Below are 54231 nucleotides of genomic sequence, written 5' to 3'. Positions count from 1 at the left end.
ATCTCACATTTGCTGCTGAGCCATTTTTTATTCTATGTAGGAAGACCAGTGCCATCTCATGAGAATTCAGGAATGCTGTGGGCTAGAAGATGGTATTTACATAGGATTCACACATGGTATTAAGGCATGACAAGGAAAAGCTTTTGGCTCACTCTTACACATTCAGATCAGGGCTTTCCACAGAAACCTGCTTGATACCAAGTAAAACTTTTCCCCTCTCCATTTTAGTATGTAAAAGGTCCCTAAGCATCCTGAATCAGCTTCTCTAACTCTTGGGAAAAGCTAACACTATGCAGAAGCCTATATGCTGTTTCTTCATGCTGGAGATAAACCTCACTTACGTACCTTGCCCCACGGAGAGAAAATATTTGACTGCTTGCACTATCAGTCTTGAGAAGAGATTCTCACACATCCAAACTATATACAACTCCAACAAGCAAGTGCTTACAGCTACTTTATTTTACCTAGCATTATTTCTGATCCACATGCTTCAGGCAAAAATTCTTGCATCACAGTTGGTCTCCTCTGGGGTTTGTGTAGAAACCGTCTCTAGCTATACTCCACACTGCAGATATTTCTGCTTTCTGTTATATCTTGAAGCCTGCATTATTTACTCCCTTCTGGAGGAAAAGGAAATGACAGTTGTTGGTTGTTGCTGATCATCAAATTAAGAAGAATATGTTAAGACAGGAGTACAATTTAGTAAATGTAAGCAAGAAGAAAAATCCTTTGGTTTAATAAATAGAAAGCAATACTAAATGTATGTCTCTATGGTCACTCCAATTCCATCACAGACTTTCTCAACTGTCCATCATATGAGTATCTTATTTTCTGTAGAGCACATGAGCTTAGGTTACCTGGGTTGGAACTATTCATTTTGTGAAGCTACCTGTTTGTCAGTGTAATTCTAAGCACAGAGCCCAGATCATCTCTACTTGGAGCAACATACCACAGCAAAGATTTTCTATTTAAAAAGAAGACTTTCTGACCACTCTTCTGTGAGTACTTTAGGATGCTGATAGTGGGGATGCTTTTGAGAATCAATACCTGAGAACTGTAAAGTGAGGCACCAGTAGAAACAGGATTTGTTTCATTGTCTCCTTTATGTTGGCTTCACAATGTTACTGGGAAGCAGCAGCAGATTAATTTCTGCTCAACTCAAATTGTGATTTAAAGTAAATGCTGAAAAAAAGCAGTAAGATGAATGAAGGAACTATTTTAAAGCACTCTTAGCTCAGAAACGCACTAAATTTATGCACAGTCTATAAAAACAAGAAGGGACAGGTTTTCTAGCTTTTCTTTAGAGCTCTTATTTTCATAAATGTAACTTTTATTCCAAAGCTGTAAAATATGGGGATGAGGGCAGAGAGAACTAAATTTTCAACTTACCAGAATTTGGTACTTGGAAAAATATGGTTGAATTTTAACATAAGATGTATTCCAAAGTTTTCTAAGTTTCTGGTGCCTGTATACACGAGCACAGAGCTTCTCCCAAAGCTGCTTGGCAGTATGCTTAGCTCACACAAGGGACAATTCTGCCTTCCAAATAGCACATAGAAATACTACACATGTGAAATCCACACTCAAGAAGACGAGAAGCCTCTTGAATGAAGACACCTCGGTAAAAGGATCAAAGCTAAAAGCTTAGTGGAAATGAGTTTTCCTCTCTCATAAACAAACAGCTAAATTAACTGCTTACTACTTCCCATAGGAAAAAACAAAACAAAACAAAAGAAAAGAAACAAAAGCATTGCTCATAAGCAATGTGGGAACATCCACTGGTATATCTGTTAGCTTAACAAAATACAGTCCAGCACTTCTCCAGTCTTCCCTGGACAATGGTGAATTTCCTTCCTAGTTATCTGACTCCAAAAAACCTGCCCAAGCACCAAACAGAGCATTCTGCCAATACCAAAGCACCACAAAAGTTACCAAGCAGAAAATTTGCCCTGGCACAGTAGAATGAGATCTCTTCATATCAGAAGAGCTTCGACAGCATGTGTCATACTTTTATGCCACATTGTAAGGACAGATGAAATCTTACTGGTAGAACTCCCTAGGCAGACTGATACTATACTGCTGACCTGATAGTACATTTCAAGCCAATCCAGTCGCAGATGAATCAAGTCTCCAAACATGGAACAGTTTGGAAATTACCTTCCATTGCTTCTGTGACACTTTCACAACTGCCTTGAGCACAAAATGGATTTCTGAGCATTGACTGAAAGAAAACTGCGTTACCAAATCTGCAGACCTCACATCTCAATGACAGAGTAAACTGCAGCAAGAGTATAGCCTGGTTGCTTAAAGATCCCATTCCAGTTGCACTGCTACTGGAAGAGCTTCAGTTTTCCTCTGACACTCCCCAAAACTCTATTTCAGTTGTTCCGTAAAGTACTCACGTGTCTATGTTGCACCCCAAGTTCTATCTCATAAGCAATGCATTTTCATATGTCACTTCCTGGTATATCTCAAGATGCTTTCCACCTCCTAAAGTCCACCCTGCAAAATATCTTTTCCAGTCGAAGTCCTTCATCTAACCAGAGAAAAGAAGGACAGTAGCTTCTGATGAGGCAACATATGTTATTGCTGACGCAACATGATGATTAGCCTGCTGACTGCTCAATTCAGCTGCAAGAACAGCTAAATAAGGAGTAGGGGCTGAGAAATTAATTTCTCTCCCTTTCAGTCTCCTCACAGTATTAACTTTCATAAAAAAAACTTTCAGAACACAATGCAGAAATCACTGCTTCTCCATCAAAGATAATATCCAATGAGTTAGAACAATATTACAGTAGTAGACTAATAGAAAGGCACAGACAAGCAAGCTTCAATCGCTCAGCAAGAAAAGGCTGGCCAAGGTTGTTCATCCACAAGGCTTATTGTTTGACAGAAGCAATACACTCTAAAAACATGGCCAGATGGTTTGAAACAAATGGAAACCCCCAATCCTTACTTAGATTTGCAAAGTAATTATGTACCCTGTTTGGTCATGAATAAAACTTACCTCTGAAGAACAGTAAAAATTGTTTTATTTGGAGTGTTGTGAAAGTTTGTGTTTGTAAAGTAGAGATAAAGTAATAACACTCAGCTTATGAAGAGAGCTTTCTATGTTCAGTGTTTGCATTGTATGCCCAGAAAAGAGCTTTTTGATAGTCCTTCCTGAGTACTACATAGGTAGTTAATCTTATAACTTTAGCAAGAAAAGTTCCAAAGAAAACAAATACTATCCATCAAATCTTTTATTAATCAAAACAATTAAGAAAATGTATATTAAAAAAAAACTAACCCAGTATTACACTCAATAAATTGGTCTATTTACAATTCAGAAGAATACCTTTGTGTAACATGAATGCTCTGAAGACCTACAAATTCTACCTATTCCCTGCCACCTGCACTCAGGAAACCTCTTCAAAGGCTGCATGAACTCAATCAAAACAGGACAAAAGAGAGGAGAAAACAGGTCCCTGTGTAGGGAAGTGTGGGAAAATGCAATTGCTGTTTCCTACATAGGAGCTGTACAGCACAGTCATTCCATAGATACTCTTCAGTATAGATATCCTTTTTAATTACAGCTCATGATTATTTATTTTTTGTGATATTATTACCACTTTGCACAGTATGTTTAAACACAATAATAAAATAATAGCTTTGAAAGGAATGAATCTGGCTGCAACAAATAAGCATCTGTGAAGATGCCATTATTGTCCCTTCATATCTGTAAAACAAATCTGAGCATCTATTTCTGAGCAGTATCTGATTACTTCAGACTGCCTTGCATAGGTAGTAGCCTGTTTTGGTTATCAGTGTTAACGATCATCAATTATCTGTCACAGGTGTTGGCATATAGCTTTCACGGATTCCTCTGCTCTGCATTAGCAGTTACCTGCAGTGTAATGGGGATATAAATGATTCATTCATTCTTTTAGCAGCAGGAGCATACCTCCAGGAACCATACTAGTTAAAGTATTAAAACAAGCACAACAGAATTCCCAGCATATGAAAGAGGAAAACTTGTAACAAAGACAGAAATTTTTAGGAAATTAACTCTCTATTGAGCTTACAGAAAAGAACCCGCAGCACAGACAGATGACCATCAGTGCAATTTGAGTACAGTGCAGCAAAATCAGCACACGTGATTTTGCTGTGTGCTTCAGATTCTGTCATTTCAACCAATTACTTTGTGACTCCCTGGCCTAGAATGATGGTTTGTTTGGGTTTTTTCCTCTTTTTTTTTTTTTTTTTCCTCTAGGGAAAAGCATGAAAATACCATTTGTTTTTCTTCTGTAACTCCATAATGCTATGGAGTTACATCCATTAAAAATTCTACATTACCTGGTAACCTCACTGTGACATTTCTATCTTTCTCATGCAACATAAGAAGAATTGCAGGAGTCAACATCAGCTCTCAATAATTTTGTGGTTTTTAGCTGAAAGCAATATCAAGGATATGATGGAGAGAATAAAGAGATTCCTTCAAGCTATCATTACTTCACAAATACTTTCAATCTTCTGTTCTGCTTTTGAGAAGTCAGATGACGTTTATACCAACTGGAAATGTCTCCAGGACTTCTGCCCTCATTCACAAAAATAAAGATTTAGTGCCTTCCCAGTAGCATCCCCTTTTGTATCCCATCTTACACAGGGAGAGCTCTTCCAAAACTTGGCAGGCACAGTCACCAAGCATTACTCGATCACATCATGTCCAGCTGAAACAGAAGCAACAGATTTAGAAGAGGCATTGAATGCAAGTTATTTCTTATCTTTTAGTGCTTAGAAAATAAAAGAAATTCAGAAATCCCTACATAACATAAGTGGAATTAATAACCTGAGTTCTAATGTATTATTCAAATTTAATACTTAGTTGTTGGGAAGTACAAAAACAAACATTAAATCCCATTTTCAGATAATATGTGCAATTCATAGATCCAAAAAATACACTCCAAAAGTAGAAATCTGCCTACTCTATCAGAACCGTCTACACAACCAGCTTAAGTGTTGGAGACAGATTTGTAATGGTTCCACTTGTAAAAAAGAAAAAAACACAAAACAACAACAAAAAAACACCTAAAATCCTTATTAAAAATCCCTTGAAATCCTTGAAATTCATCAAGCTTGTAGAAGAGAAAGTTAATTGAGAAGATTAAAATGCCTTTTTTAAAATGACTTTTAGCTTTCAACCCAGATAAATAACTTTTCTAGATTTACAGATTTACAATCTTTTTAAAATTCTATTATAGTAAACTACAGTCTGCTACCAAAGAAGCAACCGCATTGGTTCTTTCAAAATACAGAAGAGGACAGAATTAATCTATGTAAGATTAAGGATGAAGCTAGGTAATTTCACATGGCTCTTCTTTGACTCAGTTCCTCAGGTGTTTTCTAAGCCATGCACTATAATCTACTGCTTGAAGACAAAGAAGCTCTTACTCTCTCCAGCTTTCAGCTATTACTGAGTTCTAAAGGCACATTCTGTCTTTACAGTACTCACCAAGTCATCAACATCACCACCCTCATCTGTGTCAGGCAGAGTTTCATTTTTCTTTTCTTCTGGAGTCAAGAACTGAAAATACAACAGTACAATACTTATGCTGCTGACAAAACTCAGATCCTTAACGTTAAATGAACAGAATATTAATACTAGCATCTTGTAATTAAAAACCATGAATCAAATTCATTCTGGTTTCCATCTTCCAAAACTATCTTAAAACAAAGGAAACTTCCAAATACTTGTTTTTATAGGATTTTGTGGAGTCTGCTTAATGAAATAGACAAAGAATGTGGTCCTTCAGACAACACACTCCAGCTGTAGAATGCCATGTAATGTTGCAAATATTAGTTTGTGGTGTCAAGAAGAGATGTGGAAAGCATATGGAAGAGAAATCATTTGAAGACTACATCCAAAGAAGCCCCTCACAAACAGCAAGTACTGGAGATGTCATTGACTGAGCCTGGGACTGTACACTTCTCCCTGCTCATCTGTTATTGTCTGCTTACAACAAGGGGATTCTGGACTAGATGGAAACGTCTGTGTGAGTACAGCCATTTTTTGTGTTCTTAAAAATGTAACTCCAGAAGTAACAGGTGACTACAAACTGCCAGAGGACAAAAACAAAAACAAAAAAACTTTCCTATTAATACATATATAAGTTGACCAACACCTTGTTTAGTAAAGATCTTCAGTATGACATTGTAGCTCTGTGTAGAACTCGGTAAAGTTTCTCATTTAATTCAATGAACATTTAACAAATGAACAAAGACAGGAATTTGAAAAAAAAAAAAAAAAAACAAACACTCAAACATGCAAGATGGTTAGAATGCTGCTCTTCAAAAATAGAACATTCATTATGTAAAATTCTACTGCAATAGCTGCTCATACCAACTCGCCATATGCCCTCCACATAAAGCATGGCATCCTTAAACAGAGGATAATGCTAACTTATTCACATACTGTAACTACTGAAATCAAACACAGCAACAACACAGTATAACCATCTACAAATTATTTTTCTCAGCCTAATATAGTGGGGAAAAGAAGTGTTTCGTCTATAATGGTAGAAAAAAAATACATATATATGAGTTTTAGTTACAGACTCTAGCAATATAGAAACTACTAAATGTCTGGGTAGAACATATTATTAAACATGCATTAAGTACCTGTTAAGAGTTTAGGTAACTTTTTTTCTGCTAACAGTTGACTTCTGAAAGCTAAGTAATGCTTTCCTGAGGCTTTCAGGCTTATACAGCCATGCAGATCATGTAAAAAGCCATGGAATAGCTGTCAGAGAGCTATCTATCTACAAGATAATATACTTGCACAGTATCAAGCTTAAATGTTATGATCCTTTTCTAGAATAACAGTGGCATATTTAAACAATGAGTAGAACACCAAGAAGTTGCCTGCTGCATTCTCCCACTGTATCAAGAAGTATCTTAAGTTTTAATGTCTGAGGTTACAATTTTATATCACTGAAAAAGGCACTCCAAATTCCTTCCACTAGGTAGAGTATTGATAAGTTAATTTTGTAGGAAAGCACTAAATCTAATATCTAATAGGATGAAGAGCAAATATACTGTGGCTAACATCACTGACAGTGCACGCAGCCAGGCTCTGCCTAGCTGTCTCAACAGCCAAAGGTCAAACATTTCCTACATTCTGAAGAGCAACATCCAAAAGCAATGTAGAAAACCTACTCCACAGACAGCATTCATGTTTTACTATGTTAACATCAACTTGACTTAGAAATTTTGTAGATGCAAAAGACAAAGGCGACAGGGGCAGAACAAATTAGAATTTCAAGATGTTGTACACTTGTCTATCTTTTTTTTTGCTGAAAAAGTTCTCAATCTGGTAGGAACACAAAGCACGTAATATAAAACTAAAAGCTAATGACACTGTCAGTTCTGAAAGGCTTTTTTGTGCCAGATCAAATTTCCTTTTATGCAGTTAAGAGTTGAATGCTATTTACAAAAGTAGCACTTTTTTTAAAGCTTTCAAAATTAGCTTTCCAGCACTAAATTAAGTAGAAAAAGCTGAAAGCTAAAGAAATGTAAGATGAAATTTTGCAGTAAACTGCAACCTGAAGCTTCCATCAAATTCCAAACACCCCAAATTATTTTTTTCCTAAACCTGTTTACATTTACGCAAAAGCAAATTACATATAATAGTTGTGCTGAAATCCATTATCTTCCCCAAAGTAACCAGGAAAAGTACTTGACATTCCTGTTCTTTTAGCCTACCATTCTTACCTCTAAAACAAGCATCTCTATTACAAGAAAAAAAAAACAACACCAAAACAAAACCACCTACATGAAACCATTTTTCTCAATGACAGAAAGAAAAGTATGCATGGATAACCTGCTCAGCCAAAAAAAAGCAAAGAAGAAACTTGTACAAGTTGCCTGTCTAACCGATTGCCATACAAATCTTCCCCTCCCCAAAGGACAGTTCTATGAACTTGGAATCTTATATCCAAAACAGTCCTGCAAATGCAACCAGCCAGAGATCTGCATATAAGAGAAAAGGCTTCTGTGTCACACAGGGCCACAGGGACAGCCAATCCCTTGACCTGTAGAATTCCAATTATAACCATACAACCTAATATGGAGGTGAAGAAAACTTGTATTGCACTGCTTGCTATTTTAAAAGATCCAGCACAACCCATGAGATAAAGGTATCACTTTCATTACAGAAAAATAAATTAACTTTCACAATCTATTATAAACTGAAGAAAATGCTGGCCTGGCATACCAAATGCATTGCAGCTCAACTGGACCAGAGACCAGATTTTATATCAGCCCCACAAACTCACAACAAAATTTTAGTTTCTGCAGATCTTACTCCAACAACACAGCTCTTCAGTTCCTTCTGTAAAACGCCATGCAAACCTTTGACAATGGCAACTCCACACATCAAGATTCTGGTTTTCGATCTGGAGAGCTGGGAGGTTATCTAGTGTGCATCTGGGATTGCCAACAGCCTAGTTGCCAGAGAGATGCAACTCATTTATCTTGAAATGCAAGGTTAACTGTCACATTAGTGAACTCTTGTTCTCTCAGCAGCCCAGAGCTGATTCCACAGTCTTTGTTATTCCCCTAGTTACAGCTGTCACAAGACCTTCAATCAATCACAAAAGAACTTCTTCCTTTACTGCAAAAGCTGACTGACTGCAGGATGATGGTAAAAAGAAAAGTCACCCTTAAGTCAGTCTACAAACATTTTGCAGATCTATCTTATCCTGTAACTCTACTCCTTGATACTCTTCATAATTTCTGCTTCATCCTCACAAAACATTCCTTTGCTGCCACAAGCTCATACTTAGGAAAAATGTAAACTCAAGGAAATCTCTACTAGCCATAAAGATCTTAAAGTATTCATTCACACAGCCTTATCACTCTTTGAATGCCAACAGTTTCAGACTAAAAAGTGAAGCTATTAAGAACGAATTATAACATTTTTATATTTAAAACCACTGCTAGGGAAAAAAAAGATTATTCTATAAATTTATGGGTGATGATAAACAACCAGTAGGTCCTTCATGCTCAAAAGCAATATTCTGACATTTGTACACAGGCTTAGGTTTTTTTGGACTCTTAGGAGCTTGCTTGTATTTTTGTTTTCATGACACTTCTGTGCCTTCTTTACCTTGAGATAAATTGTTATAGATTAAAAAAGCAGTTTCAAAAATACAACCTTTTACCTACAAATTAATTAATCAACAGAGAACCCACTTCAATCTCCTTCTGGTTATTGCTCACGTAGGTCTGGAAGTAACAAAAATCAATGTGGCATCGTGCAGAGAAGCAGCTTTGCTGAAAAGTACTTAGTGATTCTAGGTACAGGTTTACCTTGAGGGATCTGTAACACAAAGACTTTCCTTCCAAACAATTTAAAGTTATGGTGCTCAGCAACCTGATTCAAGGCTACCCATTCCTGATCCTCTATGCGCAAACACAATTTTTGACAGCAAATCTGAATTCTGCCTTCTTTCAAACAGAAGGCATCATTATAATTAACTCCTTTTGAAACTGACATCATTCATCCCAGCAAACACTTATTATAGTGCTTTATTTACGTAGAAAGAATATGTGCAAGTACTCTGATTTTTTCTGTCTGAAAACAGGTGATATGATCACTGATAATAACATCAGCATAATCTACAATGCCCATCACTCCACAAGACTGGTATGAAGTAGTAATTACTGATATGGTTAATTTTCATTATATATGCAGAGATAACTTTATATTGCTAGTTAGTAAAGTCTTTAGTGAAAAAAGGCATGCTGGTTTTTGAACTGGCACGATAACAATGAGATCACAGTTCTTTTTATGAGGTTCAAATAGCAGTCTTGAATATATAATTTATTGCTGCTAAACTGAATTCCTGAAATTCCTGTTCTTTGTACAGGATATTTTCAGATAATTATGTCAAATATGCTACTTCCTAAAGACTAATTAAGATGTACTGCTGCAGTACACACTAGGGCATTATTTTTGCTCTGGATTGAGGCAATATTAATTCTATGGCAAAAGAACACTATCATTTCTTATATACTATTTCATTTATACACATTATAAGTAATCTTCTGTGCCACAGCAAGGAATCTATACAAATAAATACCAATTAAAACTATGATACCTTTTGAGCTTCTTCACTAGTCACAGTACTTCCCTCTGCTTCATCTTTAGTGATCAAAGATATTCTGTCTAAAAAAAAATATATGTATATATAAATATCATAAGAAGGCTTCCCAAAAAACACACCGAATTCCAGCCTTGGCATGTGTCATCACCATCACCAGAAATAAAAAGAATGCTCAAGGGAAAATGCGACTTGCATAAATGAGTCAAATATGATTTAAAAATAAATTAATGAGAATATTCATAAGCTTGTGGAAGTATCCATTTAGGAAACTGTTAATATTATGACAATCAAAAACTAATGAGACACTGAAATCACAGATGAAATGCTGGAAGTCTATCAGAAATTACACTTATAGTCATTCACAGCATGCTCTTCAGTCCTTAATAGCCTTAGTTAACATTAACTCTTACCATACAAATACTGATGCTGTGGTTCTACAGTATGATCACTAGCATTGATTCTGCTTTTACAGGATGACTATTATCTTTTTGCATCTGCACCACCATTCTATGCAGCAACACTACTCCTCCCCTCTCCTGGCCCCAAAAGAAATTAAAATTACATTTCCTGCCTAGCTCATCACTTGGCTACACGAAAGCTTGTGCCTATATAAAGAATTTGTGGGTGTGAGAGGAAAGAACTGCAGGCTCAGGAAGGTTTCAGCAGCAGCACAATTTTAATTGTACCTTAATGTGTCCCAAGAATCACCAACACACTGACTCACATTCCTTGTCTTCTGGTGATTGCCCATGACAAGGCCCAATGGTACATTTGGTAGAATAGAGGGCATAGGTCATGTCAAGAGAAGCAGGGAAAATAGGACTTTATGTTTGGTATTAGCAAGCTGTCTCAGCTACCGCATAGGGTCAACCTATTCAGACTGTGCATTGAGCATCACGATTTTATCATCTTCTCAGAAGATAATAAATTGTGTATTAAAATAACATCTTTGTTTGCATATATTTTTTTTTCCCCTCAGAAACAGTCCAGTTTGTTGAAAATTATGGTTTAAATCAATTAAAAATATTACAACTCCATTCTTGCATGGCTTTGGAAGATCCAAGTTTCCTACTTCCAAAGACTTCTTTTCGTTGTTGTTAGGGGTTTTTTTTGTTGTTGTTTTGTATTAAATATTCTGAGAAGCCCCCCTACTACTATATAACAGTCCTTGAGAGTTGCCTTGTGTTGCTGCTTTGGACTACTGAGCCCATTCCCATCCTGTATTTTTAAACATTTGGGTAAAGCAGTCATTACACACTTTGAAGTCCTCCATTATGAAAGGCACATATCATTGCATTCTATAGCATGTACCCTTAAAATAGACATTTGGGTTCTTAACAGATTTCCCTAGTTCTGGTTCCAATTAAAAACAAGAGTATGATGTAAAATGTGTTTTTTTATAGTCCACTATGTTTCAGATTTGTGAAAATGTTCCTCTATTTATTGTCCGTGTAAATCTGAAGGTCTTCTGGAATTGCACTCCCTTCATCTACCAGTTTAATCACAGGTAGATGTCATTATACTGCATATTCCGTACTTCAGGTTACTTAAATCCAAAATGATCAGAGACATATTTCAATGCTATCCATGCCTTTCCTGAAGCTTAATTTGGAAATATCCTTGTAAGCTGCATGAGTGTTTTTTCATTTATTTTAAAATTCATCTGAAATTGTACCTTCTTATCCTTTCCATGTAACATTTAATTTGTCTCCTCTTACACAATTCACTTAGCGTTTCAACAAGACCTGGCAAGGCATTATTAAATATTACTGGTTAGAAACCATGAGGGCAAAAAAGAAAGTTAGACAGTGTAAAAGAAAAGGGCTTTTTTTGTTGCTTGGGGTTTTTTTTTGGTGGTGGTAGAGTGTTTTTTTCCATGTATTTTTTTTATTTTTTTAAATATTTTACATACGCCTCAGGAATGATCTGCATCAAAATGCTTTTCAGCGTCCCATTGCTAATGTAAGGTTTTATCTTACATAATGGATAAAAAGTCAAATGGAATCATACCTTGTACCACAATCTCCCAGAAATCAGTTAAGGCTTTATCTTCCACCTTTGATTTCAAGGCCTGCAGAAAATCATTAAAGCACTGCACCTTGGATAGCTGAAAGAAATAACAGCAATGATTACAGGGAAATATTAAAGTAGCTGCAAGCTTAATTCTTCATAAAGTCATCTAAAATGATGAACATGAAAGTCATTATATATTTTGACTGTACTAAAATCAAGAGTTCTAAGGAAAGGTGAACCATAAAAAAAATAAAATAAAATGGAGACTTCCTCACAACTATCTTAAAGAAGGAATGTGCACAATAGCTTATTTTTCTCTTATAAATACTTTGTCACGAGCTTTGTGTTTTTATGCTTACAAGAATCAAAACAACAGTAAGTAACACCACACAATTTTTGAGTTCAAAAGCAAGTTCTTATTCAGTTAAGAATAAAGAAACACAAAATGGAAACATTTTTTCCAACTGTATGAGATTCAAATCTATTAAATCTTCTCGTTTAAATCTATTAAATGCTTCTCGTAAAGCAACGAATAGCTGTTCTTAGTATAGTGAACAAGCCCATCAAGTCTTCAGTTTAGTTTTCAGTCTTCACATACTACAATTACCTTCACAGCCTCCCCTCTGAAAACTCTAATACAGTCGATCCCTTTCATGTAGTACTGTGAACTTCTGTTTTCCAGAAACTGGTCAATACGGTTTATCAGCTGCTGACTCACTGAAAGACAAGGAGAAATAAATAAGCAAACCAAAGAATCCATATTTTCTAGGAAAAAAATCCTTTAGATCTCTCTCCCTGTTCCACCTTGACAAGCATCAAGAGTTAATCATACCCACATTGGCTTAAATCACTCAATTTGATAACTAAGTATGTAAGTTACCATCAGTTACTTCGGCCTATTTGAAAGAGCTCGGTATGCTAGGAAGACACTCAAGTGTGGCCCAGGCAAAGTCTGAAACTGGAAGCCATGGAAAAAAAAAAGGACTGAAATAACTTTTTTTGATTGAAAATATAGCTAGAATGTTTAGGACTTAAAGTTGAGGTATTCTACAACTCTACAATGAATAGCCTACAAACACCCTTTGAAATATAAGCTTATTCCAATGAAAGAGTTAAATTCACAGTGAGGGTGTAATAACATCAAAGTAATATCTGCAGGGTGATTGTAGTTCAGAGACCACCTTGTTACTGACATCACAGTGGATACTGTCTCTGCAGCAGTAGCTTGATGATTTTGCAAGAGGTCAGTGCTGCTTGTGATCATGGAGATAAATACTATGAACTGGATTTGCCTAACGGAAAAACAGTGGAGACAAACAATGAGACTTGCTGACAAGAAGGAGAAACATCAACTTTATCGTTGATACTAAATGGCTCACAAAAGGTAGGTGGCTATAAAGAGCTGCAAAGTACAACTGAGAACATCAAGATGTGCTCTGAAAACCCAAATAAATTATCTTGGATTTTAGTCCTTTACTTTGTGTTTAATTACAGGTAAGAAACCATTCAATTTTGCTTTCTGTCAGACACCCCAGCCTGGGAAAATATGCCCTTGGAGCTATTTCAGCTGTAGAAACATCACTGAAAATCATCTGCAACAATGATGGGAAATAATGGAAAAGACAAGCATAAACACACAGACAGAAGATGACATCATACAAACACTGCTTCCATTCTGCTTACAATTAGCATAAGTACTAGCTGTTATAACTACATTCTGTGACATGCTTAACTGAACTAATCTAAACGGAGTGAAACAGGAAGTGCTTGATTCTCCCACCAACTTTTGACTCTTCCAATGAGTTTCAACAAAAGGAGGCCAAGAGTGGTCCTGTGCAACAGCAGGACCAAGGAGGTACAATAGTGCCACTGCTCCAGAGGTGATCAGCTCACTCTTCATTTATATTACTGGAAGCTGACAAACTAAACTGAGGACTTTCTACTTACACTCCTCAAGTTAAGTCAGTCCATTTGTTCCATGGTTAACGATTTTCTCATTAAATGTTCTAATTTCTTAGGAATTGAATTAATAAAAGCAAGTCCTGCTGGTATTTTCAATGGTGGTGGTGATGGTTTGTTTCTATTGTGTTTTGTTTTGTTTTTTTTTAAACACTGCCTTTTCATTGATGTGTTAAATTAAGACCCCAGGCAGTACAAGGGTGCAATAAAAGTCTTCAATGTCAGACTGGCTCTAGCAAACTGCTTGGAATTATCACATACTGTATTTCTTACACTTTTTTATTTAAGAAAAACCTTTTCCACTTGATTACCCTAGCAGGCATCAGAAGAACATTTTTTCTTGCTAATGACTGCAAATTCACTCTTCCTGAAATTTGTTTCCAAATCTGAAACAAATAAAGTCTCACACTGTTTTAACAGGCAAGAAAATATTATAATTACGCAGAAAACAAGTCACATGCTACAATACATGAAGTCAAGATTCTTTTCTTGTCTTGAAATAGCTTGGCTAAAATTGGATCTGTCCATTGGGTCTCCATTAAATGACAGATAAACGATTAATGAATCTAAAATAGATAAAATGCTTTTGGTCCCCTGATGTAATTCGCTAGTCTAATCAGAACAGAGACAATACCAGAGACAGCAAAAAAGGATTTTAACTGGAAGTATAATCCACAGAAAGTGGACTTTGTACACTTTGTAGGTCTGAGTATTTTTTTCTTTCTTTTCTATCCATCATCTGCCTTGTCATGCATGTGAATATTTGGTTCTGTGTGCTGCAAAAAGTAGAGCTGTCCAGGTTTGCAAAAACACATGTTCTGCAAGAAGACACACCTCATTTGTGCATAGTAGCCCCAGTCAAATCTGAAGTTCTGAAGAGCAGGTCCTAGTGATGTGAACTGATAGCCTATTCAGAACACTACCATGTAATAGTCACCATCTTTCTCTTACAGCCCTCTACACCTCCCTCCCACATCTAAGGAAACTAACTAATGAATTTCCATATTAGGCCTATGCTGAGAATTCCAACACCCCCTAATCAACATCTCATTCTACAGATCACCCCAAGAACTGCTGATCTTCTGTTTCCTCCTTCTGCTGCATCCGATTGGCTATGCAACAAATAGAGCAATTATAGACTGGAGAACTACAAGTAAAAATGTTTCAATAAAAGATCCTATCCCCACTGGCATCGAGGTACATTTCCTACTCTAAAATGCATTCATCAGTGCTGCCACTTCTTGTGAAATGTGTCATGAACAATTATATTCACTTGTTATCTCTGAATAGTTGCAGTACAAAACTGTAGTTATATTTTCCTGTTTGTTCAGTTCAGTCCTAAGTCTTGATTACTATGCCAAACAGATGACAGTTTAATAATAGTTGAGATTGTCTCATGGTCCGAGTTCAATTCCTTGCAGTTATTTTTTTTCCCTAAAAAAAAAATATATATTAAAAATACAGCTCCTTCTACAAACAAATGAATCCTATTATTAGCAATCTTCTGACTTATCCAGTGGCAGTGATAATAAGTTGTATTAATGGACGGTGCTTACAGCAAGAGTCGCAGACAAATCACTTCAACTACCTGGCAATGGATTTTAAACTGTTGTTCTGCAAGGATGATCTCTTCATAACTGACAAGAAGGAGCAGATCATAAACTCTGCTGTACTTTTAAGGACTTTCTTTATCAAGTCAAGAAATAAGAATTTTATCAAGAATTACTAAACTACTCTGGTGTGCTGTGAGGTGCTGCTCAGTTCTGAAATGCTCTCTCCAAATGGCCATTGATAGTGGGTATAGCTCAGAATGATTTAAGACTAGATGTTGAAGGTATTCCGGTACAAATACCATTCAAATCAGGATCATGGTGAACCAGGTGGTGTAGTGCTCTAAGCACTTCAGTATCAAAAAGCTCCAAATATAGAGAGCCTCCAAGTTCTCTGGGCCACTCTCTTCCTATGTTTGACTACCATCACTGTGATTTTTTTTTTTCCCATAATATCTAATTCAAAATTCTGTTTGTTGTGTCTGACCCAACTGCTATGCTCTTCAGAAGAGTCTGTCTTTAGCCTTTCTGTGAAGTAGACACAGAAAACTTCAAAGTGATTTTTTTTTTTATATTCAAGTATTTGGTTTGTAAATATTATTCTAATGATTGAATCATCTTCACCAAACCTGTCATTGCATTTGGCCTATGAAGTAAGAGTAGCAATACTCTCCAATGCACACAAAGATAGTAAGGTAAAAACATAGATGCATATCTTTGCTGCTTGCCTGTAAAAAGTGAAAATAAATACTGGTTTAAAATATTATATATGTATCTCTCTAGATAACTACACATTTCCAGAGAAAATCTAGCAATAAAATGCCCATTTTGTTACAATCAGTACGTTTTCATTGCATATCTGTCATACACAATTCTTTTATGTACATGAAGCATCCAGTGCAAAACAGTCTTGTTACATATTTTACTTATGTGATCCACATGCTGTGGAAAAATTGAGTCACCTCAAGCAAGACAGAAAATTGACTGAAATCTACACATGTAATTATTGACTCGCTTAACCTTATTCTTCCAGAAACGCCTAGGAATAAAGATATTGACAGATATAAGTATAAAAACTGGATGTTCAATGTAGTTTGTCTTTGAACATTTTTTCTAATGCCCACAAACTGTAGAGCTATCACTGCAGGCTTATCTCTGCACAGACGATCAGTACAAATTATAAAAGGCCGATTTCAGCTACAGGACTTCAGACACCATATTGTCAGACAAGAATCCTGCAGGATGTGATGAAATCTGGAATACAGCTTCCATAGAAAACATAGAAATAGTACACACACTCACACACAAAATACATATACATATGCACACACACTTTTTTTTTCTTTTTTACCACCTCCCATTAAGCTTTCCTATCTTATACAGAATAGTATGCAAGTTCTACCCTAAATTGGACATTATCTCTCTAGATACACAGGCATGAATGGAAATCCATAAACAACTGCACATGATGTAATGGTGGTTATGTGGCTACTCCTCTGGCATAAGAGGATGGCAAACAGCCACTGTATTTGAGTCCTCTCTGCAGCCACAGCACTGAAAAAGCTCATTGTGTAGCCTTGGGAATAAAGATTAGATTCTACTTAGGGTAACTAATCTATTTTATTTGCATTCATTGGCAAAAATGTCAGAAGCTGTTATGAGAAGGCTGCTCTTTGTGATGACTGTGCACTTGTAACCCGCACAAAACGAGACCTGCATAAACTGACATCTGTGCTGCATCAAATGCAAACAAGAAAGTAAATGTGTCTAGAGAAGAAACATAATATCAGTTATAAGAACAATGAATAGTAATTTGCAAGTGTGCACCCTCACACACAACTGATCACGTGAACTGTAAGTACATCCCTACTGTAATAAACTGCACGGATGTCAATTAAAAATGAAGTCTATTTCAGGATTTGAGCTGCCAGTCTCAGAAAACCTATCCCTAACATCCTTGCCAATCTGAAACTCTTAGATATATTTTTAGAAGAACTTATTTACCATATTAGCAGGTCAGTTCTTCCTAGTAGTAAATACATTATCTCTCTTGCTCCAGTCTGCTATGGAACTAGGTATGCAGACAGACCCTGCAGGTGCTCAAGGCCCTGGGAAACCTGATCAGGTAGGTGGCAATCCTGCCCATGGCAGAGGGTTGGAACTGGTTGATTTTTGAGGTCCCTTCCCACCCAAGCCATCCTATGATTTTGTGATTCTAAGCTGCACACAAGGCTTCTATGAACAGCAAAAATCCTAGTCACCAAATGCCAATAAGGCCATTGCTAGGATGCCTTAATACTCATCTTTGTTGATTAATATACCATCGGGACTTGCTACAGTTCATTATTATTATTTACTTTATCCCTCTTGCCATACTTTAGTTTAAATAACTTTTTTATTTTGCTAAGAGACTTGTGGACTGAAAAGGATGAGTGTTAGTAACTCACAGCTTAATTATAAACTGTCACTCTTTAACAGCTCTTCCTATTGCTACAACAGTAACCCACCTCCAAGCAAACCGCTGAAGGAGGAAGGAATTGCTGCCTTTTTTCAATGAGAATGTAGGCTCTGTTCAGTTTGTAATTCAGCTCTGGATCTTTTTATATCAGAAAGGAGAAAGAGGGGATACAACCCAGTAGTTCTCTTGTCTGCATTCTGACACATAAAATGTTATTAATTTTTTTCAATAAACTTCTAGAACACTACAGATTATCCTTCCCTGCAAAGACATTTTACATGTTCTAGCAAGGCAAAAAAAAAGTTCCCTCATTAAATATGATATAAAGCTATTTTTAAGAAAAACTTTTACAATTACTGAATAGTTTTAATACAGAATCTACTGCTTAGACAATGAGAATGCAATACAGCAAATCATTATAAACGTGCCTGCAATATTTTACGTACTGAACTATCTTCAAGGCTCTAAAGCAGAAAAACAACTAAGCAAAGGGGAAAAATATGCAGAGCGTGTTTTGATTTAGAGTGGCTTCTCTCATTCCTTTACATGGGTAACTGCACTATACTGTCTAGCTACACCTTATAATTACAGAGCAGATCATACATAAAAGCAGATTGTTCACAGTTTCAGAAGCCATCCCCAACTGCATGTACTGCAGTTATCTCCACAACAGCTAACAAGTGGATGTATTTAAGCACTTTTCACTTAAATGATCTTCAAGGGTAAACACTATACTTATTTCTGCTTTCCTACATGATAAAACCAATTACCATGACAAAGTAGTCAATCGTTTCACAGTTTCAGCATTCTAGTATATTGTACAATGTTTTTTACTGCATCTTAATAAACCTGAGACGTGGGAACACAATTCTCAATATTTTTTCAATAAACAGAACTTGTTTTGTATCTAATACAAAATCCACATAAGTAACTGGCTAGCTGTCCAATAGTTCTAGAAAATCTGAAGAGAAATAGCCGTGTAGGCTTTAACAGATGATCAGAAATCAATACACTACCTAACACACGCCTAAAATCATGCCCAGAATCTTAAGCCTAGCTGAAATAGCCAGCATTTCTCTTGAAAAACACTTGAAAAATATTCCTTTGGGGGGGGGAGGAAATAAAAAAACCCCACACTACATTAGCGGCTACCAGGTAGGTGAAGCTTATCTTGCCAAAACCTTCAAATCACTGTTGAAGAGGATGAAGGGCCCCATTCATCTTGTGAAATCTTTTTAAGATGCCTTAGCATTACATACACAATAACTACTTAGCATTTTCAGACTTAGAGCATACCAGACCAATCAGACAGTGACTGACCTGTGCTTTGTATTTTCTTCCTCACCTCTCCATCAAAACCTTGACTTTTTTATTTTGTGCTGAGTGATAAATTCAGCACACACGCACAGCCTGCTTACACCTTTTGAGGTGCTTGCTGGTTACTGCAATTCAGCTTTACAAATTTTACCCATGCTTTCTTTTGCTCATAACAAACAGTAAGAAATTATCTTCGCTTATAAATATTCAGATTTCAGGCATTTAATTCTTATTTCTTCATAAGACAAAGTAAGTATGCAACAGAAGACAGGTTTCTCATACAGTTCCCATCCAATAAGGCTCTACTTTAAGCTAGAAAGATCGTATACAGCTGGACAAGAAGCTGATAAACAGCTTGAAGAAAGTAGCCAGCGCTGACAAGAGATCTTCTGATAGAAAACAGAAGCTGTATGTTACTCAGATACCTCAGTGTCATTGTCTGGTGCCATCTTACACAAACCAGGGTGTCTGAGACAAGTCACACCCATCCTTGCTTTATGACAACGGAAACTAGGCAGTATGCTACTACAGAGCAGCATCTCACAACACCAGAAACTTGTGTTTGGGAAAATAGATCACTTTTACTGAGTCCTGAAGATGCTGGTAAATATAACTAAGATGGATAAAGGTCACTTACCATCTCTGAAGTCAGAATTTTTCTGCCTCACCAGAATTCGGAAGTCTTCTGCTGGGTTAACACTGCCAACCTACAAAAGGTACAAAAATGACAGAACTGTCTGCCAGTATCCATTCCTCTTAGGAGGCAACAGAAATCTTTATATTTCTATATTTTTAAATATGGAAACAGAACTGGTACACTTCTTCACACTCAGACGCTGAAAACTTGAATTTTACAGTGTGTTGATGTACAGTAGTCCTAGCAAAGGTTAGTCATGGCATGTGCAAGATGAATTCACGCTTACTACACGGCATTCTTATAAGCCAACTATATTCTCTGGGGTCTAAAGGTCAGAAGCATGGTAGTTCAAGCTATCTGCTAGTTCAGCTTTGAGACCTTCTGCAGCACAGACCTCTCACAAATCTTGACAGACACTTGATGAGAAATGCGAGCTCCCAGGCATGAGGGTACAGAATCATTGACTTGCAAAGCCAATAGGAAGCTCAAAATTAAAAGTTCATACTCAGTATATCTACTCCTTCTGGAGCAGTCTGACATCTTAAAGGTGAAGTTCTACATTTGCATATAAGCACAGAAACTTTACAAAGAAAATAAAACCAGATCATATATCAAAGTTTGCTGAAAAGTGGATGCAATAACCTTAGAATGAAAATTCACAGTATTTCCTGTTTCCTTTCAGAAACCAAAACTCTTCTATTGTTATTGAAATGTTTATGTTCTGCTGTTAACATAACTCTTAGAAAGATCTTTCAGTAAACTTAGCTGGTCTCCTAGAGTTTCTTTTAAATCAGACAGTGCCATTTTTCTGCTAATAGCAGAAACTGATTATTAGGAGTACAGAATACTGGGCACAGTTCCACACCTTCCTTAAAACTCGATCATTCCTTACAATAAAGAACTTAAAAGGGCAGCACATCTGAAAACAAGTGCAGTTAACTTCATTCATATTAAATCACTTATCCCGTGAGATAAAAATAATCTGAAAAATTTATGATACAGGCTTTATCTACCAATTTACACAACACTTGAAATTAAGGTAGAAACCTAGCTTAACATTAAGATGAATATAAATGTATTTTATATAATTATATTTATATATTTTATATATATATTAATGTATTATAAATGTAGCAGAGTCAAACGTACAAGTAGAAAAAATTCAGTCCTATCTATTTCAGCTAGAATTCCACGCTTCATCAGGAATTCTGTTTACTGTCTACAATACACTTGCAAAAACGGATGTTCCCTTTCGATAATAAGAGTTTTAAAACTTTACTTACAGAGGTGACATTGCCTTCAGCAAGTTTCATGATGCTAAAGCCGTCTTCCTCATCTTCAGTTTTTCTTCTCTTAGCATTGGGTCCCTCTTCACTGCAGAAAATGAAGAGGACAAAAATGAACAAACACTAAATCAATTCCTGCCTGCTGAGCAGGGAGTCAGTAAGTTAGCAAAAATTATACTGAAGACTGGATAAAAACTTCATTATACAACTGTCCCCAACTTAACAGTAAAGAGCACTTCATTTTTCATCATCTTCTACTGTTTCACAGTAGAAACAGAAACCATTCATGATATCCACACACCTCTTTTATACTTTTCAGAATACAGGCTTTCTCCAGTTATTTCAAACCTGTACACTGAGTTAACTTTGCTATTTACTGCATACTGTAAATCAATAAATCACACATTACATGATATGTGGTATTCTAACCAGCTGCCTTTTAAATTTTCTTTGCAAATTCATGCTTAACACTTAAGCAGGAAACCCATTTACTCTTTAAAAATCACTTGAAAGCTCCTGTTTTGGAACTGATAGCTACTACATATCTTGTTACACTTTTGAGTCCAATAACCCACATTCAGAGAATCATTGAATGGTTTGGGTTGGAAGGGACCTTTAAGATCATCTAATTCCAAACCTTCTGCTATAGGCAGGGACACCTTCCTCTAGACAAGGCTGCTCACAGCCCCATCCAGTCTGGCCTTGAGTGCTTCCAGGGAGGGTCATCCACAGCCTCTCTGGGCAGCGTGTTCCAGCATCTCACCGCACACTCACAGTAAAAAATTTCTTCCTAATATGTAGAGTAAATCTACCCTCTTCCAGTTTAAAATCTTCTCCCCTTGTCCTGTCACTACTTCTTATAAAAGTTCCTTCACTTTCCATCAGCACACAAAGGGCTTTACATAACTGCACCTGGAGCAGTTAAAACATGCTAGACAAACCCCAACTAAGTAAGGATTATCCCAGGACAACCTTAAGCTACACCTAAATACGCTTTCAAAATATTAGGGTATTTTTAAAGCATTATTTGTGGTTTCAGGCCATTAACTTTCTACCTTTGCCCTCACAGATAGCATACCAAGGTTCATCCAAACCAGTAACTTAAATGCCAAACTCACAGGATTTTAGATCATGTCTTGGCAACAGAATGAATCCAGATAATCACAAAAGAGAAATCAGACACTGTGTCTTGTGCTGTTTAATGTGACTGGCTACTGATATAGAAGAATCAATTTCAGTGTAAGATAGGCTGAAGGCTACTCAGTGATCTGAACTGCAGTATTTGCCTTCAAGGAATCCCAAAACTAAACAAAGGTATTCTGAAAAATTCTAGTATGTCAATGAGGAAAATATACTGAAAATTTGGGACAAAAAATAGAGGTCAGCGACTGGGCCCCATTTTGCATTCTTTAAGGTTACATCTGATTTTAAAATGTGAACTGCCTGCTGCCAAAAGTATAAGAAAGTTATAAGAAAGGCTGCCTTCCTTCCTTTCTGTAGCACAGTCCTCCCTGTTTTGCAATCAATGTCCATCCCACTTTATTTCTGTGGCCTTCTCTGTTCTTTTACTTAATTTTGTCACTACCGAAATGAAAATCCATCTCCTCAGCAACTCCTGTCATCCATCATAACCTTACTTATCACTCCAGGTGAAGTGATGACTTTGGATAAGCCTCAGCACAAGGACAGCAGGACAGCCTGCTTTGTTCCCAGCTCTGCTCTTTCTGGCTGACCTTGAACAAGTTGCTTTATTGTATTGGACAGCCAATATCCCCTCCATAAAATAGAGAAACTGCTCCTTATCTAACACCAGTGAGTTCAGAACTTCCACATGAACACAAGTACTTGTGTGCATTGAGATGGTTTGACCTCAAAAACTGCTTTGTGATCCCTTGCAATGTCTTGAAATACTTCTTCCCCTGCAATATTTTTCACTGATTCAAAATGCTTTGGGGTTGGATATAGGAGAACATAAATAATAATATGTATGTGTTTAAGTCCTGATCTACAGCCATCATTAAGCAGAACAGTACAGCCGAAACTCATGAATCCAACCCATTTTATACGAACCAAGGATCTGACATTTAAAACCTGCTATTGATAACGCACCGATTCGCAGTGTTTTCTTTAAATGTGAGACATGCAACAACTCTGAGAATAGTTAATAAAATAGAAGATCAACTCAAAATATCTGGTTCCATGCTCAGATAGACACCTCTCACATAATGCAAAACTGGGCAAGAGAACAGCCCCTCCAAAGTCTAACTAAGAAGAAAAATACATTTTACATAGAATTTAGGAAGTGAAAGTGAAACACACTGATGCTGTCTGATAAAATTTCTATTAAGATACCATGGCTAAATTTATGGTGCTGTAGTCCCACTCACACCTTAAAAATTAAGTATATTAGTTTGGTCAGTATCATGATAGGTGACACCAAATGCAAGAGACTGATCAGCACAGATCTTTTTTAGAAAAGAAAGTAACTGTCAAGAGAACTTCTACCCAACTTTTTAGAAACTCTTCAGTGCAAATTGTCTAGATCTGATAGCTTTAAGAAGCTCAATGTTACTGGTGCTTAGCATTTCCTTACCCATGTTGTAGTGAAATTTTTTCTCATTAAGTGTTTAATTTAACTCAGCTTTTCCCAAACACAGATACAGTTACACAGTTTAGTCTCTCTCCTTCTGCTTACCTTATAGATCCTGCTCTTTTTCCTAAATCATTTTAAATGCCCACAACAATTTATAACTCAATTCTTTTTATAGTTGCTTTCATCTCCCCTCTAAATCAAATCATTTCTTAACCAAAACAGCTTCCCTTCCTGCTTGACAAATTGAAGCCTTTGGGGCAGTCCATTTTTCAGCAGCTGCCAGTAACACATCACAGCTTTTTGTGACACGTTCCAGAAAGAGTCCAGGATATTTTGAGACATCCCCATTTACTGCACAGCAGATAATAATTAAGCTTTATTTCTTTTGATTTGGTATCCAAAATGAAGGGTGTAGAACAGTTAAATTGTGTGCTGGTAGGAATACTTATCCTTGAAGGTAGTTAAAAGTAGGAAACTGAACTCTCTGATTCTCCTATTCAAACTATTTTATAAATGTCCGTAGGACAAACTTCTTGATCACTATGCCGTCAAGCACTGTAAAGGACTTCTCCAAAAGTTTGTGCAGTCTCCATCATCAGATTTTCAAAACAGGATTGGAAGGAGTCTCGAGTTACTTGTTTAGATCTCATAGAAGGCCCTGCCTTGAGCAACACGTAGAACCAGAGACCTCCTGAGATCCCTTTCAACCTGATAGACTCTGTGATTTTGTGACAAGTATAGATACACAGACTGAATCCCAGTATGTCTTGTTCAACAGCAGTAAGACCATGAGTACTCTCTGAACACCCCAGACATGCTGTGTTACCACAATGTTCACCATGCACCATGATTTTTTCAGTTTATAATTTCTTATGCAAAAATGTCTGAGCCTGCTACATTCAGCAAGAATAATTTAAAGTGCAAAAAAGTTTGTAAGAAAGTCTTTCAACTCACTCATCTTTAAAGATATCTTGAGCAGTCTTCTCTTCCTTTTTCTTGCCAGCATCCTTTAGAGGGAAAAGTGCCTTTACTTTTTCAAGTGAAGCTTTGCACCTTTCTTTTACCACACAGGGCATCTCCAGCATTTCCAAAAGGTGTTGTTCAATTGGTGGCAATGGCTCATTGGGGTGAAAAGCCTTATGCTGCAAACACTGCAAGAAACAATTTAAGGAAAGAAACCTTTCAGGTTATGTACTTTTAATGTAATACATTTGTATAGCATATACCTAACATCAAATGATACATACACATTATTTTCCATATTAAAGAAAATACCTTCACACTGATAAGAAATATTCCAGTTCACAATTGGACTGAAAAATCATGTGATAGGATGGAAATAATAAAACTAAATGAGAACACTGATGATGTAATATGTTCTATTAAGAATATTAGGAAAACCCCATGAAAAAGTCACATGTGAGAAACAGTCCTGCTTGCTTGGCAGCAAGACATACAATTCAGTCTTGCATTCAACTTGTTGTCACAGTTTCTTGTCGCTTGAAGGAAATATTTCTTCTTGGTCAAAAAAAACCCAAACACTGAACTTCATGCGAATAATGAGTAACTTTAACTTGTTTAAGAGCAAGTAGCAAGAGAGAACTTGAAAACGCACAGGTGAGGCACTGAACACAAGTATGTTTTCCTAACAGCTTTGAAAAGAGTGATGGAATAAAGAGGCCTTACAGAGGAACATAAAAGTTGAAACAGATGGCAGAAGCACCAGGGAGGGCTCTTAGGTACCCCTGTGTCTAGTTATACAAAATTAACACACACACAGAGATACCAATACATGCAAACGCATGCATAGAAATACACGGGAGAATCTTTTTCCCAAGTATGCTGCACTGGGTGAATTAGATGCAAGTGTAGAGGTAAGTACCCAGTAAACTGGAACAACAGGAGAGATTTGCTCCCTCACTGACTGTCAGACATGACCTCACATTAAAAACAAAACAAACTTCCATTTATGCCAAAAAGCTGCCATCAAAGAACATCCAGACCATATGCTGCACATCAATACCGGTGTGCTTTCATGCTGCCATTGAGATTCCAATCCACATTAGAGCATATTTTCAAAAAGAGGCAGTGGTACAAGGCTACTGATTTGGAAACACTTGCAATGATTTAAAGCATAATTTCTTTGAAAGAGAGTAAAAATCTTGCTGGAAGCTGCAATAATGGCTCCTGTGAGACAACAACAACAAAAAATAAACGAGAAAACTCAGAGATGATTTGACAATATTAAAACCGTATTAGTATGAATGTTTTCTACAGGCTTTTGCATCTGAAATATCTACATATGTAGCTGCAAGAGCTGAGCAGCCTGTAGCCACAGCCATCACTTGTTCCAGCTTTTCAGAGTAGGATGTGACTTCAGAAACCTGAGATGGCAGATACCCTCAGAACCAAGGTGTAAAACCAAGATGAAGTTGAACCAATTGAACCTGAAGCTTTTTTCTATGAAGATCTGAATTCCAAGGCATAATTTTCTCATCCTTGCAGTTGCAAAGAAAATCTTCATGGTATGAAAGGAATTTAAATCAAAATGTAGACAGCTTGAAACAGTAAGCTCAGGAAGTGTGAATTGTTCTGCTTACCCATAAAACAAATTAAATCAGACACCCCAATGCAGTACTTGAAATATCAACCACATTAGTCATTTATTACCTCAGACTGGTCTGTTTTGGCATCACTGCTCAATGAAATAATGAATAGAGAAGTGACTCTGCTCAAGATTTAATTAGATAGATAACGGAGAACTAAAGACCTCTCAGTTTTCATTGCATTTCTCTTTGCTCAAAACCTTATGACTGAATTTTTGCCTACATCATCTTCTTCCCAATACAGTGCTGAGATTCCCAATCAAGTTTTAACTTGTCTGGTCTAGGTACCTCTGAGTACTTGTGATGCTGTTGTGGACTTTTCAGCACAGATGTAATTCCCCTTTTTTCCGAGACATCATACATATTAGGAATAAAATTTATATCAGTGACAATAAGGAAATCTATACTTAAATATAAGAGCTTTTATTGTTGGACTCTTCACCATGCAGATCATCCTAATGTGAATTAGAGTGACAGAAAAACAAGATTTAAGAAAATGCTTTTTAAGATGTTATATAATTTATGGCCTCACCTGATACAACCTTTGAAAATGAGGGTTTGGGATTTTGCTGGGCTTAAACAGGTCCCCAAAAGTTTCTCCATCATCATCTTCATAAACCAAATTCATAGAATCAATCAAGGAGTCAATCGCAGACAACTGATCCGCTAAGACAATAGTTAAGTACAAGCAAGGATTAAATGCACTTGCAGATGGATGCATTTCTTGAAACAATTTACAAATGAAGATTCACTTCAGAATGTGAAACTCTGATCAAGTCGTTAAATGCCACAGAACACTGCACATACAAGAAATGCCCAAAATGAATATGGGTGGCAGACAGTAATAAAAACTCTGCTTTGTTTAAGGACTGCAATGTAAAGTCATAAAGCTTATAGGGTTTTGCTTGGTTGGCTTTTGTGTTCTTTCTTTCCTTTGGAAGACCTCATTACTACTGCCTTTCTGCTTCCATTTTTCTTTTTCAAGTTGTTTTTATTTGCAACAGAAGGTTTATAGGACACTTAGAAAACTAGGAGAAAATTCACTTGAAGAACTAGACTAAGTAATAAAAATTGTAAAAGTTAGGCTTGCAAATTAACTCAGTTCACAATATTCAACTATTGCTCTGGTAAAACAGGTTTGAGATCTGTTCTCAAAACTGCTGGTTACAGGCAAGTAAATAGAAAACATTTCAGAAAGAGCCCAGTCATGCTATAAAACCCTGATGTACAGATGCCCATTCAATGGATCAAACTACAAATTGAAGTGGAAGTGGATTTCAAACTGCATCCATTTATGCTTATTGCTGTGAAAATTCACAGAACACTGAGTCAAGCTTTGCATGGCTGCATACTGTATAGTTCTTCAAAGATGCTCTCCCTTATATCCGGACACAAGTAAGTAAATGCTTCAAAAAAATAAAGATAAAAAAAATACCAGAACATAGAAAAAACAGTCCAGATAGCAACTGAAGGCCCAGCTTGCTTAGAGCGACTCCTCCATTCTAATCCTAACCAATCACACACTGCAGATCCCACACAATTTGGCCATTTAGTCTCCCAAACAAGCTCAAAGATGAAGGGTCACAGAGAACTCTCAAATGTCTGCCACAGAAATCCTGTGAGACCAATGATCATAAAATCTGAACCAGAATTCATTCAACAAGACAGCTTTGAAAGACAGTCCACAAACCCCTTTGGTCTGCTCAGCCTGCAACTGAACTGCTGTAATTTAGACACTTGTTTCACACTTCAAGGTGGCAACACTAGAACTTATCTTAAAAGGGCTGTTGTAGTGGCTTTTTTTTCCCCCCTACGTCAAAGAAATGACAAAGCATTCAATTTCATCAGAAAGCCAAGTATTCCAGCTATTTTAAAGTATCTTAATAGACGAGCATTATATTATAGTATTTGTCCAGTTGCCCAAGAAAGGATTACCTTACCAGTAGGAGTGCATTTCTTATTGTTTTTCAAGGATGAAAACATGTACTGTCTTACATCTTCCATGTATGGTAGTTGCACATAGAAGAGACACTGAGACAGAAAACAGAAGAAAAATCCAAAAAGAAAAAACTGAGCATGAAGTTAAAAATATATATACATGAAGTATCCCAAAGTGATTCATTAGGGCAATAAAAACACAGATCTCTTAATTTTACTTATATGTGTAAAAATCAGTAAAATGCAGATTTTAAGCAGTAAAAACACAGCATTATTTCAGAATACAATGATGGCTGCACTTCTTAACTTACTATAGGCTGAATAAAGACCTCTGAGGTCATCCAGCACCTTTTTCTTGCACAAAGTTTCATCCAGCCAAGTTTTCAATACCTCATACGCTGAAGTTTTGGGAGCTTTTATCACAGCTCACTGTATTTAAAAGTAAGAAGTTTTTTTTGTTGTTTTTTTTCTTTTTTTTTTTCCCCTGACATTCTCATGCTAATTTTCCCTTTATTCAAATACCTCCTCCAGTGTATACTACCCTAAATAACTCCTTTCCATCCTTTATGTTTATAGCCTTCATAAGCCTGAAGACTTATGTCCGCCCCCACCTTAGTCATTGCTTAGCCATGCTACATATATTTAGCTCTTTCAGTCGTCTCTCAAGAAAGATCAGTGGAAACATACATAGCAAAAATTCTAACTAATTACGTCTTTTTGGGTCTTTCAAAACTTAAAAAAAAATATTTCAGATATGGTGTGTTTACTTTTCTTTTAATTAAAAAAAGACTAGAAATTTTATCTTTTTTCATCATCTTTAAGTATTTAAGTATTTTATGTAATTGTCTTCCTGACTCTCAACTTTAAGAGGCAACTTGAAGAGCTGTTAGCTCCTCCCCTCAGTTCCAGTTGACTTAGAATCCTAATGACACCAAAGTAACTGGACATGCCTGACATGCCAAGTACATACCTAAACTCTGCATTACTAAGTATTACTAACCTGGAAATAAACGTGCAGTTAGTGTCGGAGAAGGAATCTAGTACAACTTTGAATAGCAAACAGCAAGAAAACAGTGGTAACTTGTCTAAATATCTGATTACACCTCTTCTAGATATCAACAGACTGAGATTTCAAAAACAATAAAATTATTACTATTAAAACACAGATCAATTTTATTCAAATCTCTAATGCAGAAAATGCTATTAGAAATATATTTTCTTTTTAATGTTTTCCTAAGACATTTACTTAAAACTATTTGTTACCTCCTTGTCCTAAGATTTGGTGTTATATCATAAAAACACTAGTGGTTTGTCTGGTATTATACAACACTGCAAATCCACATGGTTCAATTATAATCATTTTTTAACTGGTATTAAAGCATCTCTAAAGAATCTCTCTAAAAAAAGGAAAAGGTGAAAAGTTACCTCATATGAATCCTTAATGCATGGAAAAGCTACGCCAATTTGTGGGTTACATCTTCTATCATAGGCATAACGCACTATAGCTACTACATTCAACTCATCCAGTGCTTGAACAAGGGCAGAAAAAGCAACTGCTGCATTCTGGAAAAAAAAACCAAACACGAAACCATACAAGTTCTTATTAGCCTTCTGAGAGATACCTTCCACACTGAATTCAACAGCACTTTCAACTACAACTTCATGTTCACAAAACTCTTTTTTCCAAAAACATGAAAATTTTGAAAAAGAAGAAACAAAGATCAAACTTTATCATGAGTGGGTCCACTCAATGCTGAGCATCAGCTTTAGATTCAGCATGTACCACCATTCACACTATGCATGAAGAGCTCCAAGAAACATTATGAGACAAATGGAGAACAAGTCAGACCCTGAATCAAATACATCGAAGTACTACAGTGATGCTTTTACTTCTGACCTTTAAAATAATTTGGAGGTCTGCTCTAAACTGTAGGATGGTCTGTGTGAAAATGAACTTGGTCACCAGCTCCAAGTTCCCCGTGCCTCTGCACAAACAATATTTACAGGTTTCTCATTATTCATAAGACATGGTATTTGAGGTCCAAACTACTTTTCATTTTAATGGACAATGGCACAAGACAGCAAGTTGCATTAAGAATGCTTCTGTTTTACCAATGCAGAAGGAACAATTTCAAGCACCACTGCTTTCTTTTGTATTCCATGGCAAACCAGCCAAGAAGGCGAATGACATCCTGGCTTGTATTACAAACAGTGTAGCCAGCAAGAGCAGGGAGGTAATCATTCCCCTGTACTCAGCTCTGGTAAGGCAGCATCTTCAGTACAGAGTTCAGTAGTGGGGCACTGTAATGGGCTGCCCAAGGGGGTGGTTGATTCACCATCCCTGGAGGCATTCAAGAAACATGTAGACACAGTACTGAAGGGACATGGTTTAGTGGACAATATCAGTAGTAGGTGGATGGTTGGACTAGATGATCTTAAGATGGTTTTTCCAGCCTTAATGATTCTATGATTCTTTGAAATCACTTTCAGTATTAAACTGGAGTCCATCTCACCTCATCGCCTTTCGCTGCAAAGACCTTGAGAACCTGGTTGCCCATGTAACAGTGCCTCTGGATCTACAGATTGAAACAGTCAGAGGTTAGCTTGATGTACAACAAATGTTATTAATATACCCAGACTGAGTAAATTATTGAACAACCAAAACATTACTCAAGCAAGAAGCCAAAGAACCTGACCACTGTGCATAGAGGTTAAGGCTTTGTGTATGTTACATATTTCCATTTTTCACTCATTGTGGATATTCAGTCATATTCCACAAAATATTCCCATGTTCTTCCTGTCAATTAGCAGGAATAAGAGGCTATGGTACCTGTAGCTATTGTGAGTCTGGATAACATCCAACAATAAGACAGTGTGGAAAGCCACAGTAGTTAATAAAACACCTAAACCTAACTGGCACTATGGTACTTCTATTAAAATTTTGCTAGCAAAAATAAATGAAAAAGGAACTGAAGAAAGTCACATCCTTAATTAATAAAGCTAGTTTAAGAACATTGTGTAGTATTTACAACTGTAACAGCAAAGCAGCACTTCTGTTAGCAGAGTGTATGCTGTTCATGAACATGGCTGACTGAAAAAAAAAAGAAGTGTCACTACTGGGCACTGCTCCAATAACCAGAGCTGCAGAGGCTGAGACACGCTCAGAGAAATGGTGCAGTAGTGCAACAGTTGTCAAAGATTGCATATTACATTTGTGGAAATGACCTTTCCTTGTTAAAGAAAATCTCACCAAATTATATTAGCTCCAAACTACACAGTTTCATTATTTAGCAAATTAGCATAATGCTGCTGAACTCAGTGACAACTCAGACCACAGTACATCTGTTTAACGTATTACAGCACAATCCTTGAACTCAATTTACTCTGCCTTCTTTCTTTGCCTTTCTGTCTTAAAAGGCTCAGGCATTTGTATGTTCCACATCAATATCTGAAGTGAGCATCACCTTTTTTGTTTGCCAAAGAAATGGGTCCTTTGTAATATTTTTAAGTATTATTTTTTGTTTTACACAGCACTGCTTATAAATTAGAAATCAAAGTTTAAGCGGCCTCTGATCTTTTTTTCCTGAGGGATGTGAATAACTAAGAAAATAATATGAGGTGGTTCTACTTCTTCTTTAATTATGAATTCAGAGCTGTTCCAGTTTCTCTAGTTATCTTTCCTCCGATTTTTTTTTCCTTATATTTTTTAATAAAATTAAATTAAAATAAAACCTACATTTGAATTGTGTTAGTAACATGACTTCAAACAATAAAACTCAAGAACCAAAATATAAGGAAAACAAATGTCTTAAATTCTACTTGTCATTGAAAACCTCCTGATATCATAATCTGTACAATGTAATTTTAATTCTGCAACCCAAATAATTCCACTCTGCTGAGGTATATCCGACTACTATTGGGCTTAAATACTCTCAATTCCAGTTGCAGAACCAGAGCATGCATTATTTAATATGTAATTCCATTTTTGTTTGTCATGAAATCCATGGTAAAAAAATTTCAAAAGCAATACCTATTTTGTGCAATGAAAAATACAAAAAGTTCTTAATTCCTTAGGGCATGCTTATGCGATCAAAAAAAATTATTCCTGCAATAAATTATACAGAGGTAGTTCAGAAGTATTACTGCACTATCTGACCAAGAGGGGAAAAAGACTGCATAGAAAAGTACTGCTCACTTACAGGAGCACAACACTTCTCATCTGCTTTCAAGTCAGTTTCTCTTTTCAATAAAAGAGAGATTTCAAGTTGAAATAGGAGGCCAGTTTCCAGCTAAGAAAATGCTGCCACATGGTACAATACATCTTACAGAAAATAATGCAGATAGTAAGACTCAGCTGTCAACTATTAAGATGCAAGAAAGATGCAAAAAAATAAAATAAATCTCTCTTGTGAACCTTGCTGTCTGAACAACAGAGGATTTCAACATGTCAGATCCAGTTTTTGGTACCGAATTTAGCAGCTCCCACTCTCTCCCCGCCCCAGACACTTTAGGGTGTATAAGCCCAAGCACAATGCTTTTCCTTAAACAATTACTTTCAGTGCATAAGTTATTGTGCTGAGGCTTTTCTTTTTTGAGCTATTTTAAAATCTGAACATTCTTAAGGAACAGCCAGGTTACAGGTCTTATTTAAGCTGGATTCTCATTTCAGTTCATCACTGTAACTTCCTGGCTTACTCAGTCAATATGCTTTAGATCATCACACCACAATAGTCTAACAGTATCTGTAGTAGTACACAGAGTTCTCTGCGCCAACTGCACAGAAATGTTTAGTTACAATAGGGAGACAGCTGCTGCAGAAACTTCCTCTACTTCATCAGCACCTTTTTTTCTTGGTAAAGCTAACAGTTGCTCAGCCTTTTATCAAAGGTTCTATTTTGTACAGGCAGTGAGACTTTTCAAAAAGGAGCAAAAGGGCTAAAAACTTCCAGAGCAGAAGGTACAGTTATCCATCCTATGGTCTCACTTCAGCATTGAGCATGAAAAGGACTGGGTGCCATGAACCCTGAGATGGAGTAAAGTTTCAGTCACCCTGTGTAATATCCTGGAAAAGAAAGAGCAAAGGCAGCTTAAAACTTCTAGGAACTAATGGCATGCATTTCTGTGCATTTTTGTCATGTATCACACTTCCAGAAGGGTTTGTTAAGCCTTTACCTAAGTTTTTCCACGTAAAATAGATGCACCTGTAGCATTAATTTAGTCACAAGTGCATCTATTGACAAACACAGAGGATCTCATTGAGATATGGAAAACTTTTCAATGATTCTACCTTCATTTTAGTTCTGTGAACTCTGCTACACTTAATTTTTACTACAGAAAGTTAGGTGCAATTCATAATTGAATCCTTATGGAAATGAGAAGGAATGCTGTTAGTTCTCAGGCCTTCTTTAACATTTCTATAACATTAAGGGAAAGGCTTCTTTTGTTTGAAAGTAAAAAGAACACACTCGTGGCTGGACAAAGCCCAAGAAGGCTTCTGCTTCTTCCAAACAGAAGAGAAATTCATCTACTCTTGTAGATCAGGCATCACTATGCAAGTTAGTAAGATGAAATTAAAACTACACTATATCTGTAGTCACTGTGTGGAGATTTGAGATCAGTGGCTTTTGCTCCACTAGAAGGAAGAATGGCCATATTTATGGATGTCTCTCCTTTACAGGACTATATTACCGCTTGCATCTACTAGAATCTGCTCCTCTATAGTTGGCTACAGATGCCCCATTCCCAGTTCTGGAATCAAGTACACCACCACAATTTCAACAAATTCAAACCAAAATCAACTGTCTGCAACAACCCAGTAGACTGACTAAGTTTAGTACTGTACCTGAGATGATCTGCTGAATCCCAGAACAGAAAAACATTTTGCTTCAGTTTTGTATTTCATCTGCTCTTCATCTTCTTTGGAAAAAGGAACTATATCACTCCCATAGCGAAACCCTGGAAAACAAGAGAGGAGCATCTGGTAAGCATATGGGCCTACAATTCTATCACTGAAATTAGCTCTCTGAATATTTTAACAATGCACGCATACCCCACAGCTACACTCCACACGCTCATCAAATTACTTTTCCTGTTAACAAAAAAGCACACACCCTACAGAATCATTTTGTACTTCATGAACAGCAATTGCACTACTTGCAGATCATTTTACATAACATAACTGCCCTCGTAGTGAGCAGAAGATAAAGAAACTGAACGTCTTGCCTAACAAAGTTATGATCATAGAATAGATGTAACAAATTGACTACAACACTCTTTGCAAATATAATGAAGAAAAAAAAGCATGGCATGAATTGTAAGAAGGAAATGACATGACAAGGAATTCAGAGAACAAAACATGTTAGCATTGGTAGTGAGATATACCATCATATAATGGAAAGAAATCAAAACACCTTTGTATGTGTAAGTGGTCTTTCTATACATTTCTTTTTTAATTCCCTTTACATCACAGGGATAGCTACATAAGATAGGAACCTGTTCATTTCTCAGAGCTATCCTCTGTACCCATCGCTCATTTCCGCACCTGAAGTTAAAATATCCTCCCTGTATCATCATCATATTATTATACTGACACAGACCAAGGGCTGTATATCTTAGGTGAGATGAAAGCAGAAGGAACAGAAGTAAATCTCTGGATGAAAAGCCTATATGCATACAGATTTTCTGGAAACTGAAAGACAAACAAAGCAGATAAAATAAATGGTATTTTGGTATGGGTGTTTCAAATGCAAAATGTTGTCTAATTATGCCATTTCTCAAAATGTCCATGGGAATCTAAGACAACATCTGCATTTTAAGAAAAATATCATACCACTGATAAGAGAAATTTTTAGTCTCTTTTGTTCCTATTGAACCATTGACAACATATTTTTTGTTTCTTTTTACCAACGCCCCACAGCTTTTCTCCAACTGGGGCAATTCAAAGACACCAGCAAAGAAGAGTCTAAAATGCTTCAAAATATTCACTATAATAGTGGATTTTAAAAAAATACTAAAAATTTTGAAATAGTACTCAATTTTACCTATCATTTCAGCTAAAGAATCAAATACACATTTATATCTCGTACTGTCTGGGGGACACTTTTATCTGCTATTTCCATAAAACAAGTTTGCTACAATTCAGAGGTTAAATTAAAAAAAACAAAGTAAAACATGCCACATTTTAAAGTTTGTTTTATTCACTTAACAGCAAATTCCATATTGTTATCTGAATAGCTGTGCCCTTTTTAATTAATGCACTTGTCCCAATTATGTGGGACCCAAACTGCTACCTGGAAAAAAAAGAATTATTCAGAAACAAAATCTAGAATCATAAAACAAAAAACACGTATTTGCTTAATATTGTTTTTTTAAAAAGTTGATTATTTTGTACTGCTTCTGGGACCTTCAATCCTCTCAGGAATTTAGTGCATTTGGAAAGACACTCTATATACCACTATTCCTTACCACACCACTCGTTTGAGAAGTCAAGCTAATAGAACTGTTTTATATTTCATTCTGCAGACTATGTAGAGCAGCTGTTTATCTAGGAAAAAAAAAGTGTTATGAAAATATTCATGTTATCAGCACCACTGGAGATCTGAATAAAAGGTAACACCACTGACTCCAGAACTGAGACTGCCTTCCACGCTGTACTGCTTAGGAAGCTGTAGTCTCCTCCAAGTTCCACCTGGTGGTATTATTACTATTATTCCTGCTACTAGGAAGAAAGAGAACTTTTACAATGTGCAAAGACAGATGGCTTACAGAGTTTACATTTTTAAATCACAATTATACTTTCGAGTAAATCAGCTAAGCACTTTTTAGTTCTATGAGTACAGCCATTATCTCTGGTCTGCCTCCAGGATGCACACAAAGAAGTCATACCTTGAATAGTATCATCTTTCTGAACCTCTGTCTCATCATCATCATTTAAACAGTAAACAGTTTCTCTCTGCACGTCTTCTTTTCTGAGGGTTTTAGCATCCACAACTGTCCAAATTTTTTTCACCTTCTCTTCTGTGACCTTTATATCCAAATTTGAAGAAAATGAACATTTAATGTTTCAGTTGCATCTAGAACTCTTACCATAACATGAACAAAAGTCTTAGACCAAGTACTAGGTTGTTTTGCTAGTGAAAGAGAGCCCAAACATACAACCCTGACTGCTACCACAGTACTTTCAGCACACCATTTCATCCTTATGAGAGCTGTCATTCAGCTTTATCATATAGACTGCATACTTGCTGTGGTTATTATAAATCATGGGCTACGTCATTTGTGAAGTCATGCAACTTGCTGTTTATTCTACTTCCTTTACCCACGTCCTCTTGACAAAGTATTAAGGTGTATGTTAAAGATAAAAGACAGCACTCATTCAGTTTGTTTGCCTGAATTTGGCATCACATTAATATATAACAGCATAAAAAACATCAACAAAAACACCCTATCTTACTATAGCTTCTCCAAAAAGCAGAAGATACAAGATGCATCACAGGACTGGGCAGGGGAAGAAGAAAAAAAAAACATAAATGCAATCAAACATTTCCTGACTACAGGGAAAGAAATATGCTTGCTTTCTTCTTTGAAACCAATGGTGAAGTTAATAAATGAGAAGAAAAATGTAGAACTGGGTAGAAAGCAGAAAGGATTACAGCAGTAGATACCACAAGCCTATTGCTAGCTGTGCTCCAGCTGCTATATGACCTCGGGCTAGAAACTTGGTTCACGCTTCTCACTCACAGGGTTACTTTATTATGTATGTAAACACCTTTGGGAAAGGATTCTTACTGTGGACTCACACAAGCTCTGGAAGAATATCCCAATCAAAAAATATCTATAAGTATAAAAAAAAAAATAAATGATGGGCCCACAGAGGGCTCTTTCAAGGCTACGTGCCTGTCCTTCAAAAATCAGATCTATTTCAACCTTCTTTAAGGTGCCTTGACACCTTACAGTTCTGATCAGACCTGTAGTCTTGGATTCTAATAACAAATCAACCTCTATCTCACCACCAGATTCATCTATACAGCCATGCTACATAGTAACCTACTTCTTCAGTTAATGGAATTTTGCACATTTTTTGTGTTTAAATATACTTCTTTCTAGCACCATCAAAAGAAAACACAAATGAAACAGATCACATATAAGCTCTGTCCAACAATATAAAGCAAACAAGTTGAAAACACATCTTTTTCAAATGTGAAATAATAATAGATGCAACTTGAAACGATAACTGGTGTAACATTTACACTCATCATTTTACACACAATTTGAGGCCTAGGAGTTAAGAATCATAGAATCATAGAATTACTCAGGTTGGAAAAGACCTTGAAGATCATCAAGTCCAACCGCAGCCTAACCAGTAGCCTATCTCTTAAAAAAAAAAAACAAAAAACAAACAAACAAACAAAAAAAAACAACCACAAAACAGTACCACAACAACAAACCTCTGCTAAATCATATCCCTGAGTACCACATCCAAACGGCTCTTAAACACATCCAGGGATGGCGATTAAGAGCCGTTTGGATGTGGTACTCAGGGATATGATAAGAGAGATAAATAAATCTCATTGAGCTACAGATAACACTGATACCAAATGGATGCACTGCATCAAATGCTGCAGATGCACTGATACCAAATGGAAAGCTGCACACAACTGCAGCATTCTTAATCAAGTTCATCAACTTCATACCATTATCAGAAAGCATAGATGGCAATTAATTCTATTTCTGTGCATCATGAATTTTTGTTAACGCGCATACAACATGGTGAAGTTAAGAGTTGCTGTGTGAACCACAGTTTCATACTTGTTTCTATATGCAAAATCTCTGCATTATTTTGGATGTTTTTCAGGTTCTTTTTTTTTTTTTTTGTGGTGTTTTTGCTCTTTTAGTGGGTTTTTGTTCCTGTTGTTTTGTTTTCTGCCTTGAAGGATAAAACTTGCAGCTGCACCCAACTGGTCACTAACATACAATAAAATACATGATTTTGTGGACTTACTGCTTTGTAGGCCACAATCCTTATAGACAAATCGGAACCAATAGTTAAGTGGCACGGCCAGGGTGTAGGTCTTCTTTCTATTTTCTTAAACATTGCAAGACGCTCCATGCTCTCTCTGAACAAAGGAATCAAGATGACAGTAATGAACTCTTTGGTGAACTGTAATAAAATTACAGACAATACACTTCCTTCAGGGAGATGCAGGAGCCTAATTGTTTCAGCTTAAATAGCATGAAGCATTAGAAAATAAACTCTATGAATAATCCTGTCATTAACCATTGTCAGAAAAAAGAAGGAACAAAAGAGGTGGCAGAGTAGATTATTCCCATCTTGAGTCTTCATTATAGTGTGACATTAGGGCATAAAGACAGTACTATAGGTCTTATGAGGAAACTACACAATTGCTTATTAAGCATTTTACATTTCTCTATGCTCAGTCAATTAGGGCGTGCAGTTAGCTGAACAACCGAAATTAGAAAAGACTTCTCCAAGTGGTGAAATGCTTTCTGCAATGGAAGCGAAGAAATAAATAATCCAGCTTCAATTAACGTGACTTTGTTTGTGTGGTAATTAACTTCTGACATTTATTTATTTATTTTTTTAACACAGTGCTAATGAACTCATTCTTTTCAGAGCATTCAGCCAGAATGAAACAAGTTACTTCAAATATTTCTAGCCTAAACAGCATATGTGCAATTTCATAAAATACATGAAAGGGAATTTTAATGATCTCATACCAAAAAGTATTTATTCAACTGCACAAATTCAAGAAATGGAGTCCAAAATTTAGACGCTGGAAATAAAAGTGGTTTATAATACATTATCATGAAATCAAACAGGCTCAACTATTGCACTCCAGGATGGTTTCCAGCTAACACAAACTCTATTAGCTCTTTTGCCATAAAATTCCAGTGCCCAAGCGCTCAGAAAAATGTTATTTTTATTGGATGATTACACAAACTAGTGCTGATCTCCCCTTTTTCACACTGTAATGAAGCTCAGAATGTACCTCTGCTGATTAAAAGTTTGTCCAGCAGAAACTAAGAACAACTCTTAAAAATGCTAATACAGAATTTCACTTATTCTACTTTTCAGCTTTCTTAGGATAAGCAGCTTGACTTTCTGTTTGTTTGCTGTATTTGTCTTGTTTGTATTTTGTTGCAGCTGTTGTTTACTTTCTTAAAACTCTAACAGAAGTATGATAAGAAGAGAAAACACACTGAACTTTCATAATGAGATAAACATTAGATTTCCTTTTCCCAGGAGAAAAGAAGGGTGGGAGAAAAACACCTTTTTTAGCAGAAGAGACGTTGATATGGGATTTTTACAAAGAATTTGTGACTGCATCATTAAAACCACTCCAACGCACGTTCAAACAGGAATGTGAAAATCAAATACCTGAAAGAGCCAAATGCCTAAAAATGTAATTTGATCTCAACTTAAATTAAGTCTTTCAATCTCTCATATTTACAGAATAAAAACACTCCCTATTATCAAAGGCTATTCAGTCAATAAAATGCTAGTAAATGCACACTTGGCTCCTCTACTCTTCAGTCGTTTCCCCCAGAAGAATGGAAACAGAAGGACCTCTTGCCTGATAACCTGAATATCAAACCCTAAAACAAAAGAAGAAAATTATCTCACCTTCCTTGCATTACTAATTTATAAATAAACTTTACCAGCAGAGATAATGAACATAGGAAAACAATCCATCTGAAATGGATTTGCACAGCTTCTTAAAGCTCGATAAGCAACTTAACTGCATCTAAAACCTCACATATTCTTAAACAACTAAAGCTTAAGTCCATTAGCTAAATGCCTATTTATCCAAAGATTTTGGATTACCCTTCCAAGTGTGGCACAAATAGATCTCACACAGTAGCAGGAGCCTATGATAAAATACCGATATAAAGAAGGGGCCAAGAAAGCAGTGTAGCTTCATGCATATGGATTATTCCAAAGGATAAACAGCCCCCAAAAAGGTACTGCTCATCTGCACAGTCTTTTAATGCAAAAACAAGGCCTGTTTCCCCCTCCCCCCCCCACTGTAGGCTGATACTGCTCTAGAGAACAGCATGGATTACATACACAGTGATACACATTTCCGCACTAACTCATACTACCACTCAGGTTATAGTTTAACTGGCTGCTGTAACACAAACCAGATCAGCGGGACAGAGTGAGGGAAGGAAACTTCACTGTTATTATGATAAATAACAATGTTAATTTAAAGGTTTGGGGTAGTTTGACAAACCAGTCAGTTACAAGAAGTCTCAAACCGAGAAACAAAGCTATCATTAAAAGCAATGTGTCCTATCTGTACTGTGTCACAGATTCCAACTCTTTCAAAAACAACCTTAAAAGCTCTCACTTATAGAATCAATCCCTCAGAAACACTCCAACAATGGAGATGGAGGAACACAAGTTCTTTAAATTCAGACACATTAAAAAACAACAACAAAATTTTTCCACTAAAACCTGCAAGCTGTTCTACTTACTTTAGAGCTACTGACAAAGCTCTACACTGGCGAGCAATGGAAGTTACAAAGTCATAAGATCTACTGACTTTGATGAAACTCTAAGTCGTGTGGCTGTTTAATTCATTTAATCTTTGTGGTGAAGAACTCAGAAAGTAAATTTAAAGCATTATAAAGAGGACTAATCAAGCTTACCTGAAAGTGTAAATTTCTTCCAGCCCTCCTGTTTCATCTAAAGTATACATCAACTTCTTTACCACATCAAGGCCTTCCTTTTGCTGTGCAGTCAATCCCTTTCTTGGGAATGAGTTCTGGTGCAACTGCGAGTATATGCTGGCACCTGCATCACCACGTCCATCAGCACCATCCACTGGAAATGGCAAACTAAGAACAGAAGCAGGAGCCGGTTTTCTTGTGAATTACAATAACCAACCAAAACAAAAACTGTATCAAGATTCACATTTTCTATGTACAAAAAGCTGCATGGCTCACAAAACAGAGAAATATACTTGAGGCCTAACTGGCATTGGTAATGTCTTGAATAGACTGCTGCAGGTATTCTGGGCATCACACTTCAGACTGCCTGCTGCAAAGAATTAGGAAGTAAAGACGATGCAGATTTAAAAATAACAACAAGATCTTCATTATTTCCCTTCCCTCTTTCCTGTCTAGTCTTGCTGTAATCTTAGCTTTGGGTCCACAAACGACTTCAAGGAAATTACTAAGTTCACACTACTGTTCCTTAACTAATGTAGGATAGAGGTGAAAAGAAATAATAAAAATCTTCAGAAATAAAATTGTAATTTTAATGTCCTCCACAAAATTGTTACCAGCAGCTCTTGTTAACACGCACACAAAGTTCTGCTTTTAAGAAACAACTATCAGAAGGCCTACAGTGTACTTTTACCATCATGCAACAGCAAATACATCTCAGCATTACCAACAATTCCTCAGACCAAAGCCTACATCAATACCTAAACAAGCAAGGAATTCTTGTTTTAACAGTGAAGACAGAGTCATACATTTGCACCTCATCTAACTAACAGGACTATGTTCACTGTAATTCATTGCACAGTTAATTCATGTAACTACTTATCACATATTGCTACACCTCTATAGAAACAAAGTACCAAAAGATCACCAGGTCCTTCAAGATCATCATTAAGAAAGAATACCCAGTTCTTTTTAAAATCACATAGTGTATAACAGTCACATCCATACTTACAAAAATTGAAGTGAAATCCCTGTTTTCTTCAAGTTAGCAACAATAATTTCCAGCTGATCCTCACTGACGGGGCTACTGAGGTCTGTAAACAGTTCAATATGTATTTTCTCAAATTTCTTTCCTCTTAAAATACAAAAAATACGTATTTACACATCAGAAATATTATCCATTAAGCTCTTTTCTAGTTCTGTACTTGTAAAACATATACACACACAAAAAACAAAGAGGCGTTCTATCATTGCTCATATTTTAGGTAAATTTTAACCCTTGTCTGATTTCCCCAGAACACTTCAATTCCCCCAAATTCAGGACTCTATCCCTGTAACTGTAAACCACTACTTTTAAATGAGTAGCAATCATTTTGAACAATGGAGGTACAATGTTATTAAGTACATGAAGGTTGAACTACTGGAACACCAGTTCCCTGATTGTTAGAAACAATCACACTTCCAGTCTAAGTAAATTTGTCCACAAGTTAGTAACACCTCAGGTGCCAACATTTTTTCCTACAGTTTTTGTCCTTGAACAAATTTCTCTCTCACACTATGCATATTTAGTCACATTATCTCCAACAGACTTTATTTTGCTAGGCTGAAAAAACATCACCTTTCTAGTTTTTTCTTCTTTTTTAAGTCATGCCACTATCCATGTAAATGTACCAGTCCTCTCCTATGCTTTTTAACATCTAATTCACTTTAAAAACAAAACAAAACAAAAAAACAGATCACAAGAAAAGTGACACTATTTAAGTAAAGCACTTGTGCCTTGTATGATGGCATTAGTAGTTTTGGCCATCTACTGCATAGTTTCCAGTTGAATCAAAGCTTGTAGATTGTCCAGGGAAGCCAGATGTTTCCTAGGGATTCTTCAGGGGCAGAATTATGTAGCATGATGCTTGTTTGGTTCCTTTAAAGCAAAACATTTCCTATATGTACACAATCAGAAATCAGGTCAGCTCCAAAGCCCAAATCAGAATTCTATTAAAGGCTTTACGATACATACTTACAATGTTTCCTTCTGAAGCAAGTCCATACACACAATAATTGCATCCAGAACTAAGCAAAATTAAGGAAAATTTCATTTGGAATATTAATCACATCATAGAAATGTTTTGTCTACTAAACTATTCTCTGCCTTCACCCACAAACAAAATTTCCTCCTAATTTCCAAATACTTTTATCATTTTTCCTCACACTAATTTACCTTCAAAGCATCTGCAGCTAACAATCCTTCAATAGGTTCCACTTCATCAGAACTTTCAGCAGGAACATATTTTTATCGTTGTGAGCAAATCAACTCACCCACAGAAGATGGAAAACAACTCTACTGCTAACATACAGCTGACTGGACAGACCACACAGCTGAAACAGATTCTGCAGCCTGAGGAGAATTCACAACTATTTTGATATGGTCAGAAAAAGGAATATCAAAGAACTTAGAACAGCATTTAAATGAAACACAAGGCAGCACTCTTCAGACTGCTTTCTTTTAAATTTCACTTTATGCAGCTAATAGAACAAACAACTCACAATACTAAGTGACATTTGTCAACACCAGAAATGCTTAGAGATCTGTCAGATTTATTTCTATATAGTGTAGCTTCTGATACTTCTGCTAATATGAGGTACACATGAATAACATTTCATTTGATGCAAATGAATAAACCGAGTGCTGCAATACTACAATTAGAAATGCATACCTTATTTGAGGCCTAAAACTACACTGCTACCTTCATTCTCTTTAATTAAAAGAACACTTTATTAAAGGATACAGTCTGCTTGCTGAGAATCAAGCTGAATCATATTTTGAATGTCTTCTAACAAGTCAAAATCTGGCAGCATTAGATGACTATGTACAGTTACGTTTTGGTATTGATCCCCACTGGCGAGGTCATTCTTAGTACCACCTGTGCCAAACAAAACTACAGCAACTTCATCTTTACTCTCAGCAAAAACCTGGAACGAGAGAATACAAAGCAGAGGAAGTAACACAGACAGGTCCGTACACACCCACGTTGGGCAGACAGTAAGCTGAACTGAGTCACAAATACCTGTCGCTGCAGAAACTTGGTTATAACCTTCTTGGCTTGTTCCAGTGAAGACTCCTCCCCAGGAGCAGAGCTGCTCATTGTGACACCTACATCCAGGCACAGCACTATGGCTGACTAGAAAAGAAATACAACAAAAAATAAGGCATTCCTTTCACAGTACCGGCTAACGCGGCACAGACACAAAATCATTAAGGCTGGAGAAGCCCTCTAAGTTCACCTCGCACCACATCCCCGAGCAGCCCGAGCCACTGCATCACCGCTCCGAGAAGAAGTTTTTTATCTCCAAGTTCTCAGCGCTAAAGTTAGTTACGGTGCAGCTGACACACCGCTACGGCAGCTCTTAAGCCTAAAAACACACACGCTCCTCCAGCAGGTACTCAGCTCTCTGTTACAAAGCAGACAACAGCACAATTCCCCCACGCATCAAACGAACGAGATGCATTCGTAGTACGGCAAAACCTCTCCGCTAACAGCACCGCAGCCCCAGCGGGAGGATGACAGTGCGGCTATTACCGCACAGGGACAGGAAAAAACATCTTTCCCCCCTGCTCTCCTCACCTTGCCGCTGCGCGCCATCTTGTCAGCGCCGCTGTGCGCCGCGCTCAGCGCTCCGGCTGGAGTCTGCAGCCCGGATAGCGCCACCCAGCGGCGAGAAGAGAGCGAGCGGGGCTGAGGGAAGAGGCGGGGCGGCATCGCGTTTCCGTGCTGCTCTTGTGTGGGGATGGACCCAAAAAAAGGAACAAAAAACCCACCTTCCTCCCCCGCCTTTAGACTGCTAAATTTCCTCAGAGATCTCTCCAATATTCAAAAGGAGATCTGACAAACCGTTTCTGAAGCAAACTTTAATTCCCGTTTCCTTTGGAGGTCCGCAGCGTCCCCTTACAGGTAACGGTCAGGTTTGATTAATGAGCTCCATCTGGGGCTTTGTTAGCCTGGATTAAGACTTGAAGATCATCGCTGGTAAATGCTTGCCAAAATATGCCAGTGATTAATTGGCTATTTTCATTTTACAGAGTGCCAGTCTCTGGGCATAAATAATAAATACGTGAAGTCCCCTGGGGACTCCGTATGCAAGGGCGATCAGCTGTAATCTCATTTGTAACACAGTGAGTCAGACCTCAGTTTCAGTGAGGTTTTCAGTCGTTTCTCTGTTTATTCTTTCTTGGTTACGTTTCTTTCCACCAAAACAACGAAGCCTGGATAAAAATGAGTACTCCCAGGAAGCAGCAACAAGGGGGCTGTCTTGTTTCACTTCACTGGATGCCTTTACAAGACAGCGAGGAAAATGGCTTCCCTGTTTCCTTACAAGAAGCATTGTATAACCCAGAGAGTTGCAGCTGGGCCCCAGCTGCTTGTGACAGCTCTGAGCAAATGTGAATGGGTTCAGTGTAAAATCAAGATGACTTTGCCTTTCTCCCTTTTGGAGAAACACCTGCTTGCAAGCAGAAGCCAAAACTAAGCTGCAGACTGACACTACTTGTGATGTCTGTTTGGTAATTACTGGTGGTTCCCCCAAGAGATGTATGTGTAACATGCTCTGTTTGCTTAGTTGCTTCTGTGGGAAGCACCTGCAGAGAAAAAAAAAACCCTCAAGCATTGCTTTCATTCTCTTAATCAAAACTAGTCTTTCACTGTGAGGATCAGCTGTAACCTGCTGCAGGTCTACAAGGTTTGTTCTCTGTCTGGCTATGACTCACAAATACTTAGAACGTTGCAAAATTATGTCTCCGGTGAAATTAAAAATTAATATATATATATTAGCTTATATATATACATGTATACCTTTCCGAGGACTTAACAGAAAGCTAAATAGGAGGGACTCTATCAGGCCATCCAATCTCACCTGAACAGACAGAAGAAAAACATAATCACGAGAGGTAATAAGCCATGAACATGTATTGATTTGATGCATCCTGCCAAGCACCTTCCAGCTTAGGGGCTTTGAGACTGAGTCTTAAGAGTCTTACCTCATTTGTTAGAGAAATCAGAAGATGTGGAGGGAAGAAGAAAATCTTATAATTGTGTCAGGACTTTTGAAAAATGAAATTCTCTGATTTATTTTCAGCAGATGGCATGGTTCTGGTTTACAAATTGCTCAAACCCCTGTTTCTTGCCAGTAGGCAGTGGAGATGTGAGTCACATCACCATTCAGATCTGTGCATGTGCTGAGTACACACAGGTGTTCACAAAAGGAGCTTTAGTTTCAGTGCAGGAAATCTATCAGTATTTCTGTGAGGTACTTGGATATTACAGAAGTATGTTATCAAGAGATTGCTTTGCATAATCTCTGATCAAATGGGCTTTTGCCACGCTTAGAAATGTAAGGGGTAAACTAAATGTTGGGCTGGAGTCTCACTATAGGCTTTCACACTCTCCACAATGTAAGGCTGCCAAATCAGAGAAAGCAAAGCATGAATTCCCACGGGTGAAAGGTTGCTTCCGAGCACGTATCCATAAGGAATGTGGAGGAAAAGAGGGATTCGTTTTATATACATATCTTTACATTTTTTATGATGTAATTTAGTATTTGCCGTTGTACTTTCATAATAAACAAGCATCGTTTGCATGTTTTTATAAGGCAGGAGAAATAATGCATTTTTTCCCCATTTTTCAGATCAGCCACTGGAGGGCGACATGATCCCAGTCACGCAGGCCCGCTCTATTGGGCAGCGCGCACCCAGCTGGCACCGCCGAAGTCAGCAATGAAATTTCTGCATAAAGGTAAGGTAAAAAATCAGACAATAGCAAAAAAACCAAAACAAACAAACAAAAAAATTATTTTGTTTTTATTTTTTTTATGTCGTGCTTCTTTTGGAAGCTTGATTTAAACATTTCTTCATATGTCTGAATCTATTAAGCTGTGTTTCTGTTGAGGAGGAGGATGTTTTCATAAGTTCTAAATCCCTGGATTAGCCAAAGCATTTCTAAAGGAGACTATGTGAGGCCCACTCAGCCTGGTATCACAAGAGGTGAAATATTTCCCACTGCTAAATAACTGAAAACCTGACACGTGTTCCTACTATTGAAATAACTCTAGCAGACTTTGCTGGATTAGTTGTTAAATCCACTGCAACATATGATTTCTTCATTACATTTAAGAAGACTATCAGCAGAGTATAGTTATTAGAAATAGTTTGGCTAGGTTGAACTTCAAAGCACCTGAATTCCTCAAGAGAAACCGGGAGTTCGTGTCAGATACTCTCATGCCAGAGAAAGCAAAAAGCACAGTGAGAGAATATGAGATGGAATGTTTGAAAGCAAATAAAGGCAGTGCTTTATGAAGAGGTACAGAGTGAGTGTCAGTAAAATGAAATGGCAGCTCAGAAAGCAGGAGAAAACACACGTTGCTGTACAGAATGCAGCAAAACAATATTTTGCCCAGGAATCCTGTATTAGCTGCTACTGGGTTATCTCAGAGGCAAAATTTCATCTTGCTCTCCACATGCTCTTGATTTCCCACTCTTTCACTCCTCTTTTGCACTGTAAGTTCTTGTTTGTTGCCAGTAGCCATCCTGCTGTGTTTTCTGCATCACTGTAAGGTGCTTTCATTCAGGGAGATTGTACTGGTCAAAATAGCTGAGATAACTCTCTGTGTGAAGGATTTGCTTTGTGGATGCAGAAGTATGAGCCTTTAGTGTCTTCCTTGTTTCACCTCTACTCCTCCCACAGAAACACACATGTATGCACATACACACACTCTAGCTTATTAATGGCCCAGATTAATCTTCATGGTACAGGGTTTTGTTCCTTATCCATTCAACTGGCCCACGTGAGAGAACAAGAGCAGTGATCAGCTGATGAACAAGCTGGGAAGAGAGGCTCCCATTTTAAACTGCCATTTGTTTGCCTGCAGCTGGAGGTAGGATGAAATCAGACTGAAAGAAGTTTGAAGTTTATTTAAAAATAGACAAATCAGATGTTAATTTTCTAATAATTTCCTCTTAAAATAAATGGCAAATTTAGCCATCAGAAGAGGACTGAGTTTTAACAGCCTCAGAGCAATCCTGCTTTATTGCTAAGATAAGTACAGTCACAACCACCAGGTGAAGCTCTTTCCTTAAAAACTGTTTTAATATTCAAGTTCACTGCTTCAGTGGTGTTTAATTGCACTGTAGGGGAGTCAGCATTGCTATTTGCTTTCAGTCTCTAACAGTAGATCTACTGACACATACCTGGTGAGAGCGGAAACATCATTTAGCAGTGGCACTACACGTACCCTGGGAAGATACTGCTTACTATATTAAATACATCTTAAGGAGAGCTCATGGATAAGGAAATTAAGGTTAAAATTTCTTGTGTTTATTACATGTGAACAACTCTCACATGGACAAAATGTTAAGGAAAATCTCCAATGTAGCAGAAGGATTGTAATGTTAAGAGCAGCTCACTACAAATACATTTAAATACATTCTAGAGAAAGACATTAGAAGTTGACTCTTCTATAGACAAGTCTTGTATTTTAGAAAGATGCATTGAATAGATGCCATATTCTTCCTAGCACAACTACTTCAGGAGCTGTTGGATTCATGCCCAGCATTGATACTGTAAAAGTCATTCCGTTTACTCACAGTATTTGGGTTTGTTGGAATTTCATCTGCAGGTGATTCAGATAACCAGACTGGAATAAATTAAGCTATGCTTGTGTTCTATCACAGTGAACTAATTGGGGAAGAGAAGGCTCCAAGGTGACCTGATAGCAGCTTTTCAGTACCTAAAGGGGAGCTAAGGGAAAGAATTGAACAGACTCTTCAGCAGGATCTGCTGTGATAGAACAAGGGGAAGTGGCTTCAAGCTTTAGGAGTGTAGATTTAGGTTGGAAAAATATATATATAATATATATATTATATATATTAGACAGATAATCAGTAGATATAATAATATATATAAGGAAAAAGTCTATTCAGTACAGGTGGTGAGGCACTGGAACAGATTGCCCAAGAACGTGGTTGATGTCCCATCCCTGGAGGCTTTCAAGGTGAGGCTGGATCAGGCCTTGGGCAACCTGATCTAGCTGTGCATGTCCCTGGTCATTGCAGCAGAGTTGGACTAGGTGACCTTTAAATGTCCCTTCCCACTCTAAGAATTCAATGATTTTGTGAATATGCTGTTATTTTATAGTAGAAATAACTGACTCACCTTATCAGTCTTGTAGCATTAAGGTTTTGGCATGTATTTGGAGACAGCAAATACAACCTTGAAATACATAGAGTTTAGTGTACTTTACTGACAGAGAAACTTGTAATAAACAAAGCCCTGAGGGAACATATTAGGATTTTCCTATCACCAAGGAGAACATTATGAAATTCAATACTTGTCCTTTTTTTGCCTTGTGAAGTTAAATTTCTAGCTGAAGGAAATGGTTGGAAGAAAGAACCCTAAGACAGAGATCACACATAGGCAGAAACATTTTATCTTGGAGGGCTTCAGGTCAAATTCACCCCTGGCGTGCCTATGTCAATGGATGCAAACCACAACAGATTTTAGCTGCTGTTTGAGGGGAAAGGTTTTATGTTGTAACACACAAAAAGGAATTTTTTAGCACTGGGAAAAATACTCTGTTGGTCTGACTTAGATGCTCTCTTTATTTTAATACATTCTGACAGACTTCAGCTACTGTTTAATGACAAGAAATTAAGGAGACTGAAAGTTAATGGAACTGAGTGACCAAGGGGGATCTGACAGAGACCTTCAGGTCTTTCTCTGGGCAGCCTGTTCAAGTGCACTCACACTTCACCCATTTATGTGAAAGGATGCTTTGGGGCCTTTTTGAACTCCGTGGCAAATTCCTGTTATCAAACACAAAACAGAAGTCCTCCTTCATCATTAAAGAGCTTCCTACTGGAAAAGAGAGCATGCTTTATTGCAAAATAGTATAAAACTGCAAAAGTATAAAGAGCTAGGAGATATGGTTTAGTGGTTTTCTGTAGGTATAGCAAAGGGAGGACGGTTGGACTAGAAGATCTTGTAGGTCCTTTCCAACCTTGTGATTCTATGATTCTATGAAAAGACAAGCAAGCCTTCATCTATTTGATATCCCTTCTAATTCAACCAGATTAATTGAAGGGTTGCTTTTCCAAGTGAATTAGATCATTTTTATTTGCATGTAGACATTTGTCAAATGTCTGAATTTATTTCAGCCTCCCATGATCTTCTGTGTGTTTACATTTCCATACAGATAATAAATCTGGTCTGATCAACTTCAGAAATGAATCTGAATTAATTTAACCATCAACACATCTTTGGAAAGAAGCAGGAAGTGCATTGGTTTCTGAGTGAGAAATTGCAGGACCCCAGCCTTGGGATTCAAAGCCCAAGCCTAAGAGCTTTAAAGGGTGAATTCAAGAGACATATTGTGGTTAAATACTAAAAAATTGTTACCATTTACCTCAAATGTGAGAAATGCAAAGTTTAATGACTTAATTCTTTGGGCTCACTACCTCCATCTCACTCCACCACACCAGGAAGACAAGTCTCCTTCACCAGCCTCTTAATTAGAGGTGGGAATTCCCCATTGTACATCTGTTATGCACAGAGTCCTGTTCCTGGCAATGATAGCAGTAGGCACCACACCAGGAGCACCTTGCTGGTATTTCCAGCTGTTAAGTTGGTTGTGGCACAGCCAATTTGGTGGGCCCTACATCAATTTTAAAGCAAGCAGGTCACCTTTTAGCTTGAGGAGCAGTTACACTGAGGCTATGCTAACTCTAAGCTAGTGGTTTCATTTGGGTTTTCCAGAGATCCACACCTGCTTTTTAAAAGAAAGACAATATCAACTACGTTTTGCTCTGTGCAAGCAGGTGGGTGGGACTATAGTGACTGTGAAAGAATGCTGTGGGTGTCATCTAATAATTAGACATCTCAAATAAAGAACTTTATCAGTAGATTCTCCTTTTGACTTACCATAACAGACATATCTGGAGTAATGAGGGATTATAAGACATCTTCGCAGCTGAGCAAATAGCAACTCCAAGTCACAGACACACAGATCATATCTGTAGAGTTAAATGTACTTCCTATTTTAGTATGGAAGCCAAACAGATACACAGTCAGAGAAGTTAAATAAAACTATTCATTTGTTTGCTGTGAAGTAGAAACAGAATCGAGAGCCCAAAAGTGAGACAGTTTTGGGTAAGCAGAAGTTAATAAGAGGTAAAACAGAACCATTTCAGACATGCTTAAAATTGGGTCTCCAAAGATAATGACGTATAATCAATTATCAGCATAGAATGTCAGTGTCCAGCTCACAGTGCTGTTTTTAACACAAATCAAGAAGAGGCATAAAAGCAATACTCTAAGCCATATACATTTTTATTCTCCACCCAGGCCAGCAAGGGTGGGAAAAGGGAATGCAATTAAAAATAACAATCAGCAAACACACACTATCTTTACTTAAAATTTCAGACTAGAGCAGCCAGAAACACACTCAACAATCAGAATTACTGGAATTCCCTGCAGTTTGGCAGTGGCACATAAGCAGAAATTATTTCTGAGTTTCTGAAAGCAAAGGTAGAACAAGACAAAAACTTGTGCTTTCTTCTAATACAACAAGTGATTATGATTATATATTTTGCAGCAGGCAAACAGCTCTGGGGATAACAAGCAAGAGAGAAAGCTATCCAGAGTTGCTTTGAGAAAAGTTTGAATAAAACTTTTAAAAATAGCACCAGAACTAGCCCCAAGTTTAAACTAGCTCCCATTAAAGTCAGCAGCAGAACACCCTGATTTCAGAAGGAGCAGAAGAAACTTGGTTAAATGTAATAAAGTAGAAAACACATGATAATCATTCAAGAATATCTTCAAAAAGATGCCCCCCAGAAGTACCCAGAAGCACAGCTGCCACAACAGAGGGAGGGCAATACAACTTCTCTGGTGCTCCTTTGTGTTTACATAGCAGTAAGAGGCACAAATTTGGTTTTGTCTCCACTCTCACAGGCTGTTCGCAAGCCTGAAAGCAAATCCTGCAGCTCAGCAGACATTTCACATAACTGTATTCTGTAACCATCTAGTATTTATCACTGGAGCCTCCTGTAAGCCGAAGGCCCTTTGTGCTACTGACCCCAGCCTTTCGTCCAGCCTTGCACAGCTGCTGTTTAGCAGTGACAACTGAATTGGGTTTTCTCCCTCTGCAGTACTGCATGCTTACCAGGCATCCTTTTTCCCCCCTACTTATTTGCCACACGTTGGGGCCAATGAACACAACCCACTTCTTCCACACCAGCAGCATCCCTCCAGTCAGAGCAGGAACACTTGCCAATGGGCCTTTCTCCCCATTAATACTTGCTAAGCATCACTTCTTACCCCTCTCCAGCCGCATTGGAGCCTGCTATTTCCATGGGGAGGAGTATTAAGCAGAGTAGGTGTGCTGGGTCACTAGAGACTGCTGGCACTGACATTGCTTATTCTCAGCTTCTCTATTATTTCAGAGGCATATCAAACTCCCTAACTGAAACAGCCTTGCTAAAGGTACTTTACTGCTTGAGATTCAGCCAGTTAAAACCAAGAGTTGTACATCAGAAAGCAGCAAATAGGCTGGCTATACTTCAGCACAGGAATACCTCTGCTTTGTCAAAGAAGCATAGGGCCTAGCCCACTCCTGATATTTGACTTGTACACTGCTCACATTGGTAATTCTTAAACCAGCACTAAAGAGGTTGCTTTGGCAGGACCTCCCAGACCAAGTATGCAACAACAACTTCACCTATTCCTTAACATCAGGCCTAGAGCACCAATGGACTTGTTTATCTATCACATTCCCTAATGTCTTCGACAGGACAGCCAGTCATTGTAGCTATGGGATCATCCTTTGAGTGCAACACAAACCATTAACTCCTGTGACACCCCATTTCTAAATGTTTCTCTTAGACACCTAACAACTAAGAGCAGCTCCCCTTCTGGAAGGAAGACTGCGGTAGTGAAACTGATACAGACATGAGTGACTGTACAGTCTACATGGACTGCACACTAATAAGTTACCTACCTATGCACATGCAAATTGTGGGCCCTTCTGGGCTGGGCTTGAGCCAGACTTTCTAGCAGCACCAGCTGAACTAGAGCACTCAGGAAGTTTGTGATGTTTCACACACTTAACTCAAACCCCATTATATTCCATCAATCCTCTCCTTCACTTTCCTTGTGCCCTCTTTAGGCCAAAACTTCAACAGACAACTTCAGTCTAAACAAAGCACTTTTTTGCTTCTGATTTTTTTAATTATTATTATTTTTAAACATACTATTAAAATTTCTCCAGCCTATGATGAACACCTCAGCCTGGCCTTGGAGCCCACTAAACAAAGTCCCATAAAGAAGGAAAATCCATAATGAAAGTGAGACACAAGGGGAGGAAAATGTACAATCTATTGCTCTTCCACATAATTAACAAGGGAGCAGGATGTGGTGAGGCAGATTTCTGGAGCTGAGGCACTAATGCAATTTGCAGGGACATTCAGCAAGTTCAGGGTTGCTCTCTTTCTGAACTGGATGGTTCAGCACCTCCTCTGTAAGGGCCACTTGAAAACTAGAATGACTTTTTCCACTGAGACTTTCCCCATCTCAAGCAACTTTCAGCTTCACCTCCATAAAAAACAGGTGCCACCAATCAACACATACACTGTAGTGACATCCAAACCAATCACATTCCTCAGAGCAGCTGTTTTTTCCTGTTTTCACTACATACCCAGCTGTTCCCTTGCATAAGACTCCTGTAGCCCATTCCCCTTTAGGAGGACACCTAACAAAGTCAGGTGTGTCCTAAGGACATATATATCTGTACCTACAGTCACCTTAGGGTGCTTGGTTTGTCCATTCCCTACACAATGCATTACTGAGTGAGCCCTCCACTGCACATGGTTATAGGTCAGCAAAGATCTCAATGTGTCTTTCTCAAGAGGCTGTGTTCTCCCACTGAAAGATTGGGCACAACTGTTGCAGTGCTGTTTTTTCAAACTGATGCTGTCTCAGAAGCTTACCTGAAAGATTTG

The 54231-nt window shown here is 37.4% G+C and overlaps 1 protein-coding gene across 2 annotated transcripts; it reads right to left on the bottom strand.

Moving 5' to 3' along the window:
• Positions 1 to 3226: 3226 nt before the first annotated feature.
• On the bottom strand, positions 3227 to 44947 carry XRCC5 (X-ray repair cross complementing 5). 2 transcript variants are annotated; one of them, XM_072341536.1, is made up of 21 exons: positions 44813 to 44947; positions 44255 to 44368; positions 43976 to 44159; positions 43211 to 43259; positions 42205 to 42327; positions 41175 to 41363; positions 38503 to 38617; positions 36387 to 36525; positions 34345 to 34457; positions 31016 to 31078; positions 29928 to 30065; positions 28505 to 28595; positions 27097 to 27230; positions 24913 to 25109; positions 21363 to 21453; positions 20080 to 20149; positions 12766 to 12875; positions 12156 to 12252; positions 10140 to 10207; positions 5492 to 5563; positions 3227 to 4709 (listed from the first exon to the last, which is right to left on the bottom strand). In XM_072341536.1, exons 1-21 carry the CDS (start codon positions 44945 to 44947, stop codon positions 4695 to 4697), a joined length of 2307 nt encoding a protein of 768 aa, XP_072197637.1. In that variant the 3' UTR covers positions 3227 to 4694. The 2 variants fall into 2 exon arrangements, with proteins under 2 accessions (XP_072197637.1, XP_072197638.1); XM_072341537.1 differs by lacking the exon at positions 44813 to 44947 and adding an exon at positions 44472 to 44623.
• Positions 44948 to 54231: the final 9284 nt, after the last annotated feature.

This window comes from Excalfactoria chinensis, chromosome 7, assembly GCF_039878825.1.
Source record: "Excalfactoria chinensis isolate bCotChi1 chromosome 7, bCotChi1.hap2, whole genome shotgun sequence".
NCBI classification, from domain to species: Eukaryota; Metazoa; Chordata; class Aves; order Galliformes; family Phasianidae; genus Excalfactoria; species Excalfactoria chinensis.
The sequence above is the reverse complement of the archived record's forward strand: the minus strand, read 5'-3'. Positions and strand labels throughout refer to the sequence as shown.

Coding starts and splice junctions, on each gene's coding strand:
- XRCC5 (XM_072341536.1), bottom strand. CDS start 44,947: ATGCCGCCCCGCCTCTTCCCTCAGCCCCGCTCGCTCTCTTCTCGCCGC. Junction 36,526..38,502: donor GGATTGTGGCCTACAAAGCA/GTAAGTCCACAA, acceptor TTGGATATAAAG/GTCACAGAAGAGAAGGTGAA. Junction 34,458..36,386: donor GAAAGATGATACTATTCAAG/GTATGACTTCTT, acceptor CTTGTTTTCCAG/GGTTTCGCTATGGGAGTGAT.